The sequence below is a fragment of the Aspergillus nomiae genome, assembly GCF_001204775.2.
Source record: "Aspergillus nomiae NRRL 13137 chromosome Unknown contig00159, whole genome shotgun sequence".
Classification (NCBI taxonomy): domain Eukaryota; kingdom Fungi; phylum Ascomycota; class Eurotiomycetes; order Eurotiales; family Aspergillaceae; genus Aspergillus; species Aspergillus nomiae.
The window spans coordinates 1-63,654 of NW_015378214.1; the positions used below are offsets into that span (position 1 = coordinate 1).

General features: G+C 49.3%; 20 protein-coding genes across 20 annotated transcripts; 8 read left to right on the plus strand and 12 right to left on the minus strand.

The window, feature by feature from the left end:
• Position 1: 1 nt before the first annotated feature.
• ANOM_007485 (TPR domain protein) lies at positions 2-862 on the plus strand (the record flags this gene model as incomplete). Its single annotated transcript, XM_015552741.1, has 1 exon — positions 2-862. A coding segment is annotated over one exon (855 nt), but the record flags the coding sequence as incomplete, so codon positions are not given.
• A 162-nt stretch (positions 863-1,024) lies between these two features.
• On the minus strand, positions 1,025-2,762 carry cpcB (40S ribosomal protein RACK1). Its single transcript, XM_015552742.1, has 4 exons — positions 2,623-2,762; positions 2,332-2,458; positions 1,918-2,235; positions 1,025-1,707 (listed from the first exon to the last, which is right to left on the minus strand). The coding sequence occupies exons 1-4, from the start codon at positions 2,700-2,702 to the stop codon at positions 1,282-1,284; spliced, it is 951 nt and encodes a 316-aa protein (XP_015406312.1). The 5' UTR covers positions 2,703-2,762; the 3' UTR covers positions 1,025-1,281.
• A 752-nt stretch (positions 2,763-3,514) lies between these two features.
• On the minus strand, positions 3,515-4,294 carry ANOM_007487 (succinate dehydrogenase assembly factor 2; the record flags this gene model as incomplete). Its single annotated transcript, XM_015552743.1, has 2 exons — positions 3,515-3,939; positions 4,006-4,294. The coding sequence occupies 2 exons, from the start codon at positions 4,292-4,294 to the stop codon at positions 3,515-3,517; spliced, it is 714 nt and encodes a 237-aa protein (XP_015406313.1).
• Positions 4,295-4,539: 245 nt separating this feature from the next.
• ANOM_007488 (emp24/gp25L/p24 family protein) lies at positions 4,540-5,757 on the minus strand. The gene is made up of 4 exons (XM_015552744.1): positions 5,508-5,757; positions 5,248-5,374; positions 4,845-5,145; positions 4,540-4,786 (listed from the first exon to the last, which is right to left on the minus strand). Exons 1-4 carry the CDS (start codon positions 5,715-5,717, stop codon positions 4,768-4,770), a joined length of 657 nt encoding a protein of 218 aa, XP_015406310.1. The 5' UTR covers positions 5,718-5,757; the 3' UTR covers positions 4,540-4,767.
• A 778-nt stretch (positions 5,758-6,535) lies between these two features.
• Positions 6,536-10,165, minus strand: ANOM_007489 (uncharacterized protein; the record flags this gene model as incomplete). Its single annotated transcript, XM_015552745.1, has 2 exons — positions 6,536-7,759; positions 7,838-10,165. The coding sequence occupies 2 exons, from the start codon at positions 10,163-10,165 to the stop codon at positions 6,536-6,538; spliced, it is 3,552 nt and encodes a 1,183-aa protein (XP_015406311.1).
• Positions 10,166-14,393: 4,228 nt separating this feature from the next.
• Positions 14,394-15,536, minus strand: ANOM_007490 (uncharacterized protein; the record flags this gene model as incomplete). The annotated part of the gene is made up of 1 exon (XM_015552746.1): positions 14,394-15,536. One exon carries the CDS (start codon positions 15,534-15,536, stop codon positions 14,394-14,396), a length of 1,143 nt encoding a protein of 380 aa, XP_015406316.1.
• Positions 15,537-18,701: 3,165 nt separating this feature from the next.
• wetA (developmental regulatory protein WetA) lies at positions 18,702-20,465 on the plus strand (the record flags this gene model as incomplete). The annotated part of the gene is made up of 1 exon (XM_015552747.1): positions 18,702-20,465. The coding sequence occupies one exon, from the start codon at positions 18,702-18,704 to the stop codon at positions 20,463-20,465; it is 1,764 nt and encodes a 587-aa protein (XP_015406315.1).
• Positions 20,466-21,300: 835 nt separating this feature from the next.
• On the minus strand, positions 21,301-22,095 carry ANOM_007492 (uncharacterized protein; the record flags this gene model as incomplete). Its single annotated transcript, XM_015552748.1, has 3 exons — positions 21,301-21,703; positions 21,801-21,917; positions 21,985-22,095. Coding segments are annotated over 3 exons (582 nt in total), but the record flags the coding sequence as incomplete, so codon positions are not given.
• Positions 22,096-22,424: 329 nt separating this feature from the next.
• ANOM_007493 (calponin homology domain protein) lies at positions 22,425-24,601 on the plus strand (the record flags this gene model as incomplete). The annotated part of the gene is made up of 3 exons (XM_015552749.1): positions 22,425-22,820; positions 22,886-23,995; positions 24,061-24,601. The coding sequence occupies exons 1-3, from the start codon at positions 22,654-22,656 to the stop codon at positions 24,599-24,601; spliced, it is 1,818 nt and encodes a 605-aa protein (XP_015406317.1). The 5' UTR covers positions 22,425-22,653.
• Positions 24,602-24,947: 346 nt separating this feature from the next.
• On the minus strand, positions 24,948-26,648 carry ANOM_007494 (uncharacterized protein; the record flags this gene model as incomplete). Its single annotated transcript, XM_015552750.1, has 1 exon — positions 24,948-26,648. The coding sequence occupies one exon, from the start codon at positions 26,646-26,648 to the stop codon at positions 24,948-24,950; it is 1,701 nt and encodes a 566-aa protein (XP_015406320.1).
• A 1,809-nt stretch (positions 26,649-28,457) lies between these two features.
• ANOM_007495 (ORMDL family protein) lies at positions 28,458-29,125 on the minus strand (the record flags this gene model as incomplete). The annotated part of the gene is made up of 3 exons (XM_015552751.1): positions 28,458-28,505; positions 28,563-28,921; positions 28,993-29,125. The coding sequence occupies 3 exons, from the start codon at positions 29,123-29,125 to the stop codon at positions 28,458-28,460; spliced, it is 540 nt and encodes a 179-aa protein (XP_015406319.1).
• Positions 29,126-30,313: 1,188 nt separating this feature from the next.
• ANOM_007496 (zinc knuckle domain protein) lies at positions 30,314-32,260 on the plus strand (the record flags this gene model as incomplete). Its single annotated transcript, XM_015552752.1, has 2 exons — positions 30,314-31,312; positions 31,394-32,260. 2 exons carry the CDS (start codon positions 30,314-30,316, stop codon positions 32,258-32,260), a joined length of 1,866 nt encoding a protein of 621 aa, XP_015406322.1.
• A 401-nt stretch (positions 32,261-32,661) lies between these two features.
• On the minus strand, positions 32,662-33,752 carry ANOM_007497 (putative haloacid dehalogenase-like hydrolase; the record flags this gene model as incomplete). Its single annotated transcript, XM_015552753.1, has 5 exons — positions 33,565-33,752; positions 33,461-33,493; positions 33,185-33,397; positions 32,928-33,090; positions 32,662-32,862 (listed from the first exon to the last, which is right to left on the minus strand). The coding sequence occupies exons 1-5, from the start codon at positions 33,726-33,728 to the stop codon at positions 32,662-32,664; spliced, it is 774 nt and encodes a 257-aa protein (XP_015406321.1). The 5' UTR covers positions 33,729-33,752.
• Positions 33,753-39,633: 5,881 nt separating this feature from the next.
• Positions 39,634-40,146, plus strand: ANOM_007498 (DUF1993 domain-containing protein; the record flags this gene model as incomplete). The annotated part of the gene is made up of 1 exon (XM_015552754.1): positions 39,634-40,146. The coding sequence occupies one exon, from the start codon at positions 39,634-39,636 to the stop codon at positions 40,144-40,146; it is 513 nt and encodes a 170-aa protein (XP_015406324.1).
• A 737-nt stretch (positions 40,147-40,883) lies between these two features.
• On the plus strand, positions 40,884-41,972 carry ANOM_007499 (putative metallo-beta-lactamase domain protein; the record flags this gene model as incomplete). The annotated part of the gene is made up of 3 exons (XM_015552755.1): positions 40,884-40,999; positions 41,147-41,720; positions 41,778-41,972. 3 exons carry the CDS (start codon positions 40,884-40,886, stop codon positions 41,970-41,972), a joined length of 885 nt encoding a protein of 294 aa, XP_015406323.1.
• Positions 41,973-42,378: 406 nt separating this feature from the next.
• ANOM_007500 (uncharacterized protein) lies at positions 42,379-44,114 on the minus strand (the record flags this gene model as incomplete). Its single annotated transcript, XM_015552756.1, has 2 exons — positions 42,379-42,947; positions 43,280-44,114. 2 exons carry the CDS (start codon positions 44,112-44,114, stop codon positions 42,379-42,381), a joined length of 1,404 nt encoding a protein of 467 aa, XP_015406308.1.
• A 682-nt stretch (positions 44,115-44,796) lies between these two features.
• On the minus strand, positions 44,797-49,820 carry ANOM_007501 (uncharacterized protein; the record flags this gene model as incomplete). Its single annotated transcript, XM_015552757.1, has 3 exons — positions 44,797-45,047; positions 45,106-46,518; positions 46,575-49,820. Coding segments are annotated over 3 exons (4,821 nt in total), but the record flags the coding sequence as incomplete, so codon positions are not given.
• A 2,867-nt stretch (positions 49,821-52,687) lies between these two features.
• Positions 52,688-54,778, minus strand: has1 (ATP-dependent RNA helicase HAS1; the record flags this gene model as incomplete). The annotated part of the gene is made up of 6 exons (XM_015552758.1): positions 52,688-52,924; positions 52,984-53,244; positions 53,307-53,438; positions 53,495-53,841; positions 53,900-54,142; positions 54,208-54,778. 6 exons carry the CDS (start codon positions 54,776-54,778, stop codon positions 52,688-52,690), a joined length of 1,791 nt encoding a protein of 596 aa, XP_015406306.1.
• A 724-nt stretch (positions 54,779-55,502) lies between these two features.
• Positions 55,503-57,457, plus strand: ANOM_007503 (flavin-containing monooxygenase; the record flags this gene model as incomplete). Its single annotated transcript, XM_015552759.1, has 6 exons — positions 55,503-55,689; positions 55,743-55,761; positions 55,810-56,184; positions 56,238-56,273; positions 56,322-56,628; positions 56,678-57,457. The coding sequence occupies 6 exons, from the start codon at positions 55,503-55,505 to the stop codon at positions 57,455-57,457; spliced, it is 1,704 nt and encodes a 567-aa protein (XP_015406305.1).
• Positions 57,458-59,590: 2,133 nt separating this feature from the next.
• Positions 59,591-62,540, plus strand: ANOM_007504 (transient receptor potential ion channel family protein; the record flags this gene model as incomplete). Its single annotated transcript, XM_015552760.1, has 2 exons — positions 59,591-60,647; positions 60,703-62,540. Exons 1-2 carry the CDS (start codon positions 60,275-60,277, stop codon positions 62,538-62,540), a joined length of 2,211 nt encoding a protein of 736 aa, XP_015406309.1. The 5' UTR covers positions 59,591-60,274.
• Between the last annotated feature and the right edge of the window lie 1,114 nt (positions 62,541-63,654).

The following is a 63,654-nucleotide window of genomic DNA, read 5'->3' on the forward strand; positions in this document are numbered from 1 at the left end:
GGCCGGGTTGGCGAAGGCGTCGGTGGAGGTGTTGGAGCGGACGAAGGGGGAGATTATGGGGTTTGTGGAGGGGAAGGATCGCGGGGAGGGGGTGATTGGGGTAAAGGTTGAGAAGGAGGATGGGGAGGAGAAGAGAAAAGAGATGGAGGAGTTTGAAAAGCAGCAGCGGGATCGCGTGCTCAAGAAGGCTGTGGGGATTGAGATGAAGCTTGCGGAGCTGTACTCGAGCGATTATATCCAGGATGAGAAGAAGGCGGAGGAGGCGCAGGTTGCGGCGGTGGAGTTGTGTTTGAAGGAGTTGCATCGGCGCCAGAGTCTGGGCCTCCCTGTTGGTGGCGGGCTAGAGGCGGATAACACTGAGGGGTGGTTGAATGTCACGGAGATCGCGACGGCGTTGACGGATCTGGCGGGCCGGTATACGGCGCAGGAGAATTATGAGCTTTCTATTCCGCTGCAGATGCGGGCGCTGGATCTGCTCCATACCGAGGAAGGGGATGCGCCGACGTGTAAGCAGGTTGTGCTGCTGAATAGTGTTGCTGGGTGCATGGCTGGACAGGCGCAGAAGCCCATTCGGGCTGAGGACCCCAAGAAGGCCAGGGAGCAGCTGTTTGATGCTGCTCAGAAGTGGGCGCAGAAGGCGATTGACGTTGCGGCGAAGATTCAGCCGCCGGTTCGGGATGAGGAGTGTGATACTTCTTGCGTGGCGGCGACCTTTAACCTGGGTTGGCTGGCGGAGTTCCAGGGTAAGGCGAAGGAGGCCGAGAGGCTCTACGGAGAAGCCAAGTCGCTGTCGCAGGGTCTGGGCTTTGAACAGGGCGTTTCTATGGCCGATGCTGCTCTGAAGAGGCTCACGAAGAACTAAATCAGCGGAGACCTTCTGTACCATAGACCACATGTACAATATGATATAGCAAGTGTATGGATAGATGGGTAGACAGGACGGGCAGTCTCTTCTACTTGTACGGATACGGCAGTGACATAGATATAGTACGATCACCTTACCCTAGTGGATCAGCCCCAGCAGTGCGTTTTAAGGTATTTTTTGTCTTTGTATTAGAACATGGCATGTCTTCCTTTACAAGATCCCAGACAGTCGGATTTTATGAATCGAGTAAGCTAGACATGTTTAGAAAAACCTCGGGTCCGGTTAAGGAACACCGAAGTGCTTCATTGCTCGTGGCTCATACATCCCAACCAATGCCTGCCCTTTTTTGTTAAGGAAAAATAAAAAACAAAATAGTTATCTTCCTCTCATGTCCCTCACCGATGGGTATTCATCATTTATGCCCTCGACATGACACCCCAGGCACGGATCTTGTTGTCAGTGTAACCAGCGAAGAGAGTCTGGCCGTCAGCGCTCCAGGCCAAGCTGACACACTCGGGCTCGCGGCTCTTCTTGCCCTTCTCGATGTACTCGGGCTTGAGCTCATCAACCTTGCTCTTCTTCTCGAGGTCGAAGATGGTGATGCTGCTGGCGGTGGCAGCGCAGAGCCAGTAGCGGTTGGGGGAGAAGACGAGAGCGTGGATCTCATCGCCGGCGTGGAGGGAGTAGAGGTGCTTGGACTCGTTGAGATCCCAGAGCATGGTGGTACCGTCCTTGCCACCGGAGGCGCAGAGGGAGCCATCGGGGGAGATGGTGACGGTGTTGATGTAGCCGGAGTGACCGATGTGATCGGTCTGGAGGCGGCAGGAGGCGAGCTCCCAAACCTAGTAACACAGTTCAGATTAGCTGTGAACACACTTTTCCACGTGCAGATGCAGAGATATAGCATTCAAGTGTTGGTCGTTCATCAGGGTATAGGTGATTGTTGGTCTCATGGCCATAAGGCTCTGAAGTAGCAAATACGTTTTATACAGAAACATCATTTGAACCGATCGAATTCGGTAAAGGGTAGAAGGAAACTGCTTGATGCGTACCTTGACGAGCTTGTCCCAGCCAGCGGAGACGATGACAGGGTTCTGGGGGTTGGGGCTGAAGCGGACGCAGGAGACCCAGTCGGTGTGGCCCTTGTCGGTGATGGTGAACTTGCAGTCACCGAGGGTGTTCCAGAGCTTGATGCTGCGGTCACGGGAAGCGGAGACAATCTGGCGGTTGTCGGCGGAGAAGGAGACGGAGAGGACGTCGTTGGTGTGGCCAACGAAGGTACGGGTGGTCTCGCCGGTAGCGAGCTCCCAGAGGCGGAGAGACTTGTCCCAAGAGGCGGACAGAGCGTAGGCACCGTCGGAGGAGATCACCTATTGAGTTCGCAAAATCCACTGGTCAGCCGAACTTCCTTTCGCACTAAGTTCCCCGCGATATCCACGGTCTTCGCAAGGGTCCGGTATGCATACACAGTCAGAGACGATGTGAGAGTGACCCTCGAGGCTGCGCTTGGGGTAACCGTAGGCCTGCTCGTCGCGGGTAAGGTTCCAGATGATCAGGGTCTTATCGCGACTGCCAGAGAGCAGCATGTTGGGGCTAGAGTCGGAGAAAGAATCAAGTCAGAAACCATTTTATCCAAAATCAATCAACCAATGCCATTTCTTGAATTTCTTCATCGCTGAAGATCTTCACACATCTTTCTTTTATGGCTTCAAATTTTTTCTTTCTTGTCTTTGATATCGGATCCGGAATTCCCTTACTTCTCCAAAGAGGTAGCCAGGGAAGTAACCCAGCCATTGTGACCCTCGAGGGTACCGCGAAGGACCAGCTGCTCAGCCATGATGACGATGGTAGGGGACCGCGAGAGGGAGAGAGGATGAACGCGGGCGGAGCAATTGTCGTTGACTCTGAGGTAAAATCCCAGCGTTCGAAGATGGAGGAGCAGAGTCGGCGTGCCCGCCTAAGCCCTAACTGCCTTACCGCCCTCTGTGTGCGAGGTCACATGGAACCCTAACATAAGCGAGTCACGTGTGGACGGTTGGTTTTCTTGGTTTCTGGTTCCGATCAGAGTGGGTCCTCGAACAATATAATGCCATTCGCTGTCGGGATCTTTAAGAGATGGAGCTTCTATATTGCCTCATTGGTCATGTACTCTACACCTCTATACATCTCGTCATGAATGATTTGTCAATCACTGACAACGTACTGCCTTCCTGACACACTTACACCAATACAATACAGTCTTCCTGGTTGATTTATCCACTCAATACTCATTGACCAGTAGTAGAACTCTTGTCAATGACGGTTTAGGGCATGAACCATCTATCACAAACAGGCATTGTAGCTCGACGAAAGGCTGTGGCTAAAAGTACATCAGGGGCTATACAGACATACTCATCGCATACTGAATGGATACCGACGGTCATGTATCTACCAGCTATCTATTATACTTTACAGCCTGTCTGTACAGTACATGCGCCAGATACATACCTCACTCCAACAACACATTTACAGAGCCTACGAGAAACAAGATAACGAAAGGAATCCAACCCAGAAAATGCATAAATTCTCTACACAAACTAACCATATAGTACAAGCCCAACCCAGCATGCTTTTATACAAACCTCTTTCTATACAGGACGCAAATCACCATCACGAATCAAACACCTGAACATTCGGCATGCGGCCAAGTCCCGCACCACCCGTCTTCTTACTCTTCGCAGCATGGAACCCAGTAGCACTGTTATCCTGGACATGCTGTCTGAGCAGGCGCAAGACCTCCGACTCAGCCCAGCGAGACGGCACGGGCCGGTAAGCAGCCTTGTAGGCACCGACCGTCTGGGCCCATTCGCCGCTCTTAGCCCCAGTGCGCTTCCAGGTCTCGGTGGGGGTATCCTCAGCGACATTGCCTTCGGTGGGAGGATCCTGCGTGGCCCAGTAGTAGATATCCCAGTCATTCTCGTCGAGGAACCGGTCGTACTCCTGGAGCTCCTCCTTGTTCATCTTGGAAAGATAAACATCGGCAAAGGTGGAAAGCAACAAATCGGACTCGAGGATTCCTCGCTTCCGGCTCTGATCTGTTCCATGCACCCATATCAGTCCCCGGAAATGAATTAGTAATACGAGAGAAAGGGTACACTCACATAACAACCGGGCCCTTATAGTAGTAACATCCTCCCCAGTCCGCTTCAGCGGCTCAACCTTAAATGTTATACCCTCCATCTCACCCACACCCAGCTCTGGCTTCTGCGCGCCCGTCTCCTGGCGGCCACCCGTGAAATGCTCAACCTTTCCGGGGTAGGCAGGGCGGCTGTTATCGTCTTTGGGACGAATTGCCGAGCTGCCGAAGGAGCGACGGACGAGGGTTGTTCTGGGGAAGAATTGCGACGTTGAGGGTCGCGCGAAGCGCTGGATGAGTCTTGGGGCAGACATGGTGGCTCTGCTGGTGTGTTTATTGCAGGAGAGCTGTGTAGGAGGGAATTGTCGCTGGGGAGGATCGGAATTGTTTCTTCGTTTGTCATGACGGGATTGACATCATCCGGAGATTGGGGAGGGTTTGTTTGTTGTGTTTGCATGCTCTAAACACAGCCAACCGGGGTTGTGCATTACAAAGATTATATTGAATCGCAGGGAGGCGGCTATGCACATGGTACATATGTACAATATGTACTGATGACTTGGTCTTTTGAAGTCGGAGTAATCCATTACATCATCCCCAGTTGTCTAACGCTATCATAGGATCATAAAAGTATTCAAACAGTATACCGTGAGATATATCCGAGACTACATAAAGTCGAGACCACACTCGACAGATGCATAGAACTCCGTATTTTGTCATGAGAACAAGGAAACTACAACGCAAAGTGCCTTTCCGCTCAGTCCAGGCACTTCGAAACAGGGGCCTTCTAGATAAGATGCTTGGATCTGCAAGTGGTCGAAGCCGTCAGTCAAGTTGTAACCATCTGCAACCAGAAATACATACCTGAAGTAAGCCCGCAGATAAATGACCTGCCAAACACCCAATCCAATCAACATTCCCATTGTGCCAAACGCAAACCATTTCACACGCTCGTTGGTGCTCTCGTTGGTGTCGCGCAGCTTCTGTTCACGCGCACGCAGGTATTCCATTTCGCTGACGATTTCTTGCACCATCTCCTCAATGCGACGGAGATCAGTTTCGAGGGGCTTAAGCTTCTCATGGTCCTGGATGCTAGACCAGTCACGAGCATCGGCGCCAATGTCGACATCGAGTTCAATCGACCGATAGGGGTTCGCAACACCGGCTGCTCAAAAAAATCAGAAAAGCAATCCAACAATCGAATGCTATCGACAAGATACGGGCGAAAAGAATGATGGCCAAAGGCAAGGGCAGGTAGATGACATACACCGTCCTTCAAGCTTGTTCTCGAAGCAGACATCGAAAGCAGTATCCTCCGAAGAAGTGAATGTTTGGCGAGTCTCGCCTACAACATCCCTCGGGCGACCGTGGTCATTGCCCAGGGCATCTTTGATCTAGATTCCGGAAAGACGATTAGCAAATCCGCTCCGATTCAATCCAGCCCGACCAACACTAGTCCGGTGAAGCGGACTTCACGATTCACCGCAAATCACCATTGACCGAAAATAGGGGCACAATGCGACATACATGCATGTTGACCTTCTGTCCATCGCCCTTCTGACCGCTCACAATAGCTGTGACGACGACAAGCTGATCCTTGAAGACGAAGTTGCGGATGCATCGCTCGTTCTTTCCGCTCACGGCGGGCAGGTCGAATTTCAACGCGGCGGAAATCTGGACAAGACACAGGAATAAGATCCCGAGGATAGACTTCATGGTAGGTTGTGACGTCCCCATTGTCGAAACTAGATTGTCGCTGTGGTCGACAGTGAGGTCTTGGAAATTGACAACAAAGCTCGGGAGCTGCCATTGATGCCACGCCGCGCTCAAGGGTTCCGGAGCTGTCGGGAGAACAATGTTCCGCTGTCAATCAACCGCACGCTTTAAGAACAGATATTGATCTCCCCGTAGTATGGTTATCTTAAAAAGTACTTGAGTCATTTGAATACGTCTACAATTGTTGTAAGGCCTTGGAAATTTTGAAATAAGATTAAGGAAATTAGTCATTGTGTGGCTAGCAGCTTCTTGATATCATGTACGGTCCGCCATTTAGCTTATGGTAGTAAACGCATAACACGGCTTCCCAGGGGAATAGGTTGCAACAAAGAAGAAAGAAAAGAAAAGAAAACAATGTCCCGATCTTAGAAAATTGAAGGCAGGATATCATTCGTTCCAAATCCCATAAAGTCGAACACGACGGGAGTACAAACTCAACAGGACAAAGTGGTATATGGATAAGGAGAAGGCCAACAATTGTTGTACCAAATCAACGATGGGAATAAGGAAAATATATGGAAGGGAACTCGTTCACCCATGGCCCAGATATCAAGGCTGTGGGGTTTTGACCCGTAGACCAAGGTAGTATGGAAAGGGAAAACCTGAATCAAACGACAGGATGGATCGTCACATGGCTTAAAACGCTCCTAAAGAAAAAGAGAAGATGAAGGCAAGGGCATTTTTAACGAACACGTGGGCTAATTGACTTGGGAACGGAGATAAGGAAATGAGAGAGTGAGGGAAATAGACAAGGCATTAAATAGGTTTACAAAATGGCACTAGACCTCGAGTTTCTTCCGGCGCCCGAAAAGGCGAGAGAGGCTATTCACACCGGATTCTCTACCCTTCGAAGCCAGTGATGAGGACACTCGAGGTGCAGGAGGCTCAGGAGGTCCCGTCGACCTGAGGAATTCAGCCAGGGCACTAGTCTCTGTTTGCCGGTCTGTGACGGAGGGAAGGCCGCTAGTTCCATACATTGCGCCTCTGCTCCTCTCGGCGCCAACTTTAGCTGAATAGTTAGATTGCGCTGTAGCATAGCTGTCCTGCTGTTGATGGAAAGAAGCCTTTGATAGTTTCGTAGTTGGCACCTTGTCCCCCGATGCATTGCGAAGAAGTCGCGCCTTCATTCCAAACGCACCGGATGAGCTCTTGGAGGGCATTGTGTTGACCGCCAGTGGCTGCGGAGTGGGCTCCGACTCCGGAGGAGGAACGTTGCGCAAAAAATCTAGCAAGCTTTCCTCCTCTCGCTTGGGCTTCGGGCCGTCCAAGAGCTCGTCAAGGTCCTCATCGTCATCTGAGTCAATGGCGTAGGGATCTGGCACCCTACGTTGTTTCCGCACAGGACGAGGGTCGTCCACTGGAGTTGCTTGGATGTGCTGAGCAGCAGCTGGGTGCACGGTAGTTCGGTTGCCCGTCTCCAGTAGCCCTGTGCGAGACCCGACGGAAGTCAGCATTGATCCGTCTTGCGTGCTAGATACCGATGGCGCATTGTTTTCGGAGTGGCCAGTTTCCAGCGAGTTCAACTCGTCTGAATCCATGGTGTCCCGGAACGGTGCAACCGCACGTGGAATGCGGCGTGCCCCTGCAGTAGGTGGACCTTCACGAATGAAGTCGATCAACTCGGTTGTCCGGTCTTGATCCGCTTTTGAACTAACTGCTGAACGGGCCTCCATCTTAGGGCCACTGCGAACTGTGCTCGACGGGGATCGTGGGGTACTGAGGGGACTGCCTGGGCCGGGCGACTTAGTAGAGTGATCGTAATCACTGGACGACCTAATATTTGGTTTCCGGTCGGCAGCTTGTTCCGGGTTTGATGTCTGTTGCGAAAGTGCAGTCGAGGGTATCTCAATAGCTTTGTATTTGGGTGTGCTAATAGTTCCCCTGGAAGACGTGTGAGAGGTGCTAGGACGTGGAACTTCCTCCCCGGGAGGGGCGCTATTCTTCAAGAACTCAGCAAGGTCCGCAGTGCTCGACTTGACTCTCCAGCGGGGTGAGTCAGGTTCCTATAGGACAATATTTATTAGTCGACGAACTCAAAGAAAAAAAGAGAGAGAAAGAGTAAGAAAGTAAATAAAACATACTTCAATTTCCCGCATATTTTTCGGGGTTAGGGTATAATGGAGAGTTTCCTCGCTGCGGATCAATTCGTCCAAGCCGGTCGTGTCGTCATACGGCTCACCAGCGAATGGATTAGTCTCGCAGGAGTTGCGCAGGCGAAGTGAAACAGAATCCCCCTGAAGACCAATGAGACCTTTCAGCCTGCTTGAAACCTGAGAAGTGGTCGACCCTGCAGTTACTGGGCGTTTCTCACGTTGGCTACTAAAACTGTCGGAGCGACGCGATCTGGAATAGACGGAAGAGGCTGCTGAAGTGGTCGGTCGGACGACACGCTGAACCGCTGCACGTTCAGTCACCGAACTTATCGAGGATACCCCTGAACTTGAACGGCCGTAACGATGTTGACTTATACCCACCAAGGGGCTTGGTCTAGGTCGAGTCCGCGAACGGTCAGAATAAACACTTTCTTCAGAAGTGGAAGGCGGGCGAGAGATCTTCTCTTCCAGGTCAGTCGAAGTCCGAGTCTGAGGGACCGATAACTCTGTCGAAGCTGTTTTCGTATCAGAATTCTTTGAAACATCGTGACTGATGGCAGGCTGCGCCGGGGTGGAGTCGTCCCCTTGCGTTTGTGACGGATCATCGACCACTGTTGGTATCGTTTGTTCGCTGATCACTCGGGTGGTAGTCGACCTGTCATTTTCGCGATCTGTGTCCCGGCTACTGATACGCTTCGGTCGCTGTATCGGAGCCAATTTGGGTTTTTCACACATTCCCTGTCCTTCAATCACCTCCGTATCGGAATCGGTCTGGAGACGATCGCTCAGAGACGTTGACGAACCCGAAGTACTACTGGCTTGACTCGACTCTACCCCCACCGACACGGCAGATTGTGACGACGTAGCCATCCTATCCTGCTCCAGCGATTCCTTCGGTAGATCATCTGCCTCTGATGCCTTTGGCTCAACTTTGGCCTTGGGAACCTCATCATCCTCATCGTGTTCGTACATGGTTTCCAGTGGCTTTTGTTCGTCGGATGCGGTGGGCGATGGCTGGTCGGCAGTTTGGTCAGCGTCTACCGGCTCCTGAGGGGTACTATCGGGCAACGACTTCGCGCGGACATGACGACTGAACTTTGCGCTCAGTGGGGTGATAGGGGATGTGGGAGATCTTGGTGATGGCAGGGTCAGCACCATCAGGCTATGGGGTCGCACTTTGTGAGCCACTACTGCCTGCATGGTCTGGACGACCTCAGCACCTTCACCATCAGACGTGAAACCTTCGATCTCTTCAACATCGTGGTCGCCAATTGGGAGTGCAACAGAAGCCGGGTCAACCTCTTTCGGGATCTCGATGATCGGTCTTTGTGGCAGCTCATCCCCGGTAACCATACTGTTCTTCCGACACGATGAAGGACCAATTGTTGAACGGCGTCGGATAGACTCTCGAGAAACCGCTCGGGACATCATAGGGGACCGAGTGTACCTGCGCCACGTGCGCCAAAGACGACCCATGGTTGGGTTCAATGCTAATTTCTCCATATCCAGGTCCTCCACGACTAACCGGTTGATGGTGCCTCGTTCTGCGCCAGGCTCTGCCTCCTCGGGACCCTCACTCGGTTTGACGGATAGTCGTGACCGAGCTGTTTCGCCCGCTATCACCAAGGCCTGTTCACCAATATGCTCGATGATGGAGGTCAGGAAGATGGCAGCCGGCGGCGTAATATTTCCTACATGCGTAGAAAACCTCGGCGAGAGACTACCGTCATCATCCAACCCATTCTGTGCGATATACTCCTCCTCGTCATCTTCTTCCATATCTCCCAGCCGGGTATAGACCATACAGCGCAAGCGAGTCAATTTCCAGGATCGGACCAGGTCGAAATCATCGTTTTGAGACATCCCCCGACCGAACTGGAACTGCTCATCCTCCGGACCACCCATATATTCGTTCAACTCCTCATCTGCCGCAGAGACCACTTGGTTTGCGAGTCGCGGTTTTAACACATCCGCCACCGCAGGTCGAATACATGCTAGTTGCGTTGACTTCGCAGCCGCCAGAATATTGAAGAGAAGATGGTCCAGGAATCCATTCAGAGCTGAAAGAGCTTCGGGGGTAACAATCGCTTTGGCATCCGAATCACCGCCATCTTCCGCCACGAAGTCCGCAGTATTGAATTCTTGGTCAGCGGTGACGATCTGAGCGGCGGACGAAGGTGCAATGAAGGACGGCGGAGGATTCGCTGCTGGCGGGGTCATGTGAATGCGAGGATGCGAATCGCTCGACATGCTGTTACTCCGGGAGCGTGAGGCCGTTCGCCCCATGTCGGACTCTGAACGTTTTGTATGCAGCATTGTCGATCTGAGGGATCATATGCACCTGGCGGGGCTGCGCAAATCCGGGGTTCGGCGTGTGGCGGTGACGTATTTTGATCTTTTTGTTTTCTTCTTATTGTTATTGAATCTGGGAAACCTGGATCATCCTGGAACGGTGAAACCATGCAATTTCGTCAGCCTTGTGGTCAATTGTGCAGCCCGCCTTCCGATCACTTTTGCGATGACGGGGATGTAGCATGCGAGCTGACGGCATCAGGCCGTTCACGGGGCGTACTGAAGCTCAGGGTGATTCTCAAGGCGAACATGGGGGGTAAAAAGAAGGAAGTATTCAAGTGGAAATGCTGAAAAAACGTTGGACCGGTATTCAGACATACCCGTGTAACAAGTTCAAAAGCTCTTCACATTCATTTCGTTAGTGTACTCCGTACCGTTGGAATAGTTCCGAGGAACAGATCAGTCATTAGAAAGGTGAACCGTAGCAGACAGACGATGTGTATCCGATCCCAGGGCCAGGGAACGCCGTAGAAAAAGGAGAAGGAGAAGGAGGCGACAGTGAAGAAAGAACGAGAGAAAGAGAAAGAACACAAGTGCCGTCTTCTGCCATCCGGAGGCAGATCAGGAGTACTAAACCAAGGCTAAGGTCGTAGTAACGGCGGAGAACTTTAGTAAACAAGTCTAATACGGAGCACACCACCGTATTAGAATTCTTTATTATTAGTCTCGTCCCCATGAATTTAATTTTAATTAGAATTTATTTTATTAGTATGACTACGACTCTGGCCCAATTTTTTTATTTAATTTTTTCTTTTTCTTTTTCATTTGGCGGAAATACTAAGGTTGACTGCCCATTGAAGTTTAGCGAGGCTGCAGGATCAGGAGAGACGGAAAAGTGGAGACGCACGATGGCGCATCCTCTTTGGGATCCGTGGGTGGAGCCAACAAGTACCTGACTAGTCGCTTTCTTTCTAGTCAACTGCACTAGTCTAACCTGAATGTTACAGGGTCAGTCTTAGTCTACTACTATGTATGTACTAGTAGTAGGTACTGAATACATACACTGTGACCAAGGTGTCTCGTCATTGCTCAAACCCAAGAAAGCCCTTACGACACTCCCGTGTCTCTGCCTCTTAGTGCCAAACACTGATCTCACTCTTGACATGAGCCAACTGGTGTCATCCAATTGATTCTATTCATCCTTGCCACTCGTCGGAGTACTTCTCCGGGACGGGATATCCCCGTCAACCCGTGCAAGAACCCTCCGATAGTGTTCTGATAAGCAGTCAATCGTTCCATGGTTCTTTTGGTCACCATTCTGAGGCGATAACCCGACAAGTTACTGCGATAGGCAAGCCCTGCGAAGAGAAAGAAGCCCAAAGGAAGACCAAAATAAGGTCAAGATGACACTGAGACGGAAACGATCTCCATCCCGAGAAAACTAACGAAAGAAAAAGGCCCCCACTTAGTCTTCCGTCCCAAGCCCCCTGAAGAGCCAATCCGATTGGGGTTTACCCGTCCCAGCTCCCAGGGTCAGGGGGGCGAAACCACCAGAAAAGGAGCCGAAAAAAGAAATAGAAAAAAGAAAAACGAAAACGAAACAGGGAAAAAAGTAAGAAGACGGCCCGGCAAGGATTTCACCGTGTTTCAAGTCTGTATTAAATCTAGTATCTGTATCTCTCTGTAAGTTCTGGGGGATCATCATCTTGACTTTTTTTTCGGTTCTGTCCGGCTCTTCACCATGCTGAGGTGAGAGAAATAATTGCGTCCCTAACGTATCTATTCTTGCCTGACGACCGCGCACGAGATGGTCCGCCTCGTGCCCTCATTATCATTCCCTATTTTTTCTCTCCGGATCGGCTCTTGCACACGCAGTACTGGACCACCGACTCTCCATCCAAAGTTAGTTTCCCAAACTATTGGAGCTGATCCAATCGTGGCCCAAATTCGCAATGCCACTTGGGGGAGGAAAAGAGGCTGATCCACCTGACACTATTGTTCCTCCTTATCCATGCCCTGCTGTGAGATCATTTGATTGGATGTACCCTCCATCAGTATTTCCTCCGACTCTGTGTTCTCCTTTTTTATTAGTCGTCTTTTGTCTCCCCTTTTAATCCACCGACCCGCCACTTGATACTCCATACACCACTATATACCGAATACTCCATATAGTACCAAGTTAAAAAAGAAAGAAAGAAAGAAAGAAAGAAAGAAAGAAAGAAAGAAAGAAAGAAAGAAAGAAAGAAAGAAAGAAAGAAAGAAAGAAAGAAAGAAAACCGAGACGATGCAAACCAAACGCACCGGAAATAAAGGGACGATCATGACAGCACGCCCGAGCACCAGAAACGGGGCACAGGTCAACACTTCCCCATACGGGGCACCGAGCTTACTCGACGGCAACCAAAGCCGTGACCGCTTAAAGCTGTCGAAATATACCCTGACATGGCACGGGCTTCCTTGATAAAGCAAAACATCCTTGATTCGAATCCATCCGTCCAATCCACGCCGGAAACTGGCCAGAGCCCTGCCGATATGAACCCACTAAGTTATCTAAGTTGGGACCCCTCCTCCCAGAGATTGATGATATTATTCGGCAGTTACAACTTCCAAGATCGAAAAGACAAAAAAGACAAAGCCCCGTCCAATTTCGGGGGAATGAATTTCATACCAAAGGGTGTGTGTGGACTAAACTTCTGTTGATGGCGGGTAGACTAATGCCGTATCTCCATTCGTGGGTCGTTCGTTTTTCTCCAGCGGGGTTCAACGTAATTTCCATGGTTGATGGTGACAGGTTCATTCAGATTGGATTAATCAACTAGATCATGGGATGAGTAAAGTGATCTCAGCTGAGATCAGCTCAGCCAACATCGTTCGAACTGGTGTGGTAAGCTGAGCAAGAAAGTATACTCCGGATGAACTATATCTGATGTACATTACTAGTACGTAGTCACCTCAGTAGGGCATGTACCGAAGGAGTCCCCACGATGGAGACGATAGGGCACGGAGTACTCCGGACCTACATGACTCGAGCAGTCGATCAAATTTCCCAGGAACCACTGGGAAAGACCGAACCACCCAATCTATACCCATGTACATACGTACGCAATGCTAGTATAACCCCGGAGTACAGTAGTGGTAGTAGTCGTCATGTACATGCCTACTACCCATCGCCCATAAAGTACTCCGTACGGAGTACCGATACATTCCTTCAGGTAGAACCGCAGGATTCCGATCCCAGCACACCCACCAATGTAAAACACATCTGAATCAGCCCACGGCCGTCGTCTCACGATGGACCAGGATGTCGGATCCCTGCATGCATGAGCTCGGCTCCACCCTGCCTGCCTGGCCCAGATGATACTAAAATCGTCCGGCCCCCAGAAAAAAAAATAAAAAAACAAAAAAAAAAAAAAACAATAACAGAACTGTTTGATTACGTCTCGGGCTAGCCCTAGCCTTTCTGCCTATTATTGCTCTTTTTCTTTTTTTTTTGCTTTTGAGGTTCGAACATCTAGAATCTTACTCGCATATCATGTACTAGTCAGGTTGCACTATCGGATATCGTGGCGTTGGAGGGCCCAGATGATCACGGTGCCGTTTGTAGGTTTCAGTATTTACATGCGCAGGGTTGGGGGCGTATGCAGTTTGGACTCTGGGGGCGGTGCAAGATATTTCTGTCCATGTTGGGAATGGTTTGCATGATTCCCATATTTGATATTTATGGATGTTGTGGCTTGTGGCTTTCAATCTGTGGATAGGACGTGCCTGGCAATAGGTTATGGCAGTGCTGTCTTGAGATCAATGGGGACTACCTAGTAGCCTCATTATGTTTTTGTCGGTCCACATCTGTCATTGGTCATGTCCATATTTTAGGAACTCTGATACTGTCGCCTCTTCGTGCGGTCGTAAAGACAGACTCAGGGGATCAGAAAAACAACCTTTGATCCTGGGGATGATCGCTTACAACCAAGAGAAATGCGACGGACTACATAAGGAGGCAATCGAAGTTATCCTCCTTATCTTGGCCTCGTGGTTGAAAAGAGAGTCATGTGGATATACCCATAGGGTTGAATGGTGGCCACGCCCAGTGAAACTCAAATGTTTTAAAATGGAATAGATTAACCCGCTAGATAAAGCTTTTGTAAATCGCTATAGACAAACCAAATAAATTTCCATATTTCCGTGCCAGACTTTTATATCACGTTGGCTTCGTTTTTCCTGCACGGAAGCCTTTCCTTGCTCGTAAATCATTTCAATGGACCATATAGGGTTTCCAGTTTTCGAGGGCATATGCAACGCCCCCAGCAAAAAAGCTCAGTTCATCATGTCCGATCTTGACATCACTGGCCAATCTTTCGGAGAGAAGGACCTCAATCTTCTTCAATAAACTCAAGTTAAGACTCTCACGGGTCGCGGCCGGCTGCTCCAGCGCCCCCTTTTCTTCGCTGAGGCTTAGCAGCTCATCAAACTCCTGCTTGGCAATGAGGTTGGGAAATGTTCCAATCACATGGTTGAGAGCATGATCGAGGTAAACTCCATCGACATTATCGGCTTCCAGGTACGGTGATTTCACACGACCCATCTTTATGTCGCCAACCCGCGCGTGAAGGCGGGACTTGTAGCCGGGGTTAGCGATCCCGTTGATGCCATTCATATAGGCGATGAAAAGACGCTTGTCTAAGTCCACCACATCGCTGGGATGTTCTTCAGGCAACTGCTTGATGGAGTCACTGATACTGCCATGTTCGGGGTCTTCGACATCGTCGCCGATATCATTTCCCTCCTGTATCTGGAGGCTGCCAGATGCCCGCGCCATCTCCATTAGTTCATGGCAGGTCAATTCAGTACAAGGTGCTTCTTCTTCTTCTTCTTGGAGTTCTGGCGCTTCAATATAGAGCACGTTGGTATCAAACCTAACGTTGTTCGACCCAAAGGAAATAAATGAGCCATCGGCCGAGTCATCGTCATAATCATAGTCATTGTCATCGTCTTCGCTGTATTCGGACATAGAGTCCGATTCATCTTCCCAGCATGTGACGTAGTACACTTCATCATCATCCGAATCCGAATCAGAGTCGGAATCGGAATCATCTTCTGATAAAAACTCAAACTCTTGTTCCGAAGCACCGGATGCATAGCCGGACTCGGATTCTCCATCATCCGCTATTTCAGCATACCGTCTCTTTAAGATCGGCTTTAAGTACGGACGATCTGTCGTTGCCGTAGTGGGTGTTACAGACGAAACCACCGACGAATTAACGGTGGTCGGGTTAGTCGATGCGACTGATACCTCATCAGATGCATAACAGCTGTCCTGAGAGAGGGAGATGTCGAGGCCAGAGAATGTCGAAGAAAGAGACTCCCAGGACTTCTTGTTCATGGTTTGGTTGCTCATTTTGATAACCTGTGATCTGTGCTTGAGACACGTTCTGTCAAGTACCAATGTAGGTGTGTTGAGACCCAAGGCCTTGACAACAGGTGAAGAATAGACCGTTTGATTTATTGAAAAAGGATCAGTAGTTGTATTTTCGATTTTGGAAGTTTTTGGCTTCAACGCCTCCGAAGAATCGGTGGGAGTCCATGGTGAAGCACGAGCGTGAATCAAGGTATTCACCTAGTGGAGGCTGACGAGGGCATCCCCGACAAAAACAATGTTGAAATACATATTGGTGATTACGTCGAGATCCGTGAACTTCCTGAGGTAAAAAACATGCACTCCTGGTGCTGTTCAAGGTTGCCGGTACAAGACTCCGGTTTAAGTCCTCTCCTCGTTTTCAAAGTAGGGTTGAATTTGATGGACTCTGCGTTGATATACATATAGACTGTAGGTGTGCGTAATCGAGATCTTCCAAGGTATGTTGATTGCCCGCGACGCGTTGCGTGGCCTTAGCGGGAACAGTTGAGTCTGGACGAGAAAGCGCAACTTCCTCGGTTGAGATAGAGGTGTTTTCGCGTCGTTGTACCAGAGACGATGAGTCGAGCCCAGGCTTATAAATTCAACGCCACCTTGCGTGGGATGGGGTGGGATTTAGCGGGGGCGCGAGGGGTAACAATCGGAAGATGGTCGGATTGCCCCTAGGAGAGTTCAGAGGTACACTATCATGTACCCACACAACAAACGTGTGGTAGCGACAAGAGTGGTGATGATGGAACAGCACAGGGTGCCTGTGGGAGGAAGGTCAAGGAAAGACGGCCGTCGCTGACAGTCCTGCCTTGGGAGTCAGATTTCCGTCATCACCCACCACCTGACCAGTTGCGGCTGTTCGCCCCCTTCCTTCGGCTTCTTTCGGCCCGGCTTTCGGAAGCCCAGGAGTGGTATAGCGTACCTCGGCTGCCGCTTGTTTTTCAGCGAATGAAGTCATGCAACCAGTTCGGTGGCCATGTTGATCCGCTCCGGGTTAGGGCTTTCTGGACCGGAGGACCCGATCTGGTACTACGCAGTATAAGCTATAAGCAAGTAATGAAGGAGAAAGGAACCGCGTCAGGCGGGACGATGGTTGTGAAACAGGTCAAAATCTAGGTTGCACAATCAAGACTGAGTAGATCCCTACTAATTCTATAAACCTAAATGTGTACTTATGTTTAATTAGCAGAAGTACTGGTCATGGGTGGTTGAATGAATGAAGGATACTCGCCTTCATCTGGTGAGCAACAGTCAAGGCGATCTTTGTTCAGTACCTGCATAACTGCAGGTACCACGATTGGGTGTGTACTTTGAGGCAAGGTACTGATATGTCCCTTGTACTCTCAACCTAATCCGTTCCTAGATGCTTATCATTCTTAAGTGTCAAGCATTCCAATCTCAAAATAGGTCCTTCTTTGAACAACACAAGGGATGCCACAATCTTATCTGGGCTTTCACCAAGAGTAGTAGTTCAAGCATTCTTTCATATGGCTGCTTCCTCCCTTTGAGTTGTCAATCCTTTCCACCTTGTCCACTAGTCAAAAATCGACCCTTGGTTGAGCCGATTGTTTTTTCCTAATCCTGGACAGCAGTGATATCCAATTTAGATTTAGGTGTTTGAGCCTCGATGGTTAATCTCCTACAGGTCTTGGCAAACCATGATCATCGTTTGTTTGTTGCACAATAACTGCCTTCCAGAGATGGGCTACGGGTAAGACGGATTTGGACAAAGAAACCACCGTTCGGGCGTCCTGAGCTACATCGACATCGCGTGGTCTTGAGTGGAACGTGATAGCTATACTATATCCCTGTACAACAACCAAATTACCTGCTGAGAAATTAGTCTGTGGCGATCTCTGACGATCTCTTGCGATCTGGAACACATTTAATTTTGTTGACATCCAAGATGAGGAAGACTGAATGCAAACAATTAAGGACTGGTCAAAGGGAGCCGTTACGCGTAAAGAGGATTAATTATAGAAACTTCAGCAGAGCAGATTAGCACCTGCTGTGCATATCTTTTGTTCCAAACTTCTTTGAAGCTACTTACCAATTGGAACACAACGAGAACCTGCCAGTATGGAAATGATTTCCCCTTGATGAACACTTGTTCCGTGCATGGTTACTGGAGGCGCGCATTCCTTGCCAGTTTTAGCATTCCGGGATCCATTCCAACAGGCTGATCGACTCCTCAGCATTGGAGGGCTCGACCGCTCGAGCAGCCCCGACTCCACCGAACTACTCAGTAAAGAATCCCATTGAACAAGGTTCAATTGAAAGTGGAGGAAGGGTCTTTCCCGGATATCCACACAAGCTCTGGGACTAATTCATAGGGTAGTATCATGATTCATGACGCTTACATTCGGTACGTCATTTCACCGTTATGGGTGCTTCCCATTAAGGACCGGCCCTTCTCCAATTGAGAAACACACCAGGGCTGCGCGTACAAGCCGGCCAGTAGCTACTCCCATTGTTAATGATCAACGCTCGCCATCATTGGTGTGCACAGAGGGTTCTCCTCTGGGGCCCTCGTATGACTGTCCTGCTGATACGACACACCCTGTTTCTGGTATAGTAAAGGTTGCATTCCACCAAGTGGCTAATGGAGACATCCGAGCATTTCTCTGTCAATGAATGTGGGCAAGCTCCAGAGGTGTCCATTCAGCCACCCAGTTTTCCAGCTCCGGTGATTGGTCGGAGCAGGGTACTCAGGCATTCAGGTCAAGCAATGGGCCTAGGGTGGACCATATGGGGAGCTTCCCATCCCCCTCTGGTGCATTCCTTACCCATCTTTAGAGCGACTGGAATGTGTGTAGAATCCCAGAGGCTGGGTCCTCCGCGCAACGATTCAAATACAGGCCTCTGGCTGTTGTTTGTTTTCTTTGTCTCCTTTGCATCTTCTGCAGTGTTTTCTTTGATTGTCAAACCATCAAACCACTCCTACACACCAAACATTCCAACATCGGTCGCTGCTGCAGAATCGAAGCTCTTTCTGGACGGATCGCCGGCTAAGGATCCGCAGTTCCCTTCGACCCAGAGTATACACTGGTCGCCAATCAGGTTGGATCCTGCCCACCACTTTGTTGGTAAACGTTCTCTTTGACAGCTGAGGTTGGAACCACCATCGCCGCAAACGGAAAGGGAATATCCGACAAGATGTTTGCACAACCGTTCGACCATTCGTTCAACAACGATGATTTATTCAGTCAGTACGTCAATATTGATGGCTCGAGTACCGACGGCAACAAAGACGTTTCATTCCCTAGCGACTTTGATCAATTCTTTTCCCTGGACTCATTGTCAAGTAATTGTGGCGAGCAGTCGCCTATCATCCCCACGTCCAAACAACAAACCCATCCTTCACCAAACTGGGCGAAGGATCTCTGGAGCCTGCCGCCAGATGCACCCTCATCTCTAGGCCAAGCCCCCCTTGCATTTCAAGACACCATCCATCCCTCTGCTGTTTCAGATCTAAACGTCAACCTTGAAGCTTCTTCGACGACTCGCCCTGCAGAGACCCGCTCGTCGCCGACAACTCCCCCGGGAACTCCACGCCGTAAACCAAAAAGTGCATTAGTCACTCCGAAGTCTATCCAACGTCACCGCGAACCTAATGGTCGCCGTGGTTTGCAGCACAAACAAAGCTTCTCCCCCAGCCTGACACGTCCTTCTCAGTTCCAGAAAAAAGGAAGAATGGCGTATCAAGAAGCTTGGGCGCACCGACTTCAGAACTTAAATTTCCTGCGTAGTGCCGATGACCGATTCCCACTGTCGCCGCCACCGTCCGATATCCTGCCACAACAAGAAAACATAGCGGCTGACAACAGCGCCGTACACATCCATCATTCGGGAGATTCTGCCGAGATGCATCATCACTTCGACTCTAGCATTTTCACTCCATCGCCTGCGATATCCATGCCATCGCCGTGTACGGGAGTGTTATCAAGACAGCAAGCCCGGTATTTAGGCCACTCCAATAACTCCACTGTGACTTCGAGCCCTCCTTCAGCAGACGACATCTTTCCCTCCCCGCATTCCTCGGATCCCCAGTCCATGTCCTCCTGGCATTCCGATACGCTCGGCACTCCCGGGCTGTCTTTCACGCCTGATCTTCAGAGCCACGATGCTCAGGCCTGGTGGCCTCCTATGAATGCTCGGGTGCCCCAACGTCAGCATTCCTATCAACAAATCGTCGCGTCGCCCCCTCCACAACAGCCTCTCCAGAGCAACCCCCATCAGCATGACTTGGCCAATAATCAACATGACATCCTGCAAGGAGGTCTCATGATCCAGATGGATCCCTCTGCGTATGACATGACCGCGACGGCCAATTCATCGTTTTCCTCGACTACCATGGCTCCGACGGTGTCCAACTGTCAGGAGAACCACACTTATAGCCACATGCCAGCCGCTCACCCTAAATATGTTGACACATCTTCCTTTGCAACTGCCCAGCTTCAGCCCCAATCGCGGTCTCCATCTCTGTCTCCGCGAGCAGATCGATCCCCCAAGGATGTATTAGGCATGCATCACAGCATCACCATGAAAGCTCAGCGCCGTCAGCCCGGCCGGAAGATTTCCTCCAACTCCATGAATGTCCCCAAGCCCGTCAAGGGATTCCATGGGTCGGAGAGCCCCAAGAGAGCCGGCAAGTCGGTAACTGTATCATTTGTAAACTTTACGCCAAATGACAGTCAAAAAATTCTCACAGGAGTTGCCCCCAGTGGCAGCTCCAAAACCAAAGCGCGCCGGGAACAAGAAGCCCGTGACCGGCGTCGCAAGCTTAGCGAAGCCGCACTTAATGCAGTACGGAAAGCCGGTGGAGATGTGGAGGCTCTCGAGGCTGCGCTGAGAAACCCCGTTAGTTGCAAGGATAACAACCAGGCATCCGCCTTGCAAGTAACAGGGTATTGCAACTAACCCGGGGGGGGATGTTTCAGCCCTTTGCTAAAACTGGAGGTAATCCCATTTGCCTGTTTGTTTGTTTGTTTTAGTTCTGCTATATACCTTTTTGTCATTTATATTACTTCATATTGAGTGTTTTCAGTCGGTCTGTTCGGTGTTCTGATGGATCCGGAGTCTAAAACACTGAATCTGTTTGAGCGTTAGATTTGTCCCTGACATCTTAATCAGCCCACCGGGCCGTCTTACCTAAACCTAATCTGGCATAATGTATTCCACCTTGATGTACATATCGAGTCTGCAAAAGTACTACAAATGCCACACCTCTTTCAAATATAATTCTGATCTTCTCATTGGTTAAGTCTTCTTTATTGGTGGATTAATTATAATATCGGATCGAACTTCATGTGAAAGCCGCGAATGTCTTGGTGGACACTGACATGTAAGAAAGTCTTCTAGCATATAGCACAACTATTATACACAGAGTCCATCACACCCCAAAAGAGCATGAATCTCATAAAATACATATCTAAAGTACAAAGAATCAGTTCAAACTCCATTTTCCAATATGAAGTAGTATTAAACCACTCGGAGAATATCATTATATCCAGAGCCCTTGAATGGGCCTGAACCCAGCCTTGCCCCAGATCACCAGCAGATATAGCGCAGTCGTGTCCCCATATTTCTCCGACGGGAGAAAAGCGCAATACAGCTTTGAAACCAAAGCTACCTGATAATTCCGAGCCATAACAAGCCACAGAGTAACCGGGCCACGAACTGGAATTGACAGCGCTCAATCGCGACAGTCGGGACGTAATCATTCAAACGGCGCGTGTAATCTACCGACGAGATAAAGATCGACAATCCTAATTTCTATCCCGTCCTTCAACCTCATCGTTGAGACGGTTTCGGTGTCCAGGTTTGCGGCTCCCACTCCTGGCTAGGAGCTCCTCGGGCTGCAGCCCAGGGGTCCTTTTTAGCGGCGAGGGTCTCGGCATTCTCTGCTTCTTTCTGTTGGGGTGGAGGGGCAGTATTGTTGCCCTGCGTGGATGTATTCATGGTCGCGTCTGTCGTTTGGGTTGCTGGCGCTGGTTGTTTGGTCTGTGGCATGTCGAGGTAGGAGGGCTTGCTGGCCCAGCGCTCATCGGCTAGCCGAGCCAGTTGCTTGATTTGAATCTGGCGGAGGACATCTTGTTGCTGTTCTTGGACGGAGGGTGGTTCGGCTCGGACGTAGCGGAGCCACTGGTGCCATTGTGCTGGATTCCCATTTTGTCAGTTCATGGCTGATTTCTTAGCAGGTCCGAGAGCGGAGTTAAGTAAAGTAGATGAAAAAAAGAAGGCAGATGTACTTACGGCTCACTTGGACGTCGGCGTAATGGGTTTTAGGATTGAATTTGACGATCCGTCGGTATCGTGCAGCATTCAGGGCATCTTTAAATTCCCAGAATGTGTTTCCGGAGAGATCCGTTCCTATTGCAAGGACATTTAGGGTGAGACATTGCTGATGACTCGGTAGCAACGCTGAGGTTGAACATACCAACGAGGAAGGATTTTCGCCACGGCAATCGAAGGCTCTTCCACTTGAACCACAGACTATTCACCGGACTCATTGGGGGCCGATCGAGGAAAGGAATCAGGCGGCTATGAATAGTGAGAAAATAAAATTTGAGGAAATCGAAGCAGCGTCATCCACCTTGACTTGAACGGGGGGCTTAGACTTAGGCACCGAAGGGATTCATTGAAGGACGGACGTCATCGGGTAAGGCAGGGCTGTGATAGGTCACGGTATCACGGCTTAGTCGATCTACAGGAGGAGAAGGACAACAGCATTCCATTCCATTCATTTCCTTCCCGGTTCCTTATGAACAGGTATATTCTAGTTTGTGTTAATTCACTATTCTACTACTTGGTGTTTTTTTTTTCTTTTCTCTCTTATATTTTTCACCCCCTTTTCATTTCCACTGTTCTTCTCCTTACTTGGACGCTACTTTGTATATAATCCACCGAACTATTCGATTCTAGATCCATTCAATTTGCCTCTTCTATATCAGGAGGTACCGCCTCCTATTTCGCCCCCCTGGTTCCCGTACCACGGTTCATGCCAACGGCTGGCGACATAAACAGTCGATTCCATCTGTCGGTCGTAGTGAGAAAGAAGTCTACTCACGACAGACCGATCGTTTCAGATAAAATCTGAATCTCAAACATGGCTTCCGTTACGTCACTGGATAAGGATTTGCGCAGTCTGCGCCTGTCCCGCTATACCCCGCAGGCTGCCGCAGAAGTCCGCAACTGGATTGAAGAAGTCCTCCATGAAAGACTACCAGCCGGAGATCTTCTTGATGCGCTCAGGGATGGCGTCGCACTGTGCAGGTAAGTTAGATACTTAGATTTCTTGCATACTCCGATCGCAATTCGCCATACTAACATAACCCTAGGCTGGTCAATCTTGCCGTTTCCCCCGGTGTCAAGTATAAGCAGTCATCGATGCCCTTTGTACAGATGGAAAACATCTCACACTTCCTTCGCGCGTGTCAAATCGCACCCCTGAGCCTTCCTCCGCATGATGTTTTCCTCACTGTCGATCTTTATGAGGCCAAGGATCCCGCACAGGTCCTGCAATGTCTGATGGCTTTCAGTAGGAGGGCTAATGCTCTCCAACCTGGCAAGTTCCCTCGCACCATTGGTCCTCAGAGCAAAGTTGGTGGTTTAAGCCCCAATGCGACCGGTTCCAGTCAGGGCGCCCATACACCCTCTCGGCCACGGGGGCTCAGTAACGCAAACTCCAGCGCCTCTGGATACTCAAGCCCCGCCAAATCTCCAGGTCCAGTGAGCAGTTGGAGCAAAAGAACGGATGAGCATACGACAATGCCAGCTTGGAACATCCACCAGTACGGCTATATGGGCGGTGCTAGTCAAGCCAACCAAGGGGTGGCGTTTGGTGCTCGTCGACAGATCACGACCGCTGCACCAAATGTACCGAGTCTAGCTGAAAAGGAGAAGCGCAGGCGTGAAGAAGAAGAGCGCCAGCGCTTAGAATTCGAGGAGTCTGAGCGCAGACGTCAAGAGCGAGAGGCGGAAGAAATGCGTGCGCGAGCAGAAGAAGAGCGTCGATGGGAGGAGGAAACTGCCCGTCTAAAGGAGCAAGAGCGGCGCAAGCTTGAGGAAGAGCGAAAGCAATGGAATGATCAACAGCGGCGGTGGGAAGAGGAGGAGCAGCAGCGTCAGCGCGAGGAGAGAGAAGCCGAGGCGAGGCTGGAGAGCGAGAGGCTGCGCCGTCGGGAAGTCAACGATACCCGCCTGAATGGACAGTTCCTCAGTCAATACCAAGCAAGTCAAGCTACACTGAGCCAAGCTCCCGCCGAATCCTCGGAAAGCCGGCGCATAAGGGAACTCGAGCAAGAGTTGGAGACCGCTAAACAAAGAGAGGCAGAATATCAGCGCGAGCGCCAGGAGCTACAGGAAAAACAAGCCGCACCTGCTGCGACTCGTGCACCTCGCCCGGTACCTGTACCCCCTAAGCCGAGCTACGATCTGTCCTCGCTCGAGTCGGAACGCCGTCTACTTCGCACAGAGTGGAACAAGCATCAGAACGAAGAGCCAATTCCTGAAGCGGCGAGCCCCCTCCTTCCCTACCTTCCCTACCTTCCTTACCTCCCCGGCCACTCCCCGAGCCAGTCGCTACTTCACCCCGGCCCCTTCCGGACCCAACGCTTTATGCTGCGAAGCCCGTGAATCAAGAAAGTCGCGTAGATCGTTTCCTCGCATCTAATCGACCTCCCGTCGCACCCAAGCCGGCCACCCATCGCCCACAAGACTACACAACGACTGCCGAGGTCGACGCGGAAAATAGCCGCCGCGCAGCAGCACAGCAGAAGACCAAAGCGGGCGGATGGGCGTCCAAGTCATTGCTGGAGCGTGAAATGGAGCGCGAGCGCGAGCGCCAGCGTGAGTGGGAGGAGAACCAAAAGCAAACGCAACAGGCCGCTGCCAACGGCCTGAAAGATGGTAGTCTCGGTGTTGGGCCGGGACAAGGGGCTTGGGATGTGCACCAATACGGCTTTATTGGCGGTGACAACCAGAACCGCGGCGGTCCTGGCCTGGGAGTTGGAGGCGCAAGGAGACAAATCATTGGCCCCCGTCCTCCTCCATGATCACAGATGTTGAAATCCAGATCGTATTTCTAGTCCAAACTTCTATACCTATTTGTGTTTACCTGTTGATGGCGGTTAGTTGTGTTTTAGAGTTTGGTTCCATTACTGTTTCAAAATCTTGGTGGCTAGCTGTAGATAAGCTGTGAGCAACTTGAATAGTTCATTCAATCCAGATATATAAAAAAGGCCAAACCACAACAACAATAAAGGACACCGGTAATATGCTAAACGCACACAGACAACAAGGGTATCTATACGCCAAACTCAAGCCGTCGAGAAACAGAATCCCCCACAACGTTCTCCCCCCTCACCTTCGAACAACCAAACCCTAACATGCGGAACCAGATCACCCGTCCGAATCTTCCGCACGGGGAAGAACCTCCTCAACAAGAAACCTCAACCGCTCCCCACTCTCCAGCAACCAGCACCACTCCGCATCTTCCGATTTGCGCGCACTCACGCTCTTCTTCGTCTCCGTTTGGGCTCTCTCTGCACGGCGCTGGATACCCTCTTCCACCGCTTCTTGCAGCTCCGTAGTCACCCTTAGCATGTCGCTGTTTGCGAGTAGGATCAGTAGTGTCTCAAGGAGAATCGACATCTTGGTGTTGTCCACTACGCTGGTCGAACTTGCCGCGTAGGGGAGGAAACATTCTTCGAGCTTTGTTTGGTTGAGATACTCCTCCTCGGTGTCCGGGGCTGCGCTTTCGCGGATGCGGAAGAGCAGGCATTCGCAGAGGGTTGTGCACGCCTCTGAGGAGAAATAGGGTAGTGTTGACGGGGCGACGAGAGCCTGGAAGACGGGGAGGGGGAGATGGCGGATGTTTTCGACGAAGAAGTGGTAGAGTTCCTCGAGGGGGGTGAAGGCGTCGGGGAGAGTCTCCGCTACACCAGAGAGGAGGTGGAGGAGACGTTGGCGGAGAGCCAGAGATTGGAAGCCGCCGTGTGAGGAGACATCGCTGAGGGCGTAGACTGCTGACGTGGGATTGACTGCGTCGGTTGATTTGGCGTCTTTGGCGCGGGTGCCTCGTCGGGGCCGTTTGGTTTGTCGGGTTGGTCGTTTTGAGGCCGTGCCTGGGTCGATCTTGTTATTGTTGTCGGAAGAGTCATCGTCGTCGGTTAGATAGTCGCCGTATTGGTCTTCATCGATGTTGACCTGCACTTCGCGTTTCTTGGTATTCTTGTCTTGCTTTGGTTTTTTCAGCTCGTGGTGGAAGACCTCGCGGAATTCGTTGGCAGAGGCCGAACCCCCGTCTGCGAAGATCGCACGGAGGATCCGTCGGTTGCGTCCATTTCCTGCCGTTGTTTCTGTTATGTAGCGGAGGATCAGACTGTCTTTGAGGGCTTTGTGATCGGTGTTTGAGGCGTGGTCGCTCATTCTTTTGCGTTCGTTCCAATCGTCTTCGAGCACTTCGCACATGTATTCGAGCCAGATCTGCCACCTTTCCCAGCGTTCACGGTGGAGCACGGAACAGTTAAAAGCCCATCCGACTGCGTGCCAGAAGTCCTCTGCGCGGGACCATACGGAGGCAGACTGGGCCAGGTCGAGGTTCAGTGGTTTCATGTCATCGTCGGGTGGGTGCTCGTCTTCGGCGCGACGGCGGCGTCCCTGGCGAGAGGTCTCAAAGTGGGTGAAGGAGAATGCAGTTCCCAGTTTAGCCGATACTGGGCCGGCGAGGGTGTTTGCGAGGCGGAGGAGTCGTAGGGAGACATTGGAGGCTTCTTCTTGCTCGGCGGTTTTCGCCCGGGTGGTGGTGGAGGGATGGACGAGGAATGTCGCGGCGAGAGCGAGATGCTGGGGCGATGGGACGTAGACTGGTGTTGGGGGGATTGTGCCCGTGGTGATGATATTTAGGAGTAGGTTTAGAGCTTGTGTGTCTGGATAACGGATGCCGCGGTCAGTTCGATGGTCAAGTGAATTGCGGGGAGTGAGGGGAGGCGGACAGAGCTTCTCTTCAAAGAAAATGCCTACATGTTGGACCAGCTCAAAGGGAAGTGTCCTAGCAGGACGGTAGAGAGGCGAGGATGCCTCTTCGTCTGCCACAGCCATTGACTGGGGTGTTTGCTCGTCGACTGAGAGATGTGATGTTGTAGAAGGCTGAGAATCGCGGTGTCGCGACGCTTATCGATATGCGACAACCACGTGTAATAACAGTTACCCTGGTCATGGTCATAATCCATGGTTTGTTTTGCGTAATTGATACGGATATCTGTCTACCGATTGTATACCAAGTTTCGAGCAACCTGGTCTACACGTCAACTCAAACAGATCTTGGTTATCTGATCTACACAGTATACACAGTATACTGCCATGCTTTAGTAGAGGGGTTTGATATATATGCAGTATATCACTCAAATAAAAGAGCAAACAATCACCAATTCAAGGTGCTGTAGTGTAGTGGTTATCATGCTTCGTTGTGGTTAGTTCCGCAGCCCCGAATCGACCTGGGTTCGATTCCCAGCAGCGCCAATGGCGTTAGATAACTTGATTGGTCTCTTTTTTTTGCATTTCTTAGATGCATGTTCCCTATCTTATCTACTACCTACCCCCTTTCTTTTTTGGTCGTCTGTATGTATAGATAGGGGTGGGTGATTTGCACTTTGAAGCCCCTATAATGATAACCCTAATCTTATTTTTTCTGTTGATCAGGTGGAGTAGAGCGAACACCTTTTAGTGTCCAAGGAAAGCCGGTGTGACAAAATCTCCTTGATTTACCTCTCGATATTACACACAGAGTAGCCGATATATATATATATATGGCCTTATCTCTCAAGAAAGTCATTACTACCTGCCAGTGTAAATAATTTAGTCATTCCCCCTTACCTGTACTGCATAAATAGTAGTTGATAGTGAAGATAGCCCAGTGGAATGATTACCCACACAACAGATAGTATACGGACAATAACCCCCAATACTCCATGCAACCCTGTAGATACCGTACACAAAGAGAGCCAGTTCCGCCCATCCACCCCACAACCCGAAGATGAGCCCCGGTTACATACGTATGTTCAGCTAATTAAAGAACAAATCGCACACCGTACCTGAGTTAGACGGTCTAGAATGAATGAACCCTAAGCGAAACGGTAGAAAGGTGTTTATAGTATCGCCGGCGAGGCTACGGCAATCTAAAACCATCTCTAACATGCCTAGATACCATTTCTAGGCACACGAACTCCAGAACCACAAGCCGAGGTTCGCGAACAAACCCCAATTGGCTACCTAAGATAGGGTTGATTGCTGTATCCCTCATGTGACCCGACAGAGCTGCATGATCTAGGTTGACCCTAATGCAATCAATAAACGTAATGCCCGCCCAAAATGGTATAAACCAAAACACCAGCCTGGAAACTTGTGTCAAGCCAAGTCCTACGGAAAGTCCAGACTCGTCCTGTGGTTGTGTACGGGTGCAAGTGGTAGAACATGTAGGCCGTGAGGCCAGTCACTGGGAGTATGTTGTATAGATTAAAACCCATATACACCGTAAGATGCAAGTAGCAAATGCCCTTAGTTCTAGACACGTGGTTTCAAGAGCCAGAACAACTGGTTCCTGTCCTCTATCAAAGCTTTCCGCGACCCCATATTCTATTGAAAATTTTCGACATTTTTTGGTTCGTTTGTCCCTCTTCACTTTTGATGTCTCCTGTACTCCATGCTATCACTTCATCCCGCTTTCCAGCAAACAAATGTATTCGACAGGGTAGAATAGCAGAGTTCCGGCCAATTTCAGATCGGGAGTAGCCCCTGAAACATGAAACAATTATTACAAGACAGAGAAAGGAAGGATAATGGGTGCCAAGTGGAGAATATTATCAAGAAAAAAATAAGAAAGTAAATAAAGAAAGAAGAGAATAGGAATCTCTACTCCTCTGGTTCGGGAGAGAAAAGACCTATCCGCAGTCGGTGGGACTGTGGTCAAGTTAGCAAGACATGGGTATGAACATTGGCGGGCCGGAGGGTACGTACAAATGGAAGCTTCGGAATGACCACTCCCAGAGTAGCTAAGAAGTTGATGGTGAAATACGTCAAGTCGTAATGGGTATAATGCGTGCTGAGAAGGAAAAGACAGATCGGCACGCATAGCAAGAACTTCTTCGTCGGGGTATATTGATCTCCGTTGTCAATTTGCTCCCACATGTTGAGATTATCATAGGCACCCGCATTGAATTCGAAAGGGATGCCCCGCACCCAGTGGAACATAAGAAACGAGCCGAACATGTAGCTGATATTGGTCAGGGTCCATGAGGTCTCCTGCGAGACCCCGGGAATAATGTCGTAGAAGATCTTCAAGGCAACGATTAAAACGAAATGAATGGTCCAGGCACCTGTTACGAGCAGTCTCCGGTTAGCTTCCCCGGTACCATAGTATGCATGACAGACATGTCGATGCACTCACCCTTGGCATTGACCCAGTTCGCATTTAGATTGGGCAAGGCAGCCTGGTCGCTGGTGCGCTCAATGGATTCCGGCGGCTCCTGATAAATGATACTGCTTGACCGTCTCCTCCGTCCACCCTTGTTCTGGGACATGCTGGAAACCGGACTCAACCGTTGCGGTTGAGTATCCACCCCCGGGGGGAAGGAAATGGTACGGGGAACTGCGAGGGAAGACACTTTGGCGGTATTGAACGGGGTAGGACCGTGGGATCGAGGAAAGATGATGGGAGAGGAGAAGGCGAAGAGAATGATTGATTGGGGAGAGGGTCGGAAAAAAGAGCGGCCAAGACAGTCCCAAATCGGGTGGAATCACAGTCTGTAGCTAATACGTAAGTAAGTTGTTTGCTAGCTAATGCAGAAGCAGCAGAGGATCTGATCCGTCTTTCAGTTCACTTCCGACCGTCAGATTGGATGATCGGCAGCTGTTTGGGTCACGGGATGGTCACCAATCCGAGGGGGGGCAAAAATGGATGAATTTGGGGGTATTTTTAGGCAGAACGTACTCCGGAGTAAATTCAGTGTCACAAAAAAAGTAGTTGATGTGAAAAAAGAGAGCGTGGCGATTGTGTTTAGGGGTTTCTGTACACAAAGATAGTCTTCCGTTGAAAAGATTCAAGATACAAAACAGAAATAATGGAAATAATGGGAATGTTTTGGGGGAATGTAAAGATATATAAAAAGTCGAATATTCAATGCCAGGACAAAGAGGGGGGCAAAGGAATAAAAGACAACAATAATACCAATACTAAGGTAAGGTACGGAATAAACCCCTACTAAGAATAGTCCGAAACGGTCCAGAAGCAACCGAAGAACAAATGAATAAGTTAATTTCGATTTATCTTTCTTCCCACTAAAATATTAATAGAATGATCGAGACTTTGTTGTAGTTTAACATCTACAGCTTGCGTACACCAGATTGTTCTAGACAGCAGCTTTGTATCTCCACCAGTTCAAATGTTCTATACTCTATAATCTTCTTCGATGAACTTTGTTTTCTATTTAAAATGTATGCACATTCATCTCACCATACCCTGTGGGGTTGATAGACCCTGAAATTGCCTGTAGTATTGGGTATTTTCCAGACAAGTAGTAGTACAGTGATAAACATGCATCATACAGCGCAGTATACTGCCGGGCGGAAGTTCTTCTATCCGATCCTGCATCGATGGTCACTATCAACTACCGTAAATTTTAAGAAACTAACACTCCACCCCAGGTAATTCTTCCTCATTTCACGCGTTTTCTAATAGTCTTTTCTGCGCTTCAGCCCCTGGTCACAGTATGCCTGATTCACCAGGTGAAGACAATAATGATTCCAGAACAGCCTCATTTGGTGTGCAACGCAATCGCGCCACCAGCACCAATGGCTCGCGACAGAGCTCCATAGACAGCAATTCGCACCCCAGGAAAAGACAACGAAGAAATGGAAAGGCGGGGCCTACAGATGCGCGCGACTTTGTCCCTCAAGGTGCCACATTCAGTGCAAATACGTTGGCGGTAGACCCGGATAGTACGTCCAGCTCTGGCTCCTCGGGCAGCGACGATGAATCCAATTTCTCGGATGATGGAAATGAGGCTTCCTCACAGGTTGAGCCCCAATCCGCAGCTGCTCCTAACTGGAATAAGGCCAGTAGAAGCACCATCAGGACTTCCTTGAACAAACGGGGAAACAAGGAAAATGAGGTTGAACAGGATTCTCGGTTTGATGCGGTCAACGATAAGTACTGGCGCAGTCGCAGCGAATCTGTTTCGACTGGCGGCGACAACGATGATGTGTCACAGATAAACAGTGACGATGTTTCAGAGGAGGGAGAAGTACAGGAAGATGATACCTCCGACTCCAGCCGAATGCATCTATCAGGGGACTCCGACGACTCATCTCTGGATTCAGAGGCCGACGACTCGATACTGTTGAATATCAATTCCCGAGGTCAGACACAGCATGCTAGTCAGAAACAAAATGGGGGGCTATCACTGCCAGACGACGAGTACGATCCGGAGTCTCTTCCGGTTCCTCAAAGTATTGCCAACGGACACACCTTTGACGGGGCCAGAGATGCCGCTTCGTCGACGTCGAAGGAGGAGGCATTCCGTCATTTCGCCCAAAAATACCCCACAAACCCCGAGACACTTGCTGATCTTAATCGGGAAGACATGGAATCCCAAGCCAAGTATATCTTCTACGATCGCGAGATCAATGACATCAACCTGCAATTACCAGTCACTTGCACTGAATGCATGCGGGAGGGCCATCTTGCGGAAGTGTGTCCATACAAAGAGGTGCGTTCTGAAACTTACCAACCCGCTTTTCAGGAACTTTTCTGGACTACATTGGAGACAATGATTGCTGACTACTTATAGTGTGTGCATTGCGGTGCTTGGGATCAACACCAGAGCAGTTTCTGTCCTTCGTGGAGAAGATGCCAGAAGTGTCGAGAGCGTGGTCACGATCAGCAAGATTGCTCTTCGCTCTTGAAAGGTTCCGCATCTGAGATCCCCTGTGATCTGTGTGGATCTTCGGCTCATTTGGAGCTCGAGTGTGATTTCATGTGGAAAGCTCATCGACAAGAGCCGTCGTCCGGGCCCGTACATGTATCCATATCTTGCTCTCATTGTACTAGCAACCACCATTTGGTCGGTGACTGCCCATCCCTACCACAACCTTTGAAATCTTCGTCTTGGACCCTGAGAGGAATTGATCCGAATATGGTCACCAATATCAATTCCGTGGTCAAAGGTAGAAGCGGAGGGCCTTCCTCTAGAGGTCGAGGTGGGATGAAAATTAGGGGCCGTGCGGATGCACACTCCTCCCCGGATGACAGCGACGACTTGATAACCAGACGACGTCCCGTCGGCCGTGGTGGAAACCGAGGCAACATTCGAATTGGTAGTGGAATTGGAAAGAATAAGAACCTAGCGCCAGCCGGCTCGCGAGGCCCAGATATGGATTCTCGTCAGTTTTACAGGGATCGTCAGGATTTCCATCCAGGCAACGCACGCCAGCGCTCCTTGTCTCCCAACCCGCGCCGCGGAAGAGGCAAGGATAGCTGGCAACCTGCACCTCGTTCGCCCCCACGAGGCCAGTCCAGACCGCCTCCTCGTGGGGGAAGAGGCGGTGGTCGGGGACGTGGCGGACGTGGCAATGGTAATAAACGAGGGGGTAGCAGCGATGCTTATCGTCCAATGCCGAGTGCCGCTAAAAAGGCTTGGGATAAGTACAGGCTCTGATGTATGAATAACTAATACAACACAGGTGGTTGCTCGTCTGGTTGCATATACTGCGACATTCCACTTACGCTTGGCGCCTATAGCAACTTAATTGGTGTATGATACCCTTGGCTAACATACATATTTACTGTTGATGGCACTTGTGATGCACTTCAATGTTATTTGATGTGTATTTGGAACCTCGTGCCTGAGCCTTTGGTCAGGTCTCTATCTACCAAGGCAACTATGTCCGTACATGATCCACGACGGATACAAGCAGCCATACGGGCCGTGGCAATAAACAGCAGCATGCCACATGAATTACATGGGCCAAGAGGGTTCAGACTGTTTGTCTAATCCTGAATCTAGGCATACCGATGGCTGCCAGGCATCAGTGACAGGGTATGGTATAAGCCGACCCACTAGTCACTGGTAGGAACCTTGTCACCATCACGGTTTCCGACAAAACCTCCATCTAGGATGTCGATGAGCTCATCTAACCGCTCAATGCACAGATCCGTATGGGGATGCTCCTTGAGATGAACGTTGTGGTCGTTCAGGAGCAAGACAGTCGCAGCGCCTGCTGTGTGGCCAGCAGTCATATCATCGATACTGTCACCAACCTAGCATCATATCAGTCTCAGAAAAAAAGGAAAATGACCTGGAATGCAAAAGAAAAAAAACCCACCATGATTAGATTCTCTCCTCGACTATCCAGTCCCCATTCATGAGCAATATGCAATATCCCCGCTGGATCGGGCTTAGGCATTAACCCCGGGGTCTCTCTTGTAATGATTGGAAGAAACACGTGAGCAGGAAGATGATTATCTAGAAGATGCCGTACTGGTGTTCTGCCACAATAGTATTAACCTTGACCATCCACTCTACTCCCTACATCTAGTCTTCGGGGGTGGGAGGGGGAGAGGGTGAAGTAAACCGTCTTACTCAAAATTCCGTGTACAAAGCGCCCTCTTGACTCCCCGTTCGTGGAGGTAATCCATGAGCTCCACTAGTCCCGGCTGAGGCTCCTGGCTTTGCATAGCCTCTCGCTCGATGGTCTTGATCTTATCTGCGGCTTCGAGCTGTTGCTCGGGAGTTGGGAGACTGCTAATATGGTGCAAGATGTCGATCTCCTTGTGGAGGATCCCAAGAGACTCTCTGTAGAACATTTAGTGCACATCACGTAAGATGGAAAACGCATGTCAGATAGTAGCAACACACCGCATCTTGACAAACATGTGGTTCTGAGGAAGACTGTGTATACATCAGTTGATCAACAGAACGAGCCACCGAGACAGGGATCATGGAATGGAAGTATCAAGTACCATAACGTTCCGTCCACGTCGAAAACGATCCCCTTCAGCGGCGGGGCACTCGATGTCCCCTTTCTCTCCGGGTTAAGAGGAGCGAATCGTCGCTGACGAAGGGGGTAAATCTGAGCCGAGGCCATGATGCGTCCGAGTTGCGGCAGGGACCGCGGGGCGAACATTCGAGCTGGGGGAGGGGGGACGTTGGAGTGGAGGTTCAAGAGGTTGTTTTGATGTGGTGTGGTTCGACGAAATGGCGGAGATAAGATTGATAAGGTTTTGGAGTGCGGAGATTTCGGAAATACTCCTAGATGATCAATACTCTTGTTGAATAGCTTGACTTGACTACCTCTAGCTATTCCCTATACTGCTGCCTCGAAGGATATTCGACAGCATCAATAGCACCATTGTGGTGAGTATAGTAGACAGAGTCTTTGCATTCACTGTGTCCCTGGCTGTATCAATAAATATAGTATCCATACTCTACAATGAAGCTGTGGGCTGTTATGTGTTACTGACTCTTTGTTTCAAGTAGGTACTTGGGGTTGCTTCATTTACTATACAACAAGAACCACAGCCCTGGCTATACTATATTGCTATAACCCCGATTGTCTATTCCCACAACACGCAATATGAAACCTACACAATTCGCACGTGAAGTCTTTTCAGGTATGAAGTTGATTGTATTTATCTAGCTAAGAGGACCAGCCATCCTTGATACAATTCGATAACATAGGTAGCTATCAGACAAATAATTGCACGAATGTTGCTATCTCTTTGACTATATCTGTCACAGCCTCTGTGTCATAAGCTGCAGTGTGATAACCACTCTTGGCTCCGGATCTCCCCTGGCTTGCAAGAAGACTCGTGTGAACCACGGACAAAGACATAGAGGGCCAATTCTTAGGGAGAAGCTTTTTCAGCAGTCTTGCCACGTCAATAGTTTGAAAGTTTGAACATTGATGGTGGCTTTGTTTAGGAACTAATAGCTCCCGGCTTCCTGTGAGCACCCTTTGGAAGCATTGCATATCCTGCTGACTGTACCATGAAAGGATACTCATTCTTTTTGGACTGTAGTTCAGCTTCTGGAGTATTTCAAACCGGATCTCATCTGGCCTCAATCCATTCGTCATGGTGTCACGGTAGCAACGTTCAAACAGAACCTGTATGTGTCTGTCCGCATTTTCCAAATTGTTCACTTTGTCAAGAAATTCAGTAAGAGACAGGTCACAGTTAACATTCTGTGCAAGCAGCAGTTTGCCGTCAAGTTGCCTAATAGCAAGCTGGAGTTGTTTTCTTATTCGGTATTGAGATAGCTGCTTTATTCTTTATATGACACTTAGATGCAGTGAGAGATTGACCTAGATATCTTCAGGAGTAGGGAGACAGATACAGGCCAGTGATATGGGCTGGGTATCGTGTGTTGGTCGGGTGGATGTGAGAAGCAGGGATATAAATAGTCATTATCGGTGGAGCTTCTCAGTGCTTGCCTAGGGTAAGACTTTGAGAGTGAATGTGGTATCTAAATATATAAACACAACGGTTGCTTATAAATTACATATAACCAAAGAAAGGTAGTGTACTTTGGTGAATTCTCCAACAATGGATATTTTCGACTGTTCAGGATAATCCATCCATTGTATGCAGGGGAGAAAAATAAAAAAAGAAAAGAAAGATGGTAGATATGGATAACCCAGAACCGATACCTTCACCGTACTTACCTGTAGGACTACGTACATCGACGTTAGTTCGCAAGGCTTAGGTTGCGGCCAGGCTAGAATTCTTACAGACATATAATAGACCAAACCCGTCTATCACCAGCTAAACATGCGAATGTAGGATAGATATCAAAAACTGACTGGATTGTAAAGGAACTGATACTCCTAAGAAAGTTTAATTTACTCTTAAGAGTCCTAGACTCTTATTTCTAAAGATATTGCTGCACCTCCTATAATAAATATCAGCCCCGAAGCGGGTAGGGTTTTCCCAGGAAAACAGTTATTTTCCATATTGTGTCGTGATTTCATTGTCTGCCTAAAACACATTCCCTACAATGCTGGTACGGTTCAATATGGGATTTCTGGCAGAACCCCGGGTGTAAATATCAATAATGCTGCCAGTAGCTCATTGATATATATTCAACCTCGCCCGAAGATGATTATGCAGCCCACGCAGCAGAGTACCGAGTTATAAGATAGCTATTCATGGTATGCATCTGGGATTTATAATGGTTGTTCTCTTCTGAGTCATGAACCTATAACGGTATTAGATGAACCTTCTTGATCTCCCGGGAGGAATCCTTCTCTCCATCGCCGCAAGGCTTGGTAGCTCGTATGATATCTTTATCTGTGCGCTCATCACAAAGACCTTATATAGGATTCTTCTGCCAGAAGTTTACAAATTCAACGTCCGATACGAGAATAGCTGTCATCTACATTGGGCTGCCATGACCAACAATCTGCAGATAACAGAACCACTTAACCACTTTCATGCCAATATCAACGCAGTGTTCAAATCCTCTACCCCGCTCATTTACGCAGCATGTTGGGGGTCCGCCGACGTTGTTGAGCTTCTGCTGAGGCAGCAGGGCATATGTCTTAGAGTCAAGGGCTCTAATGACCGGACAGCGTTGTGGTAGGCCGCAGCCGACGGACACATCAAGGTCATCAGACGACTGCTGCATGTTGTATTACTATACTACGTTTAAAACTTAAGAGCTTCGCGCTCTGCTATAAAGGAACAAGCTTAGGGAAAAAGGTTCTGGTGTTTTTTAACATGACCCTTGAAAATTGAAAAAAGTAAAGGCTGACCAGCTATGTATGTAGTTTGGCAGGAGTTCAAAAAATGATGACAAGAGTGGGATTCGAACCCACGCGTCTTGCGACATGTGAAACCACTAGTTATCTAGTGCTAAGATAAGATCTTGAGTCACACCTGTTTTGGATTAGTAATTAATATAAATGAGGTGAAAATATGTGACTTACACCTTAACCACTCGGTCATCTTGCCGTATTTGTTTCCTTTTCTCTTGTTTTTCATTAATATACGACCGAGGAAAAGACTTGGCAAAGACACCCGCAACCACTCTGTATGTACATATAACCCTACTAATCTAAATTAGGAGGGTTACTTGAAACTTTCTAAACATGGAATACCTGGCCAGCAACTGGTGTTTCAGGAATATTCTATGTATAATTGAGAGAATCTGATTCCTCTGGTTTTTGTGCAGTGGAGTGTAGTGTAGAATGAATTTACCAGGCTTTTTGAACGGCTTTGAGTTCTGCATTTATCTATATATGGATTGTAAATTTTGCAGCGGACCTGGCCGAGAATTGCCCTATCCATACCAAGTGCTTGAGAGTAGGCGATTTCGCTTGGTTGTGTCTGTAAAAATCACTCAGAACTCTACTTCAACCTAGCAGAATTCCCCCACTCCAATTTTGCTTTCTGGATCTTGTAGAAGAGTTCCTGAGTGGTATTCCGAAGCTTAATGGCAATGCTGCATGTAGACTCAGTTTTGTCTGGAAAGATAATCAGATTTCTGGGCTTCTCAACTTGTGTTGTATCTTAGTACTAGTAACAGCCTACCTATGGATAGCCAACTAAATAAGTAGCTAAATCCAACTCACTTAGTCATCAGGTCGGCAAGATGACCGAGTGGTTAAGGTGTAAGTTACCTATTCTTAGGTCACCTCTTTATACTCATTACTAATTCAAACAAGGTGTGACTCAAGATATTTATCTTAGCACTAGATAACTAGTGGTTTCACATGTCGCAAGACGCGTGGGTTCGAATCCCACTCTTGTCATCATTTTTTGAACCATTGTTGGTATGGGCCTTCTCCAGAATCCAGTGTAGATATCCTAATGTATCTACGGAGTACATTTTGGTTGTGTTGAAAGGTCCTGGAAAAACCATTTGAACCCACCACTATACCAGATAGGGTTAGGCACTTCCGCTAGACCTATCAGTAAACCGAACAAGAAACCTGAAATCAAAGAAACTATACTAGCACAACCTCATCCAGCTTGTTAAAGAACCCCGATATTTATATCTGGTCTTGGTTATATACGGAACACTAAAATCGCTTAAAGTAATATACAAAAAGCTACCTCATGCCACAGATTGCATGGCGGTGTGGTTTGATGACTGTACAGTATATATGTATAAACAACGCGGCGGCCGAACAACCGCCTCAGGTAATATATCCGTTGCCTTTTCAATATCATTGCATTGAGCCCACACTAAGATAAGATTATGAAAATGGGGAAAATTCTCTAGGAATAAGATTCCTGGCACTACTGGTGGATCAGACATCCAGCCCACTGCGGGCTGCATAGGCCATCTTTGTCAAATTGACTGTCCTATATGATCTAGATCTAGGTTTTACCAATTGAATGGCCTTATCTACTAAAACTGCTGATTGTACGGGCCCGTGGAAGGCCCAAGGGGTCTAGAAATCGAGAGATATCAGGCGGCAGACTGGTAGGCCGGCAGTCAAGCAGTCAGCCAGGTAGCAATCCTACTATGCTGGAAGGTCCTTCCTGAATACGATTTATCAGTGGCCTCAAAGACTAATTTACAGTACTTTAAGTATAAGGTATAATTCTTTCCTCTTAGTTTAGTGTGAGGTCCAAATAACACGTTCTCCGTAGTTATTCACAGATGCTTCCTATTCTGGACTAGCTCCCGCAACTAGCCCTAAGTATAGGCCCAAGTGGCTTTTTGGAATGTTCTTGTGATCTCATCTTTGCAAAATTATTCCATCAGCATGGCAAGATGACCGAGTGGTTAAGGTGTAAGTTAAACATATTTTCGCCTCTTTATACTGAGTACTAATAAACAATGAAGGTATGACTCAAGATCTATTCTTAGCACTAGATAACTAGTGGTTTCATATGTCGCAAGACGCGTGGGTTCGAATCCCACTCTTGTCAGATCCTCTTTTTGACTCTATTACTTCAAATCATTTTTTGCTTGTTCCGGCGGCGGCAGGCTGCTAGATCTATATAAGGTGCGATTCAGGCGACATCAGACATAGTTCGAGTATGGTGGCTTTTTGGCCGAGCTAGGAACGGAATAGAAGCTGGCTATCCTGCCTTTTGGAAACCACGTGGGCACCCTAGAGAACTATAGGATTCTGGGTTCAGAACTCGATAATATTATCCTGTATTGACGGCATCTATCACTACTAATAACTATTTCCCCACTTTCAACATTATTTCATCATACGAGCAATCCAATCATCCCTTGCCTTAGCACCAGCTTTCGAAAGAGCAGCTTCAGGAACCAATCCATGAAAAGCACCAGGCCAGACATGCAATTCAACCAAGGCCCCCGAAGCCAGAAGACCGGACGCATATGCAATGCTCTCATCCCGAAACCCCTCGGCCGAGTCAACATCAATGTTTTTGTCGTAGAAATGGGGACTTAGAGAACGAATCAAGAGAAGAAGAGGCAAGGAAGGGTAGAGTCGAGGTAAATGGATTTGTTTACCAACTGATTCACGAACTATATACTAGTAGTACCTTCGTCTCCTTTGAACCAAATCCCCTAGGGGTCAGCCATCGTGATTTCTTGGGCTTTGACTATCGTGATAGGCTGACCCAGCATCCTCATGCATAATGAAGTAGTCCAAGGGAGTGACAGGCAGATGAATCATAATGAAAATTTGAGATTACTTGCGTGGTCAGGACGCTAAGCATAGCGGTAGATGACGGTCTATTTAGGGCTAAGTTTGGCCAGCGAAACATTGAACGTATGCGGGTCCCAAGATTCAATGTGAAGTAAAGTAGACATGAAAAAAAGTAAAGAATGCATTGTCGCTCTATTCTATCCTTAGTCTTGATATTCACTCGGACATTCGACTTCTCCTGACCCCCTCTAGCCTTCCTGATGGTCTGTCTGTCTATAACTATACAGCCCCAACGCCAAGACTCACTTAACTGCGCATAGTTAGATTCAAAAAGACCCCTCGATCTGTCTCATATAATAGGAACATGAGTACCTCCGTCTTACACTAGAATCCAACAAGTGACCAACACTTCCGCACACCCCATCAATCGGATTCAATCCTCACTCCAAAAATGGCGCACACCTTCTACGACGGAACCATCCCGGTAGTCCAATCCATCCTCACAACCCTATCCCACATCCTACAGCAAGCCTCGCAACAGCCCAATGCCGCCGCCCTCCTCTCCGCCCGTCTCCACGAGGACATGTACCCTCTAACCGACCAAGTGCGCATCACGACCCAGTTCGCCGCGAACCTGGTCGCCAGACTGACCGGCCAGTCGCCGGTGTCGTTCGACGGCTGTCCCGCGACATATGCCGAGTGCCACGGGCGCATTGAGACGGTGCTGAAGGCGCTCCAGCAGGCCGATAAGGACGTCGTCAACCGGCACGCCGACGTCGTGGCGTCCACTCCCATGGGCCCCGAGAAGGCGGTCGACATGCCCGCCGCCGCGTATGCTCATACCGTTGCCTTGCCCAATATCTATTTCCATCTTACGACTGCGTATGCCATCCTGAGGAAGGAGGGCGTGCCGCTGGGGAAGCGGGATTATTATGTGGGGTTTTTCCCGGGGGTTAGAGGGTGAGACTTTGGGTTTATTTTATGGATATAGATGGCCATAGCTGTGGGGTTGTAGTTGAGTACTCTCTCCAGGATGTTATGTGTCAGTGGTGACACACTTCAGCCTTTATACTAGTTCACACTTTTTATCTATTATCCACGGAGAAATCAACAATTGTCAATCTCAAGAGGTAGACCTACATGTCATCCCGAGATCTAGAAGCAGTTATTTCAGCACCAGTTCCACACATTCTATATCCAGAGGGACGTGAGAATAAGTCGTTCTGACTATATTCAATTCCCGACTAACCGTGCCCTAAACAAGCAGAACACGAGAGCGGTTGATACTATGTACATATCACTTTGAACGTGATTACCTCGGAAAACACGAGGTTAAAATGAAAGACAAAAATAGATTTAATAGGGTATACTAGTACCAAGTCCCATTCTATGTAGAGACACATGTAACCCTACCCTACCTAAGTTACCATCACAATAATCCCACCAACCCACTACAACACCAATAAACCTCACCAAACAAGACAAAACAGCCTAACCTGCATTAGTAACAAGATAAAGTCCCAACTAGTAACTAGCAGTGGTAGCAGCAAATGACGTAGCCCCCGTATATCCCATCCATGGTACATGTGACGCCTCCCCCGCACTGCCAATGGAAGTACACCCACGTATTTAATCCCCTCACCAGCACTGATGTACTACTAGTAGTTACCTCCCCAACAGTTACGACTCCATTCCTCAAAGATGTCCGACTCGCTAGATCTAGCCATCTGCTCAACCTGTGGAACGCAGTATCCTACAACATGCGAATCGTCGTGTAAGATCTGTGACGATCCGAGGCAGTTCATTCCTGCGACTGGGTAAATCTACATCCCCTCTCTTCTTATCTTCAATTATAACCCAGGGATATCTTGAGAGAAGAAGGAAGGTACCGATTGTACCGATACATTAGTACTGTATATATGTGCAAGGAAAAATAATACTGACTATAATATATCCCTCCCAAGACAATCCTGGACAACACTCCGCGCTCTCCAAAGCTCCACAACATATCATAATGAATTCATCCCTGATTCAGTTCACAAGGATTTAATCTCCATTCACACCGTCCCGAGAGTGGCCATCGGTCAGCGCGCCTTACTATGTCGCACGCCTACTGGGAATCTCCTCTGGGATTGCATCACCTATATCGATGACGAGACCGTCGCCAAGATCAACGAGCTGGGCGGGTTGAAAGGTATAGTTATCTCGCATCCGCATTTCTACACGACGCACCTCCACTGGGCGGAGGTCTTTGACTGTCCTGTTTACTTGGCTCGGGAGGATCGAGAGTGGGTGGTGCGCACGGGCGAGAGGCAGGTTCTTTGGGATTCGTCACGGTTGTCGGTTTCGGGGATGGATGCGGATTTGGTGGCTGTGAAGACCGGGGGGCATTTTCCTGGGAGTTCGGTGCTTTGGTGGAGGTCCTTGAGGGTGTTGTTGGTTGCGGATTCGATCGGGGTGGTGCCGAGTGGGATTTATCATGTTGGGAGGTTGCCGGGGACTGTGTCGTTTACTTTTATGTGGTCGTATCCTAATATGGTCTGTCCTTTCTTACTTTTCTTATCTCTTTTGTTTTATGTTGGCTGACCGACACAGATACCTCTACCGCCGGATGATGTGCATCACATCTGGAAGGCCGTCAAGGATGTGGATTTTGACGATATCCGTGGCGGCTTCATGGGAACGGATGTAACCGGCAATTGTAGACAGCGTGTGCTAGAGAGTGCTAAGATCTTTGTCAAGTCCATGGGATATTTCGACCATGCAATTCACGAGGAACAATGTCTTTAACGCGAGCCCTATGTATATGGAAAACAAGTACAGCCTGGTAGAATGAACAGACCCACGGCCAGTCTTCATCAATGGGTTAACAATAAAGACCGTTCAGCCAAAGCACCAACTCAGATACTCAAAGCATCGCTAAGAATGATCCACTACGACAGGTCCGAAAACGGCCGCACAGAAGTCGCACTCCGCCCTCTTGTACAGAGGGGTGTCATGGACAAAGTATTCCCATACGACCCTTCACTGATAGAAAATCTTCCCGGATAACTCTCCGTCGACCGAGAAGGTCTTGATACCACCTCCATTTTCAGGGTCCCATGCGAGTCGTTCGCCAGGGCCGACCCAACAGACCACAGCCGACTGATAGGACTCAAGCGCGGTCTCTCAGCCCGGAACGTAGCATACTCTGGGTTCAAAGTAGATACGCTGTCCTGATCCACAGTATGAGTGACAGACAAGAGACTTTGTTCTTCTTCGTTGGCGCAGAGTAGCCTGCTGCTTGGCTTGCTGATCCTGGGAGTTGAGGGCTGGGAGGAAACGGTTCCACGCCGCGGCTTGACCCACGCTGCCACAGACGGAATCCAGTGGGTATACCGGGTGAGGTATGAATAAGAGGGCTCTGCACGTCAGACGATGTCCGGATCTCATCGGCAGGGCCGTCGACTGCTGGCAAATGTGCTATCTCGATTGTATCCCGAATGGTGGGCGAGCGGAAGACACCCTCGGGCATGATGGATAAGAAAATATCAATGATCAGTTGCTCTCGGCGAACGATAGCTCGAGTGACTGGGCTTTTCAGTGGTCGTCTTCGGCTCTTGTCCAGGCGAAATAGGAATGCGATAGCGTGGAGAAGCTTCAGGGTTATGAGGGCTCCCAGAAGAGAGAGGACCTCACCGGTGCTGATGATGATGGGGTTGTTGGAGGGAAGAGCAGACTCTTCGTCGGTGTGGGTTGCCATGAGAGCTGATGGCGTAGCCTTTGCTGGAAATGAGTGTATATATCAGAAAGGATGTCAGATAGGCTGATAGTTCTTGTCAAGAGAACAAAAGGTGGGCTTGAGATATGAGAGCGTTCATGAGTATGAGGAATTGCCCGTTCACGGAATAAGGAAAGAGCAACGGGGGACAACACAGACACTTCCCTACTGCTTACAGCCTCTACGGTTTTGTAGTAGAGTAGCATTCACTTTCTAGAAGCGAAGTATTAAGTCTGTTAATGAAATGACCGTAACTTCTATAATCGAATCACCAGGTGCGGCAGGAGAGACGTGAAGGTCCTGGTCCTGCATACATAGAGACGTGGTCCATTCCTACTGCCGAAGACAAACAGATATATAAAATCCTCAACATCAGCGCGGTAAAATCTCCGAAGCGACCAGCATCCAATCCTCCCCCGGCCCTTCATTAGCCAAAGCGCCACCCGGCGTCCACTGCAGAAAAGGATCCTGTTCCTGAGATGGCGTAGTAACACTAACCCCCCTTCCCTAAAATCACAGAAGAAGAACTTCAAAGGATCTATCACGTTACCGCCTAAGGGGCATATCAAACGGTGTCGGTTGTCTGAGGAAAGGGACACAGACCGGTGTGTGTTACCCCTTTCCATCAACGTGAGCTGTAAAATGTCTCTGCCGACTAGGACCAGAGATTCAACGCGCCTAGGGCACAATTGGAGGCAGAATTTCGAACGGTACCTTGTTGAAACCTTCACTTCAACTTTATCGGGACGCACAAACCACCAATCTGGTGCATTTCGGTTGCGGATGTAGTAGCATCGATTGTTGACGTGGCCAGAAGCATTGTCGTCTGGAGGATTGGTCGGGTTGATAGCTATCTGGTTGGTAAGGGGGCCGATGAAGAGTTTCCCTCTCAGCCAATTTTGAGCTTGCTCTGGGATGTCCCGGTTCGTGCCCTGGTGGATTTCGGTGATGAGATTGGTCAATAACATGGCGGTATTCTCGTGGGTTGACTGGATAGACCAGAACGTGGGGGTGTAGATTGTTTGAAGTGGAGTAAATCCCAACGCCGTTATGGCAGTGTGCTCTTGCAGTTGTCGGAAGAAATAGTCGGCAGTCTCCCGGCTAAGGGTGGTGAGGACATATAGGCTGCTACTGAGAGCACCTCTCACTACTATCTGGACATAGTATGGCATCTTGAGTCTCCCAGGCGTGGGATGATAGAGCAATGACAAGTAACTAGTGATGGATAGTGAGAAATATCTGGTAACGACTGTGTTAAACGAAATAGATAGTGAGTATAAAGCGGGCATGGTACAATGCATTGAATGAACGAGAGAAGAGACTCGACTTATAAGAAGTTCTCCGTCCTCTCCACAGCCGTTCCTTCCTTCTGATATGTCCTCGCCGGAAGGAACTAGGAAGGAGACTGGGAAGGAAGCCGAGAAAGACGCCTGTATTAGTATGAGATGGACGGGCGTCGTTTCTCTAGAATGTATAGATTGGTTCATGTGATGGTCAATCCAGAATACGCCAACATATGTTCACAAGTAAAGCAAGATAGGTAATACTGGTCTGTGCCGCCATGGCGGGTGCTCACACCGTCGATTATGAATGTGCATATTGTGATCCTGAACTCTAGACTATATCAACACGAACACGATCGAGTGCTTTTGATTCGAATTATGCATGGCAAGAAGAATCATCACCAATAGCCAACAAGATATGTGGAAGAGAAGGGAATCGCTATTGGACATCGCAGGTACATGGTATTGTAAGAAAGAAAACCAAAATTTACAGCCTCATCCACCCCTTTGCCCGATAATAAACATGTTGTAAAATCAAGTCATCGTGCGTATGCAAGGACGCTAGGCATAACATACGTAGAATCATAAGAAATAGAAGTTGGTGAATAGCAGAAGTCGTTATGTCGTAAGGAAGTATTGGCATCCACTTGTCAAGCGAGACTAGTAGAGAGATTCCTCGTCGACCTGATCGGGGCTTGCTCGATATTGACTTCGCTTCCTTCGGCCAGGACTGCTATATTGACTGCCCGAATTCAGCGGACGAGGCCCGGTAGGTTTACGGGGAGGTGGTGTGCTGCGCGGAGACGAGCGTAATGCAGAGTTCTAATCATTCAGTCAGCTTCTCTTCAATGCTGCACACCCTCGACGAAAGTAGACTTACCCGTGAAGCAACGCGATCCACGTACGATCGCTCATCGTCCTCCTTGACCTTTGGCGGCCGCTCAGGGACCAATGGACCGTCATCCTTGATCTTTGGGGGCCTTGGTGGACCAGTCTGTCGAGAGCTGGCCTCCGAGTAGCCTGCATCCGAAATCGGGGAGAGCCGACTGGCGCCGCTGCTGTGTCGCGGATTGGGGTTTGCAGCTGACAAGCTCGGGTTCGAATTCCACTGGTCCGAGGGGGCGCCAGATGGCATCCCGTAAATCTGGGCTTGTGTTTCCAGCTGTGACTGGTATCGGCCAGTAGGCCCCTGACGAGGCTGAGGATGTTGAAGATCCAGACTATCTCGGTGAGCTCTGTATTTCGGAGCTTCCGAAACTTGGGAAGGAACCAAAGGCGATGGCGGGCGGTTCTCCTGCTGTCGGTCATCTAGGGTGTAGGTCGACCGCAGTCTGTCGTCGCCTTGGGGATCGTACCAGTCAGCGGCCTTGTACGGTCCCTGGATATCGGACCCTGAGCGCGAAGCATCGAAAGACGGGCGCTCCTTGCGGGCTGGCTGGATGCTATTGCGGATATTGTCTCCCATGGAAGACGCTGTGGTTTTGGACCAACGGGAAATCTTGGGGAAGAACGAGGAGCTGCTTGACTTGTGCTTCTTGGCTTTCTCATTCGTCTTCGGGGACGTTTCATTACTGAGAGCGCCAGAGGCCATGGGTGCCCGAGGTGGCGTGGAGGCCGAGGAGGGTCCAGCCCTGTCCTGTCGGCCGTTTGTGCTGTCGAACGATGCCGGGTTCGGGCCCAAGAATTCTCCACGCTCATTGATTTCCATCTCCTCATCGGCTTCTGGAACAGTGCTGACACGATGCTCAGAATCTCTCCGCAATCCATTACCACGTGATTCCGGCATTGGCCGAGAAGAAGTGGATAGCAAGTATCCGGAATGGTCGGGAGAAGAAGTTCCAGCATGTCCTTCGGGCTCGTAGCCTTCTGGATCTACACTAGCAGAGCGAGGCCCGCTGCGGCCCAGCCTCTCGTCTTGACCATCGCGGAGTGCTTCAACCTCATCGAGCAGCTGCTCCAGCATGTCCTCAATCCTGGACAGGTCGTTGGAAGACTTGAGACTGAGTCCTTTAAGTGCACGCTTGAAAACGTTCTTACGCTTGGAGCGTAGGTCTTCTTCGTCTGCAGAAGACTGGCGGGCACCTCTGGTGCTGGCCGGCAATGGGCGAGGGCCTCCGAGAGCTCTGTACGTTCGGTCGTGCTGCTTGTCACTTGCCTCCATGAGCATCCCGTCCTGCTGAGCAATGAACTTCTTCATTTCCTCGAAAGAGTTACGCATCTCCGCTGCGCTTCTAACAAGGGTAACCAAAATCTCCGTATCGCGAGCATTTCGCTGGGCGTCGCGCACGGTGAGCTGTGTACAAGTCAGCATCAGTTCGCACAATTTACATTCTGTATCGGAATACTTACGTGGTCCATGAGTGCGACAATATCTTTGGACTGGATACGGTCAATGCCCCTCCCAGTTGCACTATCGTACAGAGGCGAGCCGACACCCTGGGAGTAGCCACTGAGTTGCCGTTGGTGACCAGGCATGAACTGATCATCAGCTCCAGTAGGACTGTCAAAGAGACCCATACCGTTGGTGTCCATACCGCCAAAGCCCTTGTCCAAAGGCTCTGGGGTATCGACACCCGGCGAGAGAGGGTTTGGGGCGGACACATAGCCTTCATCTTTACCTGGCGGCGTGCCGAACAACGGCCCTCTTGAGTACTGATGATCAAGGTAGTCATCGGGATTGTAGTCGTTTGTTTCATAGTAGTCATGACCGTAATCGGGTTGGTCATCCAACTCCAGGCCTTTATTGCCAGCGGAACCAGCATTGTCGAACATAGGCGACTGGCCACGGTTATCCGGCGTCTGCTCATATGCCCAGCTACTTCCATGCATGCCTCCTCCGATTGGCCCTTGGATGATAGATGGATTCGTATTGATCTCCGATTCAGAATCTGGGCTTCGGTCGACGTCTGGACTGGGGCTCTCATGGTCATGGATGTCTTCCGAAAACATGTGTGTCGGGTCGGTTTGGTCTTCCAATGACTGTGTAACGCTCTGGGGAGGCGACGTGGCTCCCATTCGTCGGGGGAAAGAGGTCGCGTCTGGACTGGAGGCGTCTTGACGTTGTTTCAAAGGGCTTCCTTGGCGGGATCCGTGAGGAGTCTGGTTTGTCCTTTCCCCTAGCTTAGGAGTTTGACCTTCCAAACGCCGAGAGAGGTCCGTCTGCGAGCGATTTGTTGCAGATTGATTGGACTTCGTGTCCATAATTGACGGATCAAGAAGAGAGGCCACGGCGGATTCGACTGCTATGGGATGGATAACCTGAGGGTTGGCACCGATGCCTGCAACGGGCTGACCTTGGTTTACTTTTTCCATGTAGCTCACCTCACTCTCGTCCGCAAAGCCGGTCATCCTTTTGGGGTCAGTACTTGCGGTCTCCGTCATCGATCGTGGTGACATGGCGGGGGATTCTTCATACCCAAGTTCAGCCCCATACTTGTTGTTATTTCGTAGGATCTCTTTTTGGCCGGCAAGATTGATACCGTGAGGTCGTGAAGACCTTGCAAGGTTGGTACTTGGGGCAGATGAAAGCGAATCTATGGAGAGGCGTTGCTCCATCTCTTTCTCAGTTCCAGAGAATTCATGCTCAATTGGTTGGGTTGAATCCTGTTTAATGTGGGACTCGCTCTGGTTGCTAGCCACGCTCTGGATGGGGCTGAGGGTGCGCCGACGGTCAGTGAATTTAGAGCCGTGACGCCCGTACTGTTCATCTAGGAGGTTGGCCGCTGCGGCAGCTGCAATAGCTCCAGCGGCAGCGTCACCTACAGGTGAAAGGCTCCGTTCGCGATCTTCTTCTTCGGGATAATCGTGGAGCGACAGGTCGTGGCTAGAGAAGTTGCTATGCTTAAGGTCATATCGTGAATCCAGCAATTCTCGATGCGGACTATGGCCCTCGTGGATTTCGGAGGTCTCACGGGAACCATAGGGCTCTGCGGTCTGTTCGGAAAGAAGCGAGTCTCGGGTCATGTCGGACTCAATCGCGCTGCGCAGCGGCATGGGTGCCACGTTGTGTTTCTGGAAGACCAATTCGGTATCGTTGAAACTGCCACTCCTCGGGCCACTTGGCCTTCGTCGTTCAGTTTTGTCGATGCTGGAACGAGAATCATGGTGCTTAAGCGCGGCTGCGGTCAGAGCTGACCCAACTCTGGCGGCCTTTTCGGCATCCCGCAACCCCTTGCTCTTTTGCCGACGTAGCTTCTCCTGTTCTGTCAGTTCTGGCCGAAGGCCCCATTTGACGTAGCTTGCTTCGGACGGTGAGTCGCTGCCCTTGCTGGGCCTGCGCTCTTGTTGCGTGGGAGCCGGCTCGCCGGAAAGGACTATGCCCTCGTCCTGGTCATCCTTATTCAGGACGACGGTAGGCCACGTCACATCAGGAGCGCTGGCATGCTTCGAGAGGCGTCTTCTGAGTTCGTCTCGCGATGGGGTGCTCGCGGACGAGTGTGATGCATTCATGTCACGTTCAAATTTGGACGTATTGGTCATCACCTTTTGGTCCTTTTTGAGCTCTTTTAGCTCGGGCAATATCAACCGACGGATGGCATCTTCAACGGTTTCGAGAAGCTTTGGGTTGTTGATTGAGGACTTGGAGGTGCCAGACCGGAAGGAATACTGATCGCCAGACTTACGATGGGCGGACAGCGCCGACGTGCTGAGCAAACTCGGATTCGGACTCATGTCTTCGTCCGGATACGCCGACAAGCGAGATCGGGACTTGGACTCTGGTTCGTGGAAGTCGACAAGGTCTCCCTTGTTCTGTTGGCCTTTGGAAGTCTCACGAGGATCGTTACTCAGTTTCTCTGCGACTCGATGAGCGATGCGTTCCGTACTCAGACTGCGGCTTCTTTGTCGCCTAGGTGTTTGGAGGTAGTCTTTGTATTCCGGACTGTGCTCGCGTTCCCGCGATGAACTTTGGCTGCGTTTTCGTCGTATACCAGAAGAGGAGGCTTCTAGCATGCTATCTGCGGGCATCGACGAGATGTCCGAGGTTGGTTGGAAGTACCTTGCGTCGCTAGACAGCTCACTGCTCTGGTCGCGATTCACAAGCTCGATTTCCACGGGTGTATGACCAGAGGGCTGCTGGTTCTCATCGGTACCTGAGTTGAAAGAGCAGATACTATAATCATCACTTGACTTGTTGTTGTTCTTGGATGGCGAGCTAAAAGAGATCCGGCGCGAGTAGATGGGTTTGCGGTTCCCGTTCGATTCAGTAATCTGGATATGATCCTTTGAATCCTTGCGCTTCCGGGAGTTTGAAGGAGTGACTCGAACTCGGACACTGGGTCGGGAGACCAAGGAGCCAGAACCCTTCCCGCCCTCGAAATATTCGATGAGCAGGGAGGTCTGGGAGTGCTGCGCTGACCGGGACAGCTTGGATTCGTCCCCGTGGGTACGGTTTTTGCGCCGAGTGGAGATAGTTACGGGACTGCCGTCGTCCGGTATGGAGTATGACGATTTGTCTGTGCGTCGAGATACGTCAGTTGCCAAATCAGTCCCTGTTACGCTACCTCCAGTGGTGGTAGTGTCGACAATAGATTCAGTGGGTGCAGGTAAGATCGGTCTGCGGGTGTCGACACCATGGTGGAGGAATAAGGAGACTCTCCTTTCAACCAGACCCGACCATTACCCCTGGCAAGTTAATTTCGTCCACTAATTTTTTTTTTCTTTTTGCTTTTGCTTTTTTGATTTCCTTTTCGGGGAGTGGGACCTTGTTTTCTTTCAGGGGGCAGGAAGCGTGCAAGGGAATAGAGGCTGGTAGAGTGACAAGCAATCTGGGAGGGAATCCACGCTGCTTGCGGACTGAAGGTCACTACAGATTGGACAGGCAGTGGTGGTGATGGTGTTGGTGTTGGGCAAGAGTGGGTGGGGAAGGTATGATCGTGGGTCGGAGAGGAGGTGAGGAGGATGTAGAGGATCTGATATCACACAGGAGAAAGGAAATTAAGCGTACCAGCGCAGTAATTAGAAGCAATGTAGCATGTATGGGAGGGGGGAAGAGACAAGACCAGTGAGGAGGAATCAAGAACAAAAGAGGAAGAGAATGTGGTGGGAGGGAAAGGTAAAAGCCGTTAGAATTGAGCGGCTGATCCCTCACTTGGGCGTAGATGAGGATGAGCGATAACAGCTGCAAGAATCGGTGTAGAAAGGCAATAAATTAATTTGGGCCCGTCGGGAATTTTAGAGGCACATGCCTAACATGCTATACCGCCAAATAGAAAACTCATTGGATGTAAAGTCGCAAGTAAGGATGGGAGGGAAAATTAAGACCAAAAGAAAAAAACAAAAAGAAAATTCAAAAGCCAGACGGTGGGATACTGGCCACCATCGGCAAAGACAACAATAATTGCTGAGCGGTGGGAATAATGGCGGTCCTGGGAAAAATGGAAAAAAGGCGAAGGCTGGTTCGGAGGGGTATAAAGACAGTGAATGAACGTGGATAATAATAATAGCTTGATGGATCGATGGACAGTTGGCGAACTAAAAGATGGTTTAGCGGCGGACAACAAAACAGCCCCATCTGACAAGGAAAAGATCGTTTCCCAGCCTTGCCTTTTATTTATTATTATTACTATTCTTTATTATTTATTATTTATTTTTTTTCTCATTTTAGTTTTTCCAGTCCTTCCCTTTTATTTGTTCGAATCTTCCCTCGTTTGCAACTCGATCAACCATTCTTAATGGTTGGAAGTTGAAAATCACGCTGTGGTCGAAATCGGGGTTCTCGCCCAATGATCCCCATGGCAAGACGGCCCCAGATACTACTGTGTAAATAGTACATATACGTGGATGGCCTCTCCCTACAACCTTGACATTGCAAGTAACCTTGATTGGACTCTTAATCGTGAACCCCTCCGTCACTTGGGCTTTCAAAGTTCATATAAAAATCCCAAAAAACCTTCTTTCCCGCTTCGCTTTGCCTTCCATTCCTTCTTAGCATTCTTCTATCACGAAGGCGTTCATTCCACCGAGAAGGCGGCCATGTCTCAACGTGGTGTGACCGGAATGTGATCTGTCCTCTGTGGGAATTGACTCTGCCTGTCGGACGGTCCCCAAGAGCCCTACCAATGGCCCTATGACCGTTGCACAGGTGTGTCGGGACTTCTTGGTTTCCAACATGAAGATGAAACGAAGACTGGCAGCGAGCAAGACCGCTTCCCCGTAGGTATGAAGTGGCATCGAGGAAAGCACCGATGAAACGCCTCTTATGCCGTCAATTGGGGCCCTCTCTCGACGTAGATAGACGCTGATCCAGGAACGAAGAATGCAGCCTAATAAGCAGCAGCATCATTTTGCAACCCTATGAATGAAAGAATCACAGCATTGACGGGATCATCCCCAAAAGTGGAGAGAGTGAGAGTCAACCTAGGCAGACCCGCCACGAGCATTGATACCCACCCTGACAGACGCTCCGTCCAGTCTCTCGGGCGACCCTCCCTCCTCCACTTCCATTGGCCCTGCCGCTGCCAACTCATCACATTATCCCTTCCTTGTGACAAAAAGTCCATCATCCCATGTCACTGATTGGTCGCAATGAGAATACAGTCGTGCCTAAGGCACCGTGCCTTATTACTTTCTCTTCTCAATCCAATCGAGCATTGAAACACGATTGTCCGAGATCCTTTCCCCAAAGTTACTAACCGTTAGTTTAATCCATTCGTTTTCGCCCGACAAAAACTTTGCTTGGTGGGCGATCAACCTCCCCAGCCACCAGCCCAGCCACCCGGCCCTTGCTCGGTTCGCCACGAATCGACTAGTAGGTAGTATTCGTTCGTTCATCGAATCAACCTTTCCAGGCCGCGCGGGTGCCTGCCATTACCCGAGGATTATAGTAGTATATTTATGTGCTCCGTATGTTGTCTGCTTACGCGAACCGTGGAACGGAAACCCTCTGTATCCTTGGTTCCGCTGACCCTTATCTGAACCGTCCCCTCGTTATTTAACCGGAACTCGGTCGCCGGGGGTAGGTTGTATAGAATGTAGGTGCTATCTAAATGCTACTGCTCCAATGTGGTTACTGCAACGCTCTGAACTAGGAACGCCGGTTTTTCTCGTGTCTTTCGTTTTCATGACCCGACGATCGTACCAAATGTGCAGGGTATGTTCGTAGACAAAATAAACCGCAGACTCCCCTGGCTGCGGGGGACGTCGTATCCGGAGATGACACCCTTGCAAGAAAAAAAAGTACAGAAATAGATGGCTGCACCTGCGGTCGCATTACCAACTGTACTACCTTAGGCATCATGGATGACCTACATGACCCAGACAAGGGATCGAACAAGGGTTGAATGCTGTGATTTTTGGTATTCCTTGAAGACGTATCTAGATACAATTCCATAGCTGGTGTACGGAGGCAAGTAAAATAGGATATGCCATGATAATAATATAGAACAAAAAAGATCCAGGTTAAACTCCAGGCCAACGGACAAAAAACATGCAAGACAATTGCTTTTTCCCTCTACTAGATCGAATCAGTCATCATTATGCTTGCGCTTGAACTTCGAGCCGGGCTGGCTGCCGTAGTTCCGTCGGCCCTGTGGTTGTTTGTCTTTCAGGCTGGAACCGAGCTGGATATCGATGCGGGGAGGCGTCGAGAAGCCGAAGCCCTTGGACACCTTAACCAGGTCGAGCTTGTGCACGTCGAAGACGGACCGGAGAGAATGGGAGGCATATGCCTGAAGGTAGGAGCGGTAACCTTCCTTGGCGGACTGTTTGCGGATGCATGAGTATAAGAACAGGAGACAATGTTTGAATGAGGGAAGCTTACCTTGTTCAAATAGTAGTTCTGGCCAATGAGCTTCTCCAGTTGAGACTGAACATTGACAATCTTCTGAGCCGGGAAGTCAAACTCCACGACGGGTACTCGAGCCTCCTTCAGATGCTTCAGGAACCCTACTTCAGAGGGTTGCAAGAACATCAGACTGCGGCCCTTTCCGTTAGATCCACGGGCTGTACGACCAACACGGTGAATGTAGTCACGAGGGTCATCTGGGGGGTCGAACTGGATAATCCAGTCCACGGCGGGAATCTTGAGCAAGTTAGACAGGTGTAACAGAGACAGACATAAGGGCAGGGAGGCACTTGACATACATCTAAGCCTCGGGCGGCAACGTCAGTACAGATCAGAGTTCCCTGCTTAGCATTGCAGAACTCGAAGAATGTGTTGGTCCGCTTCTGCTGCTTCTGCTTTCCGTGCAGGTCAAGCACAGGGAGATCGATATACTATAGTTCCGTGGCGTTAGCTACGAACCTTAGCTCACAATATTGGATATACTTACGTTGAGTAATTCACCGTAGTACTTGACAGAGTTGCAGCTGCTCAGGAAAACGATGATCTTCTTCTTAAGGTTGCGCTTGAGGAAAGAGAACAGGAGCAAGAAACGCTTGTCAGCTTCACAGATGACATAGCCTTGCTCCAGTCCCTCAACGGTACTGTGCTCCTTGCGATGGTCGACGTTGATGTAGAGAGGGCCAGGTCTGAGAGAGATTCGAGCCAAATCTTCAACCTTGGTAGTCTGCGTCGCGGAGAACAGCATGGTTTGTCTGTTCTCAGAAGGAAGGATCTTGGCAATTTGGCGCATTTCATCCTCGAAACCGACTTCCAGGATACGGTCCGCCTCGTCAACTGTCAACAGTCAGTCATTCCATTCATCCACTCACAATGCCAGAAAGGGCTGTCATACTGATAAGTGTGCGCAAGTTCTTGAACACGAATCCTTGCGTATTCTGAAGATGATCGAGCAGACGTCCAGGTGTTGCCACGAGAAGGTTAACACCCTTCATGAGCTTCTCCGCCTCGGCTCTCCTGTTTGCACCTCCGATGACAATACCGTAGGTCTGGCTGTGATGCGCCAAGAGTTCCCTAACTTGACCGAAAATCTGAAGTGCAAGCTCGCGAGTTGGACTGACAATAATGGCACCAGTACCTAACCAAAACACACACAAATTAGTATACAAACTGTGGAACCACATGAGAATGCGCAGTACATACCGTTTCTCGGCTTGAATCGTAGAGCGCTAAGCATTTCAATGGCAGGAATCAAGAAGGACAAGGTCTTTCCGGAACCAGTCTTTGCAGCACCGAGGACATCGCGACCAGCAAGCAGAGGAGGAATTGTACGCCGTTGGACTTCCGTCATCGTCTCGAATCCCATTCCCTCGATACCCTTCATAGTCTTCTCTGACAATCCCAGCTCCGTGAACTTCACCGGGTCGCCATCCTGCTGGGGCAGACGGATTGTATCCGCAGAAGGCAGATCCTCACCGTCGACGGCGGGTGTCTCTTCAGCATCGCTCTTCTCCTCTTCATTGTCAGAGGCCTCCTGCTCAGATTCCTCCGCATCTTTCTTCTCGTCATCACTAGACATGTGTTCGACCTTCTGCTTTTTGGACTTTTCTTTCTTCGCCTTCTTCTTATCGACGGTAACTTCCTCCTTTGCGGGAGAATCGGTCACGGCTTCAGTTGTAGCCGGGGCAGCAGCCTCTTCCTTGCGCGCATTTCCACCATGCTTTCTCTTGCGCTTCTTCGAGATAGATTGAGCGTTATCCACAGGAATCGGCATTTTGGCGTAAATTCCTCCAGGGGGGGTTTCCTGGAAAACTTGCCAAATGAAAAACGTGAGATGCGGAGCCTTTTTTTTTTTTTTCTCGGCGGAAGACAATTTTTTGCGGAGCGAAAATATTGCCTGGTCAAACTTCCCGCATCACGTGCTGATAGCCATTGATAGCTGGGCGGTCTGAAGATTATGAGCCACGCTACTGAGGCAGAAATTACCCCTACTTGGCAATGGCGCTATTCCGTATGAAGAAGTAGCATCATATTGCCCTGAGCAGTGGGGAACAGCATCGTGCAGATCAATGGGATTCTCCCAATTAGATTAATGAAATACCCTTTTAAGAGCTTCTATATACATATATCGTACTGATTACTTTCTATGATTTCTGACTGATTTGGAGGATCCTGAGAACTCTCATAGCTGGGCTTACCCAGGAATGAACAGCAGATTCACCAAGTTCAAAATCAAGTGTTAGTAAAGGTACTGGATAGTTAGTAACGTATACTATGCTTGATGTGCTTGCTATTAGCTTCATCTTACAATACTTCCTTGTTTATAGGGACGAAAAAACAAGAATGGAGAAGTCCTATACCAAGATATTACATCATACTGTGACCACGTGGAAGAGCGTATCTGAATACAAATAATGATGAGTAAAGGGAGTGTTTTCTCGAGATTATCGTTTCTCGTTACAAGCATCTTAGATCACAGCGATATTATATGACCAATTATGGAGAATCGTCGTGATAAGCCCATCCATGCCAATCGCATGATGCGCGTTATCTGCATCGGAGCAGGGCCGTCAGGATTATATCTTGCATATATGCTTAAGACATCATTTACGGACTATACGCTGGAAGTGTATGAGAAGAATGAAGATATCGGGGGAACTTGGTTTGAGAATCGATATCCCGGATGTGAGTATTTATCCTCGAGGAGGCAAGTAAGAAAATCTGATAACCAGGCTCAGGTACCTGTGACGTCCCATCGTGAGTGGATCATATACTTCATGGCAGAAGAGAGAACTTATTCAACAGGCACATGTACACTTACTCCTTCGAGCCTAAGTGGGACTGGTCAGCTAGTTACGCATCAGCCCCGGAGGTCCATAGCTACTTCTCTGGGTTTGCGGACAAACATGGTCTTCGCGATTTTATCAATTGCAACCATCGGGTGGTGGGTGCGAATTGGGATGATGCAAACTCACAATGGAAGGTTCGAGTTGAGAATGCCAACAAGGAAATCTTTGAGAAAAGGTGCGACTTCCTAATAAATGCCACTGGCTATTTAAACTCCCGGCGTTGGCCTTCCACACCAGGTCTTGGATCATTCAAAGGAATGCTGCTCCATACCGCAAATTGGGATGAATCTTTGTCGTTGACTGGAAAGCGGGTCGGGTTGATTGGGAATGGGTAAGGCTAGTTGCTTCTTGCTGCTCAAGACCCCAAGTTACTGAGTTTGCTAGGTCTTCCGGTATACAGTTGCTTCCTGAGCTTCAAAGGTAAGTTAGGCTATCCTTGTACGTCACATCTCTAACAGCGCCAATAAGAACTGCAGAGCATGTCATAGCCTTCATGCGCAGACCGACTTGGGTGATACCAAAATTGAGATACCAAAAACGCAGTTACACAGATGAAGAGAAGCAGACGTTTCAAGATAATCCCAGAGAACTGCTCCGGCTACGGAAAGATATCGAGGCCAACTATGCGACCTTTTTGCCCCTCTTCCTTAAAGACACGGTGCCCCAAAAAGCAGCCACCCAATGGTCGAAACAATTAATGAAAGATGCGATTGGTGATGATAGGCTTGCAGAAAAGCTGATTCCAGGACATCCACTAGGATGTCGTCGCCTTACAGTCTGATATCCTACCTCGCCAGCAGCATATCCTACTAACAGCGTTATAGCCCAGTACGGAATACCTAGGAAGCCTCCAAAAGCCCAACGTCACGCCTGTCATTGGGAATATTAAGAAGATAATACCGTCTGGCGGCATAATGCTAGACGGCAGCGAGTATGCATTTGATGTTTTGGTTTGTGCCACAGGCTTCCACACCAGCTTTCGACCCGCGTTTCCATTAATAGGTCGCGATGACACCAATCTTGCCGAAGCATGGGAAAAGGAACCTCGAAGTTACCTGGGAGTCGCGGCCCACGGTTTTCCGAACTACTTCATGTTACTTGGCCCTAACAGCCCCCTGGCCAATTCACCCGTCATCATTTGCATCGAGGCGCAGGGACACTATATCGCTAGGTTTCTCAATCGGTGGCAGAAAGAAGACATCCGCACGTTCGAGCCTAAGGTAGAAGCGGTCGATGACTTCATGGAGCAGAAGGACTTATTCATGAAGAGCACAGTCTGGGAGAGCGACTGTCGATCTTGGTTTAAAAATGCCAATACCGGTAAGGTCAGTGGACTATGGCCTGGGAGCGGACTGAGCTATATAGAAGCCCTAGCCGTTCAGCGGTTCGAGGATTTCCACGTCACATACGCGACAAAGAACCGGTTCGCCTATCTAGGGAATGGATTCAGTCAAACGCACTTACAACCTGGAAGCGACCTGGCATATTATGTGCGCCACGAGGACAATGGTGAATCGGTGTTTCCTGAGTTGATGAGTGTTGATAATGCCAAGGACACCGCCGACTCTCTGGCGGCAAAGGAAGAGATGAACTGGTTGCTCTAGCTGAGCTGTTCCCAGGGAGTCTGGTTAGGCAGTTACAATATATGTTATCCACCAGTTGGCTTATCTGAAACGAGATTCCGAGCCACTCATATAGAAGGCTAGTAATATATTTCAACTAGATTAATAGGGACTGGATATGAAACAGGACCACTAATGAGGAAAATGGTGAAGCCAGTGGTTAAGCTTGACACGCATGACAGGAAAAGTCTTCACGGTCTGGGTTCAGAAAGACCTGGTGCTAAAAATAGGAAGCGCCTGCCGCCCATGGTTGAGAAATCGTCAAGACCTTCCCTACTAATTCCTGGTCATGATTCATTCACTTTTCAAGAATTTCATGAACCAGGAAATACAGGGGAAAATACAGTGCAAACTCACCGCGTGCCCCAGGGACGCATCAGATCATGAGGATCCGATGGGGTCAAGACGTCATGACACGCATTCCGATGATGGCAGCGACAACGGTGATCAATGCTGATCACCTCAGGGATGGAGGAGGGGAACTTTCCATTCCCGGAATTTTATCTATATTCAAAAGACACTTGTGGTGATTGTTGTTCCCATTCTCATAGAATTTACAATGGATGAATTGACGCCCAAGACAATTTAATTACCGAGTTTGCCGTTCTATGAGACTTGGGAGTTATTCGAAGGGCAACCTGATTGCCCTTGTTTTTGAATGGGAGGGGCTGTGCATTGTAGACTAACGAACAGAATGCCACTTAGTCTGTAACCTTCTTGGTAATCTCAACGCTAGCCGAGTTGTGTAATTAAAGAAGAAAAAGAAAGAGGAGAAACCCGTTTGGTAGAGCAAACGAACACGGAGCACGGCGACAAGAACTGCGGAGACCCGCCTCTTGGGATTGACATACTGTTCACTACGTATATTACATAGACTGGGAGATCACCATGAGGTGTGAATGGTTGACAGTTTCGATAGAAAATAAAACCACGTTATGAGCATATAGGGTATGGAGTGCATATGCGATGGTACTTTCATTGGAGCTCTTGCAGGGCCAATAATGGCTGGTGGGTCAAGCAGTATGCACCTGTGGACATGCAGTACATCCATACATTGTGAGATATCATGTAGTCAGTTATTAATAGAAAGCCATGAAGCAGCAGTCCCCAGCCTACGAAGCGCAAAGGGTGTCAGTAGGCAGAAAGATAAGGCAAGGAATCAAAATTCAAAAAAAAAGTCGCCAAGTACTCCAGAGTCGATGTGTTCATTGACAGGATGGGGATGAACGGCGGCTATCCTCAGCATCCGAACGCAAGTAATTAGGGTAAGACGAGCGGCAAGAAGATCCACAGATCATACTACCGTGTACTCCGTAGTTGGCTTTTTTTTTCTTTACCTCTTGCGGTGTCGTATCTGGAGAGGCAACTCCACCAGATCAAGTCATGGTTGTAATCTCGCAATCCTCTGGTGTGGTCTTGGGATCATTCCCAGCCTTTTCGCAGGCGCTAACTAGGTTCTCTTGGCCGGTAGTGGTGAGCAAATCAGAGGTATGAACCGTGGGCAATGAGCATAACCATCCGCATGCGGGCCCAGAACCAACCCCCCCCTGAGAGACGCGCGTGCGCCGACTGGTACTGAGAAAACGTAAAAGTGGAAAAGAGAGCTTCCCTTTAGAGCGAAAGCCGAGTTAATTTGTAGGGAAGATGGCCAGGTTGTCGGCAGGGTGGTAGTAGGAATAGTCAATTTGGTGTTGGCATCATTCTCATTTTCTTGGTTGTTTTTTTCCAGATTTTTAGGTTTTAATTTTCTCTTTTCTTCTTTTTTCATTCCCCTCCCGGGCTTCCCCATATTTCACCCCTTCGTTTCTTTCGAGCCCAACTGGTTGATGTCAGAAGTGTTGTGCTTCCAGACACAGACACGCATACTTTAGTTTCGTTGTTGCTACTACGAGTGTGGTCAAGGGCGAGGAAAATCCATTCTTCAGACCATCGCTACGCCGCCTGTGATTGGCCCCGACGTCCTAAATCACCCCCCGTGCTGAGTCAGGGTCTCAGCGTCAGGTGTTTCACGAGCATTCCGACCGTCTCTCCTCCAACCGGGGCTCAGCGGCTTTGATTCTCTCCCCTGAAGAAATATCGTCGCCTGAAGGAGACAAGAGAGAGGCCATCTTCATCTCTTCATCTTCTTCTTTTCTCTTTTCCTTTTTTTGCTACACCTTCTCCCCTTTCGCTCGTTTCCTCCACCCCCCTCCGAATCTCTCCTCGTCAATTCGAGTGAGAACGGTCTCCTCTCCGTTTCTGGGAGACTCAGGCAACCATCCGTCTCCCCTGGTCTCGACCCCTTCAAGGCTATACTGTGTGTCGCCGTCCCGCTCGCTTTATTGTACCATTCAAACTCTCTACAACTCCCCCCCGACTATCTAACACTCGTTAACCCATTCCATTCTTTATCATTCGCTTATTTGGTGCCTTCTTTTATTTACATATTTTTTTTTCTCTCTCCTACCCTCGTCCTTCTCTTGTGCTTTTGAATGAGCAGTCGCTGTGGTCATCCATTTACCGCCCAGTGATACTTCAATGACGTGAAGTTGTAACCAATATAGGAAATATTTTACAATAATTTTTACCTTCCGCCATTTTGGATACCTCCTTCCTCGCTCTCGCTTTTAGACGACTTGGCACAAGATTACGACCCAGTGTACCGTGAGACTTCCGCATCCGGCCGGTCCCAAGCTGGTGCTCTGGAGTACCACCTATTCTATCTCGCTTCTGGTGTCACCCTATTCTCTCGCTCATAATCCATAAAAATTACATTCGCTACCTACCGGAGGAGTTGAAGTCGGTAATCCTATCACGAAAATGCGGTTCAAGGCGCTTCTGTCCACTCTTCTGCTCGCCTTTATCAGCGCACCACTAGTAGCTGCGACCAACCTGATCGAATCCAATGCGCTTAACCTATGCCAAGATAGTTCGAACTTCACAGCAACCCTTTTCAAAGTAACGTTCACGCCGAACAACAGGTCGTTGGTCTTCAGTTTCGATGGAGTCGCTGCAATCTCGGGTAAAGTCAAGGCGGAAATCGTGCTTGATGCGTATGGCTACACCGCGCTTAAAAGAGAACTCGACCCCTGCGAGATGAACATTGGGGGTCTATGCCCTATGAGTGCCGGACCTATCGATGTTCCGAAGGCTCAGATTGATGTTCCGCAAGATGTCGTAAATAGTATCCCAGGTGGGTACCAACTTTATGCTTGGGGACGGTCATTGTCGCTAACGTGATCACGTAGGCATTGCATATACGGTTCCCGATCTCGATGCTTCCGTCCGTATTTACATCAACTCCACTGATACTGGCGAAAGCATCGCGTGCGTTGAGGCTTCTTTATCAAATGGCAAGACGGTTTACCAAAAAGGAGTCGGCTGGTCAACAGCCATAATCTCTGGGTTAGGTTTAGCTGCTTCTGCTATCACTTCTGGCTTAGGACATTCAAACACCGCCGCGCACGTGGCGGCCAATGCACTGTCACTTTTCAGCTTTATGCAATCCCAGGCCATGATCGGTATGACATCTGTTCATATGCCCCCGATCGTTGAGGCGTGGACCCAAAACTTCCAGTGGAGTATGGGTATCATCCATATTGGGTTCCTGGAAAGCATTTGTACCTGGTATCAAAGATCGACGGGAGGAACGCCTTCAACAACCCTTTCCGAGCTCTCGACAACGTCTGTGCAAGTGCTCAAAAAGCGAACTCTCGACGAAGCAACGGGTTTAGTCAAGAAGGCATCAGACATATTGAAGCGTTCCGGTGCCGAATCCGAGACAGCCAACACCGAGAATCTTGTTGTCCGCGGTATTAAGCGAGTTGGTTTCAAGGCCGGGATTGAGGCGACTAATATTTTCCTGACTGGTCTTATCTTCTTCGTTTTCTTCGTGGCTGTGGTGATGATCCTCGTGTCGCTCTTCAAGGCCGGCTGTGAGGTCCTTGCTAAGAACGGCAAGATGAAGACTGATAAGTTCCAAGATTTCCGTAACGGTTGGAAGATCGTCGCCCGTGGTATTTTGTTCCGACTTACTTTGATTGGTTTCCCTCAGATGACCGTCCTCTGTTTGTGGGAATTTACCCAGCATGACTCTGCAGCTGAGGTTGTCTTGGCTGTGATCATGTTCTTTTCGATTCTCGCGGCTCTGGGGTGGGCTGCCTTCAAGGTCATCCTTCTGGCAAAGCGTTCCATTACCATGCACAAAAACCCTGCATACATCCTCTACTCTGACCCTACATGTCTGAACAAGTGGGGATTCTTGTATGTGCAATACCGCGCGACTGCATACTATTTTGTCATCCCAGTTCTAGGCTACATCCTGGTTAAAGGCATGTTTATCGGCCTGAGTCAAGAAGCGCCAGTTGTGATGACTGTTGCCTTGGTTATTCTTGAGGCCGGTATGTTGATTGCCGTCAGTGTTCTGCGGCCATGGATGGACAAGAAGACCAACATCTATAATATCTCCATCGCTGCCGTGAACTTCCTCAACGTCATCTTCCTTCTCTTCTTCTCTGAAGTTTTCAACCAACCTGGCCTGGTAACAGGTGTCATGGGTGTTGTCTTCTTCGTGATCAATGCCGTATTTGCTCTGATTCTCTTACTCCTCGTGTTGATCGCTTCCATCTATGCCATCGTGTCGAAGAACCCGGATATGCGGTACCAGCCCATGAGGGACGACCGTGGCTCTTTCATCAAGTCCCAGGGCCAGCTGACGACTGAGTTGGATGCCCTGGGTGCCGCTGCCCGCGGCGATGTCAAGACTGGATCCTACAAGTCTAGTCCATTTGATGATGACAACGGCTCCTTCTCCAGCGGCAACGGAGCCAGTATCAACCGTCAAAACCTCGATGTGCACGGCCATGATCAAGGGCCTAACAGTCGTCAAGCCCCTGTCTCTCCAGTTGATCCTTCCTTGCCACTGTTCCCCAGCGACGCTTCCGGACGACAAGAACCTCCCGGCTACGCGCGGTCAACGTCACCCGTCCCGCGGGGTTACACTGCGTCCCCACTCAATAACCCCAACGCTTATAGGCACCAGAACAACCCCAGTCCATGGCAAAGAGGAGCTGGATATGATCACTAAAGGAATACAATGAATGTTTGATCGCTTTGCTTGAGACGAATTACGGCTTAGCGCGTAAATGGAGTGGGTCATCTGCCATCCTGATTCCACTTTGCCTTGCACCAGGTGCATTTTGTTTTCGTCCCCTTCACATGTTTGCTTTTCTTTCAACCACTGTTCCTTTTCCGTATACTGTGATATACTGAAAAATTCGCTTCTTCTTTCTTCTTTTACTTCTATATAACCCCTTGCCCTCTTTTGCACCTGACCAGGATTTTCTTTCTTGTTATTACACGGCGTTCTAAAGCATTGGATTTGGAGATTTGGGACTTGGGTTTTGTGGTCAATGTGATCTATATATCTTAAGACAGGGGGCTACCTTCGGCCTGAGCCGATGTCCCTGTGTATTATTTGTGATTTCATGTATGAAAGGAAATCATAATGCTAGTGCCCACGTCTGTAGACGTATGGTATTTGAATTGCAAGTGATTTAAAGATACCCAATCGGTGGACACGTGCGTACAGAGAAGAGCTAGTCCAACCTCTCGGTGATTGACCCAAGTAGATACTAACCTGACATTGGATGCTACATATGACTTTATAAAAAGTCGTATTATATTGCCTTAGAGCATTTGTCCATCCCAGAACACAACAGTCTAACAATCAACATAACCATACTACTACAGTTTCGGATTGCTCTCTCCCAACTATTCAGTTCTCAGTAGACAAAAGTTTTTTTCAAAGAAAAACACCATATCCCGAAGTCCGCACGCCGGAAACAGAACTCTAGTAGACACACACACACACCTTTAACAAAATAAGAATATAAAAAGAGCAGCAAGGCAAGGTATAAGTTTAAATTTGCAGCATAAACCCAAACATAAAACCCCAATAGTTAAGACATTCCCATCCATCCACGAAAACGAACCCAACCAACCACACATACAAAACTCAACGAGGCTCGCCCAATCCCGGCGGCGGGCCGGGGAGACTCGCTGAGCCTGCACCCGGTGGGGCGCATACCCGCCTCTTGGCCCGGGGGACCGTTTATACCGGGAGTAGAACTGGGGCTGAAACCAGGTTGGCCGGGGACGGCACCGGGCATCGGGGGAAAGCCGGGAGCGCCGGGGGCTGG

What these genes read in the sequence shown, in the direction of transcription:
- cpcB (XM_015552742.1), bottom strand. Translation starts at nt 2,702, where the DNA reads ATGGCTGAGCAGCTGGTCCTTCGCGGTACCCTCGAGGGTCACAATGGC. An exon ending in CTGGCTACCTCTTTGGAGAA is followed by an intron (nt 2,459 to 2,622) that starts GTAAGGGAATTC and finishes CTCCGACTCTAG; the next exon opens with CCCCAACATGCTGCTCTCTG. An exon ending in GCTGGGACAAGCTCGTCAAG is followed by an intron (nt 1,708 to 1,917) that starts GTACGCATCAAG and finishes CTGTGTTACTAG; the next exon opens with GTTTGGGAGCTCGCCTCCTG.
- ANOM_007488 (XM_015552744.1), bottom strand. Translation starts at nt 5,717, where the DNA reads ATGGGGACGTCACAACCTACCATGAAGTCTATCCTCGGGATCTTATTC. An exon ending in GACAGAAGGTCAACATGCAT is followed by an intron (nt 5,375 to 5,507) that starts GTATGTCGCATT and finishes TCCGGAATCTAG; the next exon opens with ATCAAAGATGCCCTGGGCAA. An exon ending in GAACAAGCTTGAAGGACGGT is followed by an intron (nt 5,146 to 5,247) that starts GTATGTCATCTA and finishes TTTTTTGAGCAG; the next exon opens with CCGGTGTTGCGAACCCCTAT.